Source organism: Ornithodoros turicata, chromosome 1 (genome assembly GCF_037126465.1).
Source record: "Ornithodoros turicata isolate Travis chromosome 1, ASM3712646v1, whole genome shotgun sequence".
NCBI lineage: Eukaryota > Metazoa > Arthropoda > Arachnida > Ixodida > Argasidae > Ornithodoros > Ornithodoros turicata.
The window spans coordinates 158,797,020-158,869,108 of record NC_088201.1 but is presented as its reverse complement, the minus strand read 5'-3'; the positions used below and the strand labels follow the sequence as shown (position 1 = coordinate 158,869,108).

The window sequence follows — 72,089 nt, the reverse complement described above, 5'->3', positions numbered from 1 at the left end:
AATAAAAGTGTATGTGTTACGAAAGTAGCTTTAAATCCCCTAGACACAAAGCGTTTCATTTGTGAGGATGGTATCCACACGTTACCCTTTGGGTACGCATCCAATGGAAAGATGTAGACAGTTTTTATACATATGTTGCCCTACCTGGCTGTTGTTGTTGTAATGCTGTTTTTTTTATATATATAAGATTGTGCCTGTAACGACATGGAAATAAATACAATTTTATTGTGTCAAAGTACACTGCAACATGACATGTTGTCTGTCTTTCTTGGGAATTGCTTCTGTACAAGGACGGGTACCAGCTTGTCGTTCAGTGTGAAGTTCGTTGACGAAAATCTCTGAGTGCACTCTCGGAGCGAGAATCCACAAGCGAGCATGCTGCCTACATACAGGCAGTAGAGGCCACATGTAGCTGATCCATAGCCCTGAAGTCTTTTCTTGTTATAGTAAAATGACCTGGTAGGATGAATGAATTGGTAGAATTCTTTGTAGACGGGCTGAATGCCGTAACTATCAAAATACGTAACCACATTGTCACCGGAAACATAAGTCATGGTCCAGTGTTCACCGTTACTGCTCCTTGGAGCTGTGTTAATCACATAAATCCCGGGTATGGCTTCCTGTCTTGCGATTTCATTGCATGCAAAGGTTCCCCGAAACAGTTCTCTGGTGCAGTAGTGTCTACTGAATGCTGCATAGAACTGCCACTCCTCCATGTTTATTTTTCAGACAAATTTCACTCGTCTGTCTTTGTTGATTTCTAGCACACGTGGTGTTTCGGATACAAACAACACCGTAACTGCTTCTGTTAGATTGGCAGCAAACGTTAGGGTCAGACGAACGTTGGCTTGAACAACAGGACAAAGAGCATTCACTTCTCCATCTGGAGTCAGATGGTAATAAAGCATAAATGTCTCTTTTGCATACGCAGCTGGAGCTATTGGTATATCCTTGCGTTTTAGTTTGTGAAGCAGGTATATATAAGCTTTGGAATAGATGTCTCGTTGGAAGTCGAACTCATCCGTGTACTGTTGTCCACCAACGTCCAGTAGTGCTCGTTTTAGTTTGAAGTTCTCAAGCTTGAATGGGTTTCGTGGTCTGCTACCTTGGTAGGCATCGCTCCTGACCATCAATACTGTTAACTTGGAGGGAACTCGCTCGCTGTACAAGTCGTCAAATATCACCTGAGATTGGTTAGGGGCGATGGTTCTGTACTTAATTTCCAGTCCTCGGAGAAGGTATACTGCAGGTGTTGTTTGAAGTCTTCGTTCTATACCAACAAGTATACTCGGCGATAACTGAACACGTCGGAGATAGAGCACGATACGTGAAAATTCCACAGTGTGCTTTTCTGTTGCACCATCAGCTTGCAAGAGACGAAAATCATCCGACGCTTGACGTAGCACAACTCGTATGTCGGTTCCGTTAAGAATGAGCTTCTGTTGTTGACATATGTCGCTGAAGATTGGGCTGTACATGTCACACAGTGCCGATCCTTTGGTTCGCTTGTAACGAGCGAAAACTCCTTTTGAATCAGATGTGGGAGCATATACCTCACTCGTGCCTAAAGGGTCTGGCTCGTATAACATTGCTGAAAGGGTGTGTGTCTGAGTTACATTGTTGGCATTCGTAATCATGTCCAAGTAGAAACGGTAGCCATAATGTTCGAAACTCGAAACCAAGGTTGAATTCAGGTAGATATGTACGTGTTGAAACAATGATGAACCAAACGCTTGGACAGGTATGACTGCATCAGGTGTTGTTGAAGTGCTTGTTGCAGTTACCGCTGGATCTCCATTCTTTCGAATGATCTTGCACTGAATATGCAAAAAGCTGGATTGAAGATCAAAAAAGCCCCCACCGAGTCCCGGAACATTGTACTCGATCACTCCGCTTGATGTCGGAGCAGATACTGGGAAAAACTCGACGTATTCAGACTTCTCCAAAGCAAAGTTTGTAGGTGGAAGAGAGAAGAGTTCCAGCTGGTTTGTAGTACACAGACAGGAATCTTTATGCACTACTGCAATAGACTTTTTTTCTCTGTCAAGTAAAGAAGTCTGATTTCCTCCGCTTCTCCGCAGGTCGAGCTTTTTTAACGGCATTGCGTTTTCTTCCTTTCCCTGTGAGTCTCTGAAGTAACTCGTCACGAGTTGTATGCACTGTGCGGTCTACTCCTTTCTTGACGGCTTCTCGAAATGATGCTCCTTGCTGGACTTCCTCGGCTATATGCCTCCCAGTATCAAGGAGCTTTCTTCCAACGTATGGCGCTACCTTCTTGGTCAGTATGGGCAAGAAACCCCTCAATACGTCACCAAATATGCCTCCTCCAATCTGATAAAGCTCGGGAGCAGTATAGTGTGGTAGATGCTCTCGCTTTCCTGCACCAAAATGTGCTATGCAACATGGTGGGTTTGTTATATACATTTATGTAGGTGGATCGTCAACCCGACACGTCCAGAGCCAGAAATGAATGGAATGAAATCACCTATCTCGTTTGCCAACTCGATTTGAATGGTTGTCAATTCCTTCGCAGATACATATTTATAGTAGAGGTTTGTGAATAAATAAGACATCACATCGTTCCTACCCTGGACTCTGAACGGTATCGATCGAAGAAGTGGTGCTGTCACGTCACCCACAAATTCGTTCTCGATGACATCGCAGTATATGAAAATATAGTTTTGAGCAGGGAATAGACAAACGTCTCGTTCGGCGACTGCATAACTTGAGAAAGTTGTCCTCTTTCCGTAGCCCAACATCAAAGCCAAATAAGGATGAAAGGTCACATAGCCATCGTTCATGCGTTCCAGGTCACAAATTCCGTTGTATGGGTTACATACGAGGAGACGAGCATCTTGCGACAAATGAAGTTTTGTTCGATAGGCATGGTTAATGGAATTAACGAGGTCCTTCCCCGATTCGTAGTAGCCTTCTGGAACTTCATACTTTACCGTTCGTGAACGATAGGTAACTATGTTAATCGTTTCTTCCGTATCCACCTGGTATTTGAGTAGCTTCACGGGTGACCCTCTGTCCAACTCTCCACAGCCGATTATCTTTTCAGCCATGCCAAGCTTAGCGGCAAGAGTTGCGCTAATTTCCAACCCATAGTTCAGAGGAAGTTGTATCTCATAATGACCGGTACCACGTATAATTCTTGTCTTATACTGCAAATGTTTTGCTAAAAATTGTCTCAAAGGCAAGAGAATGTTTTCATTAGCGTTGAACTTGACCTTCTCTGTTGCTTCAATCATAGAACCAAGGAATGTCGTTTCCGATATACTATTGACTGTGTCAGTTACATTTTTAATCGCAAAAGGGATGTTGATTTCTGTTAAAGCGGCCTCCCACCTACCCTCCAACGTCTGTGGATGGGCTAGCTTTACTCGGAACTTGCTCATTGTGTTGTCGGGAAACACATCCAAAGATGCATTTGAGAGCAGGTTCACATAGAACCGGTCAACCATGTTTTTTTTTTTTTTTTTTTCTGATGAAATTTCTACGCGTACGCTTAATTTATATCGCCAGAAAATGCGTTGATGTTGTCACAGCGAAACTAGCGTGCTGCGGTTTGAAACCGAAATTATAGTTGGTCAATAGCTTGAAACCAGAGGGCATCTGGCAACACCTAGGAATTCGAAACTGAAACAAGAACTACACGTGGAGCAACCAAGCTTGGCGTCCATTCATTTAAAACCGAAACCGAAACTACAGACGGCCAAAGCTTGAAAACTAGAGGGCGCTTGGTGGGAACCGAAACTACCTGGCGCTCTGACGCGGCAACCAAACTAGGTGACGGACTGACGTCAACCCGATCGGAAAAATACTATTAAATGTCATCAGATGTTATTGCCTGTTATTAAATGTCATTTGTGTGTTATTACATGTCATTTGCGTGTTATTACATGTCATTGTGCGTTATTACATGTCATTGCGTGTTATTAAATGTCATTAAACGTGCATCCAGGTGCCCATCAAACACTATCGACACGTGAGTTCCCATTGTTTACCTGAGTTAACCGTTACCTTATCCTGGCGGCGCATGTTATTGAAACCTGGGAACCCATCCTTCACACTATCGATACATGATTTCCATTGTTTTCTGATATATCTTATCGTGCGTGTGCGTGTCGCATGTAACCTGAGCGGTCCATTGTTATAAGATCTTATATATACCACTACTTAGGAATAAACACGGGTGTATGCGGTATTTTTTACAACAGAGGCTGCCTGATGAATTTTTTACGTTTGTGCTTTCAACAATTGCGATATTTCCACATTATAGGTGATTATTTTTTGATTTTGTGCGTGCGGACTTAAGAAGCGTGTATGCGGTATTTTGGGCTACAGTGCCTGCCTGATGAAATTTGCACGTTTGTGCTTTCGACAATTGCAATATTTTCAAATTATAGGTGATTGTTTTTATTTTTAGCGTGCAGACTAAACAAACGTGTATGCGGTATTTTGGGCTACAGTGCCTGCTTGATGAACTTTGCACGTTTGTGCTTTCGACAATTGCAATATTTCCACATTATAGGTGATTCTATTTATTTTGTGCGTGCGGACCAAACACGCGTGCATGCGGTATTTCGCGCAAAGTGACTGCCTGATGAACTTTGCACGTTTGTGCTTTCGACAATTACAATATTTCCAAATTACAGGTGATTATTTTTATTTTGTGCGTGCGGACTAAACACGCGTGTGTGCGGTATTTCGGACAACAGCGGCAGCCTGATGAACTGTGCACGTTTGTGTTTTCTACCATGGCATTATTTTCAAATTATGGGTGATTCTTTTAATTCTTTACGTGCGGACTAAACACGCGTGTATGCGTTATTTTGGGCAACAGTGGCTGCCTGATGAACTGTGCACGTTTATGCTTTCGACAATGGCAAATATTCAAATTATAGGTGATTGTTTTTGTTTTGTGCGTGCGGAATAAACACGCGTGTATGCGGTATTTTGAAAAACAGAGGCTGCCTGATGAATTTTTTTACGTTTGTGCTTCCGACAATTGCAACATTTCCACATTATAGGTGATTGTTTTTATTTTGTGCGTGCGGACTTAAGAAGCGTGTATGCGGTATTTTGGGCTACAGTGCCTGCCTGATCAACTCTGCACGTTTATAATTTCCATAATTATACTATGTTCAAATTATAGGTGATTCTTTTTATTTTGCACGTGCGGACTAAACACGCGTGTATGCGCTATTTCGGGCAAAGTGGCTGCCTGGTGAACTGTGCACGTTTATGCTTTCTACAATTGCATTATTTTCAAATTATGGGTGATTCTTTTTATTTTGTGCGTGCGGAATAAACACGGGTGTATGCGGCATTTTGGACAACAGAGGCTGCCTGATGATTTTTTTACGTTTGTGCTTTCGACAATTGCAATATTTCCACATTATAGGTGATTCTTTTTATTTTGTGCGTGCGGACTTAAGAAGCGTGTATGCGGTATTTTGGGCTACAGTGCCTGCCTGATGAAATTTGCACGTTTGTGCTTTCGACAATTGCAATCTTTTCAAATTATAGGTGATTGTTTTTATTTTGTGCGTGCAGACTAAACAAGCGTGTATGCGGTATTTTGGACAACAGAGGCTGCCTGATGAATTTTTTTACGTTTGTGCTTTCGACAATTGCAATATTTCCACATTATAGGTGATTCTTTTTATTTTGTGCGTGCGGACTTAAGAAGCGTGGATGCGGTATTTTGGGCAACAGTGGCTGCCTGATGAAATTTGCACGTTTGTGCTTTCGACAATTGCAATCTTTTCGAATTATAGGTGATTCTTTTTATTTTGTGCGTGCGGAATAAACACTCGTGTATGCTGTATTTTGGACAACAGAGGCTGTCTGATGAATTTTTTACGTTTGTGCTTCCGACAATTGCAACATTTCCACATTATAGGTGGTTGTTTTTATTTTGTGCGTGCGGACTTAAGAAGCGTGTATGCGGTATTTTGGGCTACAGTGCCTGCCTGATCAACTCTGCACGTTTATAATTTCCATAATTATACTATGTTCAAATTATACGTGATTCTTTTTATTTTGCACGTGCGGACTAAACACGCGTGTATGCGCTATTTCGGGCAAAGTGGCTGCCTGATGAACTTTGCACGTTTGTGCTTTCGACAATTACAATATTTCCAAATTATAGGTAATTATTTTTATTTTGTGCGTGCGGACTAAACACGCGTGTATGCGGTATTTCGGACAACAGTGGCTGCCTGATGAACTGTACACGTTTATGCTTTCTACAATTGCATTATTTTCAAATTATGGGTGATTCTTTTAATTCTTTATGTGCGGACAAAACACGCGTGTATGCGTTATTTTGGGCAACAGTGGCTGCCGGATGAACTGTGCACGTTTATGCTTTCGACAATGGCATATTTCCACATTATAAGTGATCCTTTTTATTTTGTGCGTGCGGACTTAAGAAGCGTGTATGCGGTATTTTGGGCTACAGTGCCTGCCTGATGAAATTTGCACGTTTGTGCTTTCGACAATTCCAATATTTTCAAATGATAGGTGATTGTTTTTATTTTGTGCGTGCAGACTAAACAAACATGTATGCGATATTTTGGGCTATAGTGCCTGCTTGATGAATTTTGCACGTTTGTGCTTTCGACAATTGCAATATTTCCAAATTATAGGTGATTCTTTTTATTTTGTGCGTGCGGAATAAACACGCGTGTATGCGGTATTTTGGACAACAGAGGCTGGCTCATGAATTTTTTACGTTTGTGCTTTCGACAATTGCAATATTTCCACAATATAGGTGATTCTTTTTATTTTGTGCGTGCGGACTAACACGCGTGTATGAGGTATTTGGGGCAACAGTGGCTGCCTGATGAACTGTGTTAGTTTATAATTTCCATAATTATACTATGTTCAAATTATAGGTGATTCTTTGTATTTTGTACATGCAGACTAAACACGCGCGTATGCAGTATTTTGGGCAACAGAGGCTGCCTGATGAACTTCGCACGTTTATGTTTTCTACAATGGCATTATTTTCAAATTATGGGTGATTCTTTTTATTTTGTGCGTGCGGACTAAACACGCGTGTATGCGGGATTTTATGCAACAGTGGCTGCCTGATGAACTTTGCACGTTTGTGCTTTCGACAATTACAATATTCCCAAATTACAGGTGATTATTTTTATTTTGTGCGTGCGGACTAAACACGCGTGTGTGCGGTATTTCGGACAACAGCAGCAGCCTGATGAACTGTGCACGTTTATGTTTTCTACCATGGCATTATTTTCAAATTATGGGTGATTCTTTTAATTCTTTACGTGCGGACTAAACACGCGTGTATGCGTTATTTTGGGCAACAGTGGCTGCCTGATGATTTTTTTACGTTTGTGCTTTCGACAATTGGAATATTTCCACATTATAGCTGATTCTTTTTATTTTGTGCGTGCGGACTTAAGAAGCGTGTATGCGGTATTTTGGGCTACAGTGCCTGCCTGATAAAATTTGCACGTTTGTGCTTTCGACAATTGCAATATTTTCAAATTATAGGTGAGTCTTTTTATTTTGTGCGTGCGGACTAAACACGCGTGTATGCGTTATTTTGGGCAACAGTAGCTGCCCGATGAACTGTGCACGTTTATGCTTTCTACAATTGCACTATTTTCAAATTATGGGTAATTCTTTTAATTCTTTACGTGCGGACAAAACAAGCGTGTATGCGTTATTTTGGGCAACAGTGGCTGCCCGATGAACTGTGCACGTTTATGCTTTCGACATGGCATATTTTCAAATTATAGATGATTCTTTTTATTTTGTGCGTGTGGAATAAACACGGGTGTATGCGGTATTTTGGACAACTGAGGCTGCCTGATGAATTGTTTACGTTTGTGCTTTCGACAATTGCAATATTTCCACATTACAGGTGATTCTTTTTATTTTGTGCTTGCGGATTTAAGAAGCGTGTATGCGGTATTTTGGGCTACAGTGCCTGCCTGATGAAATTTGCACGTTTGTGCTTTCGACAATTGCAATATTTTCAAATTATAGGTGAGTCTTTTTATTTTGTGCGTGCGGACTAAACACGCGTGTATGCGGTATTTTATGCAACAGTGGCTGCCTGATGAACTTTGCACGTTTATGCTTTCTACAATTGCGTTATTTTCAAATTATGGGTGATTCTTTTAATTCTTTACGTGCGGACAAAACACGCGTGTATGCGTTATTTTGGGCAACAGTAGCTGCCCGATGAACTGTGCACGTTTATGCTTTCGACAATTGCATATTTTCAAATTATAGGTGATTATTTTTATTTTGTGCGTGTGGACTAAACACGCGTGTATGCGGTATTTCGGGCAAAGTAGCTGCCTGATGAACTTTGCACGTTTATGTTTTCTACAATGGCATTATTTTCAAATTATGGGTGATTCTTTTTATTTTGTGCGTGCGGACTAAACACGCGTGTATGCGGGATTTTATGCAACAGTGGCTGCCTGATGAACTTTGCACGTTTGTGCTTTCGACAATTACAATATTCCCAAATTACAGGTGATTATTTTTATTTTGTGCGTGCGGACTAAACACGCGTGTGTGCGGTATTTCGGACAACAGCAGCAGCCTGATGAACTGTGCACGTTTATGTTTTCTACCATGGCATTAGTTTCAAATTATGGATGATTCTTTTAATTCTTTACGTGCGGATTAAACACGCGTGTATGCGTTATTTTGGGCAACAGTGGCTGCCTGATGATTTTTTTACGTTTGTGCTTTCGACAATTGGAATATTTCCACATTATAGCTGATTCTTTTTATTTTGTGCGTGCGGACTTAAGAAGCGTGTATGCGGTATTTTGGGCTACAGTGCCTGCCTGATAAAATTTGCACGTTTGTGCTTTCGACAATTGCAATATTTTCAAATTATAGGTGAGTCTTTTTATTTTGTGCGTGCAGACTAAGCAAGCGTGTATGCGGTATTTTGGACAACAGAGGCTGCCTGATGAATTTTTTACGTTTGTGCTTCCGACAATTGCAACATTTCCACATTATAGGTGATTGTTTTTATTTTGTGCGTGCGGACTTAAGAAGCGTGTATGCGGTATTTTGTGCTACAGTGCCTGCCTGATCGACTCTGCACGTTTATAATTTCCATAATTATACTATGTTCAAATTATAGGTGATTCTTTTTATTTTGCACGTGCGGACTAAACACGCGTGTATGCGCTATTTCGGACAACAGTGGCTGCCTGGTGAACTGTGCACGTTTATGCTTTCTACAATTGCATTATTTTCAAATTATGGGTGATTCTTTTTATTTTGTGCGTGCGGAATAAACACGGGTGTATGCGGCATTTTGGACAACAGGGGCTGCCTGATGAATTTTTTACGTTTGTGCTTTCGACAATTGCAATATTTCCACATTATAGGTGATTCTTTTTATTTTGTGCGTGCGGACTTAAGAAGCGTGTATGCGGTATTTTGGGCTACAGTGCCTGCCTGATGAAATTTGCACGTTTGTGCTTTCGACAATTGCAATATTTTCAAATTATAGGTGAGTCTTTTTATTTTGTGCGTGCAGACTAAGCAAGCGTGTATGCGGTATTTTGGACAACAGAGGCTGCCTGATGAATTTTTTACGTTTGTGCTTCCGACAATTGCAACATTTCCACATTATAGGTGATTGTTTTTATTTTGTGCGTGCGGACTTAAGAAGCGTGTATGCGGTATTTTGTGCTACAGTGCCTGCCTGATCGACTCTGCACGTTTATAATTTCCATAATTATACTATGTTCAAATTATAGGTGATTCTTTTTATTTTGCACGTGCGGACTAAACACGCGTGTATGCGCTATTTCGGACAACAGTGGCTGCCTGGTGAACTGTGCACGTTTATGCTTTCTACAATTGCATTATTTTCAAATTATGGGTGATTCTTTTTATTTTGTGCGTGCGGAATAAACACGGGTGTATGCGGCATTTTGGACAACAGGGGCTGCCTGATGAATTTTTTACGTTTGTGCTTTCGACAATTGCAATATTTCCACATTATAGGTGATTCTTTTTATTTTGTGCGTGCGGACTTAAGAAGCGTGTATGCGGTATTTTGGGCTACAGTGCCTGCCTGATGAAATTTGCACGTTTGTGCTTTCGACAATTGCAATATTTTCAAATTATAGGTGATTGTTTTTATTTTGTGCGTGCAGACTAAACAAACGTGTATCCGGTATTTTGGCTACAGTGCCTGCTTGATGAACTTTGCACGTTTGTGCTTTCGACAATCGCAATATTTCCAAATTATAGGTGATTATTTTTATTTTGTGCGTGCGGAATAAACACTCGTGTATGCGGTATTTTGGACAACAGAGGCTGCCTGATGAATTTTTTACGTTTCTGCTTTCGACAATTGCAATATATCCACATTATAGGTGATTCTTTTTATTTTGTGCGTGCGGACTTAAGAAGCGTGTATGCGGTATTTTGGGCTACAGTGCCTGCCTGATGAAATTTGCACGTTTGTGCTTTCGAGAATTGCAATATTTTCAAATTATAGGTGAGTCTTTTTATTTTGTGCGTGCGGAATAAACACGCGTGCATGCGGTATTTTATGCAACAGTGGCTGCCTGATGAACTTTGCACGTTTGTGCTTTCGACAATTACAATATTTCCAAATTATAGGTGATTATTTTTATTTTGTGCGTGCGGACTAAACACGCGTGTATGCGGTATTTCGGACAACAGTGGCTGTCTGATGAACTGTGCACGTTTATGCTTTCTACAATTGCACTATTTTCAAATTATGGGTAATTCTTTTAATTCTTTACGTGCGGACAAAACAAGCGTGTATGCGTTATTTTGGGCAACAGTGGCTGCCCGATGAACTGTGCACGTTTATGCTTTCGACATGGCATATTTTCAAATTATAGATGATTCTTTTTATTTTGTGCGTGTGGAATAAACACGGGTGTATGCGGTATTTTGGACAACTGAGGCTGCCTGATGAATTGTTTACGTTTGTGCTTTCGACAATTGCAATATTTCCACATTACAGGTGATTCTTTTTATTTTGTGCTTGCGGACTTAAGAAGCGTGTATGCGGTATTTTAGGCTACAGTGCCTGCCTGATGAAATTTGCACGTTTGTGCTTTCGACAATTGCAATATTTTCAAATTATAGGTGATTGTTTTTATTTTGTGCGTGCAGACTAAGCAAGCGTGTATGCGGTATTTTGGACAACAGAGGCTGCCTGATGAATTTTTTACGTTTGTGCTTCCGACAATTGCAACATTTCCACATTATAGGTGATTGTTTTTATTTTGTGCGTGCGGACTTAAGAAGCGTGTATGCGGTATTTTGTGCTACAGTGCCTGCCTGATCGACTCTGCACGTTTATAATTTCCATAATTATACTATGTTCAAATTATAGGTGATTCTTTTTATTTTGCACGTGCGGACTAAACACGCGTGTATGCGCTATTTCGGACAACAGTGGCTGCCTGGTGAACTGTGCACGTTTATGCTTTCTACAATTGCATTATTTTCAAATTATGGGTGATTCTTTTTATTTTGTGCGTGCGGAATAAACACGGGTGTATGCGGCATTTTGGACAACAGGGGCTGCCTGATGAATTTTTTACGTTTGTGCTTTCGACAATTGCAATATTTCCACATTATAGGTGATTCTTTTTATTTTGTGCGTGCGGACTTAAGAAGCGTGTATGCGGTATTTTGGGCTACAGTGCCTGCCTGATGAAATTTGCACGTTTGTGCTTTCGACAATTGCAATATTTTCAAATTATAGGTGATTGTTTTTATTTTGTGCGTGCAGACTAAACAAACGTGTATCCGGTATTTTGGCTACAGTGCCTGCTTGATGAACTTTGCACGTTTGTGCTTTCGACAATCGCAATATTTCCAAATTATAGGTGATTATTTTTATTTTGTGCGTGCGGAATAAACACTCGTGTATGCGGTATTTTGGACAACAGAGGCTGCCTGATGAATTTTTTACGTTTCTGCTTTCGACAATTGCAATATATCCACATTATAGGTGATTCTTTTTATTTTGTGCGTGCGGACTTAAGAAGCGTGTATGCGGTATTTTGGGCTACAGTGCCTGCCTGATGAAATTTGCACGTTTGTGCTTTCGAGAATTGCAATATTTTCAAATTATAGGTGAGTCTTTTTATTTTGTGCGTGCGGAATAAACACGCGTGCATGCGGTATTTTATGCAACAGTGGCTGCCTGATGAACTTTGCACGTTTGTGCTTTCGACAATTACAATATTTCCAAATTATAGGTGATTATTTTTATTTTGTGCGTGCGGACTAAACACGCGTGTATGCGGTATTTCGGACAACAGTGGCTGTCTGATGAACTGTGCACGTTTATGCTTTCTACAATTGCACTATTTTCAAATTATGGGTAATTCTTTTAATTCTTTACGTGCGGACAAAACAAGCGTGTATGCGTTATTTTGGGCAACAGTGGCTGCCGGATGAACTGTGCACGTTTATGCTTTCGACATGGCATATTTTCAAATTATAGATGATTCTTTTTATTTTGTGCGTGTGGAATAAACACGGGTGTATGCGGTATTTTGGACAACTGAGGCTGCCTGATGAATTGTTTACGTTTGTGCTTTCGACAATTGCAATATTTCCACATTACAGGTGATTCTTTTTATTTTGTGCTTGCGGACTTAAGAAGCGTGTATGCGGGATTTTATGCAACAGTGGCTGCCTGATGAACTTTGCACGTTTGTGCTTTCGACAATTACAATATTCCCAAATTACAGGTGATTATTTTTATTTTGTGCGTGCGGACTAAACACGCGTGTGTGCGGTATTTCGGACAACAGCAGCAGCCTGATGAACTGTGCACGTTTATGTTTTCTACCATGGCATTAGTTTCAAATTATGGATGATTCTTTTAATTCTTTACGTGCGGATTAAACACGCGTGTATGCGTTATTTTGGGCAACAGTGGCTGCCTGATGATTTTTTTACGTTTGTGCTTTCGACAATTGGAATATTTCCACATTATAGCTGATTCTTTTTATTTTGTGCGTGCGGACTTAAGAAGCGTGTATGCGGTATTTTGGGCTACAGTGCCTGCCTGATAAAATTTGCACGTTTGTGCTTTCGACAATTGCAATATTTTCAAATTATAGGTGAGTCTTTTTATTTTGTGCGTGCAGACTAAGCAAGCGTGTATGCGGTATTTTGGACAACAGAGGCTGCCTGATGAATTTTTTACGTTTGTGCTTCCGACAATTGCAACATTTCCACATTATAGGTGATTGTTTTTATTTTGTGCGTGCGGACTTAAGAAGCGTGTATGCGGTATTTTGTGCTACAGTGCCTGCCTGATCGACTCTGCACGTTTATAATTTCCATAATTATACTATGTTCAAATTATAGGTGATTCTTTTTATTTTGCACGTGCGGACTAAACACGCGTGTATGCGCTATTTCGGACAACAGTGGCTGCCTGGTGAACTGTGCACGTTTATGCTTTCTACAATTGCATTATTTTCAAATTATGGGTGATTCTTTTTATTTTGTGCGTGCGGAATAAACACGGGTGTATGCGGCATTTTGGACAACAGGGGCTGCCTGATGAATTTTTTACGTTTGTGCTTTCGACAATTGCAATATTTCCACATTATAGGTGATTCTTTTTATTTTGTGCGTGCGGACTTAAGAAGCGTGTATGCGGTATTTTGGGCTACAGTGCCTGCCTGATGAAATTTGCACGTTTGTGCTTTCGACAATTGCAATATTTTCAAATTATAGGTGAGTCTTTTTATTTTGTGCGTGCAGACTAAGCAAGCGTGTATGCGGTATTTTGGACAACAGAGGCTGCCTGATGAATTTTTTACGTTTGTGCTTCCGACAATTGCAACATTTCCACATTATAGGTGATTGTTTTTATTTTGTGCGTGCGGACTTAAGAAGCGTGTATGCGGTATTTTGTGCTACAGTGCCTGCCTGATCGACTCTGCACGTTTATAATTTCCATAATTATACTATGTTCAAATTATAGGTGATTCTTTTTATTTTGCACGTGCGGACTAAACACGCGTGTATGCGCTATTTCGGACAACAGTGGCTGCCTGGTGAACTGTGCACGTTTATGCTTTCTACAATTGCATTATTTTCAAATTATGGGTGATTCTTTTTATTTTGTGCGTGCGGAATAAACACGGGTGTATGCGGCATTTTGGACAACAGGGGCTGCCTGATGAATTTTTTACGTTTGTGCTTTCGACAATTGCAATATTTCCACATTATAGGTGATTCTTTTTATTTTGTGCGTGCGGACTTAAGAAGCGTGTATGCGGTATTTTGGGCTACAGTGCCTGCCTGATGAAATTTGCACGTTTGTGCTTTCGACAATTGCAATATTTTCAAATTATAGGTGATTGTTTTTATTTTGTGCGTGCAGACTAAACAAACGTGTATCCGGTATTTTGGCTACAGTGCCTGCTTGATGAACTTTGCACGTTTGTGCTTTCGACAATCGCAATATTTCCAAATTATAGGTGATTATTTTTATTTTGTGCGTGCGGAATAAACACTCGTGTATGCGGTATTTTGGACAACAGAGGCTGCCTGATGAATTTTTTACGTTTCTGCTTTCGACAATTGCAATATATCCACATTATAGGTGATTCTTTTTATTTTGTGCGTGCGGACTTAAGAAGCGTGTACGCGGTATTTTGGGCTACAGTGCCTGCCTGATGAAATTTGCACGTTTGTGCTTTCGAGAATTGCAATATTTTCAAATTATAGGTGAGTCTTTTTATTTTGTGCGTGCGGAATAAACACGCGTGCATGCGGTATTTTATGCAACAGTGGCTGCCTGATGAACTTTGCACGTTTGTGCTTTCGACAATTACAATATTTCCAAATTATAGGTGATTATTTTTATTTTGTGCGTGCGGACTAAACACGCGTGTATGCGGTATTTCGGACAACAGTGGCTGTCTGATGAACTGTGCACGTTTATGCTTTCTACAATTGCACTATTTTCAAATTATGGGTAATTCTTTTAATTCTTTACGTGCGGACAAAACAAGCGTGTATGCGTTATTTTGGGCAACAGTGGCTGCCCGATGAACTGTGCACGTTTATGCTTTCGACATGGCATATTTTCAAATTATAGATGATTCTTTTTATTTTGTGCGTGTGGAATAAACACGGGTGTATGCGGTATTTTGGACAACTGAGGCTGCCTGATGAATTGTTTACGTTTGTGCTTTCGACAATTGCAATATTTCCACATTACAGGTGATTCTTTTTATTTTGTGCTTGCGGACTTAAGAAGCGTGTATGCGGTATTTTAGGCTACAGTGCCTGCCTGATGAAATTTGCACGTTTGTGCTTTCGACAATTGCAATATTTTCAAATTATAGGTGATTGTTTTTATTTTGTGCGTGCAGACTAAGCAAGCGTGTATGCGGTATTTTGGACAACAGAGGCTGCCTGATGAATTTTTTACGTTTGTGCTTCCGACAATTGCAACATTTCCACATTATAGGTGATTGTTTTTATTTTGTGCGTGCGGACTTAAGAAGCGTGTATGCGGTATTTTGTGCTACAGTGCCTGCCTGATCGACTCTGCACGTTTATAATTTCCATAATTATACTATGTTCAAATTATAGGTGATTCTTTTTATTTTGCACGTGCGGACTAAACACGCGTGTATGCGCTATTTCGGACAACAGTGGCTGCCTGGTGAACTGTGCACGTTTATGCTTTCTACAATTGCATTATTTTCAAATTATGGGTGATTCTTTTTATTTTGTGCGTGCGGAATAAACACGGGTGTATGCGGCATTTTGGACAACAGGGGCTGCCTGATGAATTTTTTACGTTTGTGCTTTCGACAATTGCAATATTTCCACATTATAGGTGATTCTTTTTATTTTGTGCGTGCGGACTTAAGAAGCGTGTATGCGGTATTTTGGGCTACAGTGCCTGCCTGATGAAATTTGCACGTTTGTGCTTTCGACAATTGCAATATTTTCAAATTATAGGTGATTGTTTTTATTTTGTGCGTGCAGACTAAACAAACGTGTATCCGGTATTTTGGCTACAGTGCCTGCTTGATGAACTTTGCACGTTTGTGCTTTCGACAATCGCAATATTTCCAAATTATAGGTGATTATTTTTATTTTGTGCGTGCGGAATAAACACTCGTGTATGCGGTATTTTGGACAACAGAGGCTGCCTGATGAATTTTTTACGTTTCTGCTTTCGACAATTGCAATATATCCACATTATAGGTGATTCTTTTTATTTTGTGCGTGCGGACTTAAGAAGCGTGTATGCGGTATTTTGGGCTACAGTGCCTGCCTGATGAAATTTGCACGTTTGTGCTTTCGAGAATTGCAATATTTTCAAATTATAGGTGAGTCTTTTTATTTTGTGCGTGCGGAATAAACACGCGTGCATGCGGTATTTTATGCAACAGTGGCTGCCTGATGAACTTTGCACGTTTGTGCTTTCGACAATTACAATATTTCCAAATTATAGGTGATTATTTTTATTTTGTGCGTGCGGACTAAACACGCGTGTATGCGGTATTTCGGACAACAGTGGCTGTCTGATGAACTGTGCACGTTTATGCTTTCTACAATTGCACTATTTTCAAATTATGGGTAATTCTTTTAATTCTTTACGTGCGGACAAAACAAGCGTGTATGCGTTATTTTGGGCAACAGTGGCTGCCCGATGAACTGTGCACGTTTATGCTTTCGACATGGCATATTTTCAAATTATAGATGATTCTTTTTATTTTGTGCGTGTGGAATAAACACGGGTGTATGCGGTATTTTGGACAACTGAGGCTGCCTGATGAATTGTTTACGTTTGTGCTTTCGACAATTGCAATATTTCCACATTACAGGTGATTCTTTTTATTTTGTGCTTGCGGACTTAAGAAGCGTGTATGCGGTATTTTAGGCTACAGTGCCTGCCTGATGAAATTTGCACGTTTGTGCTTTCGACAATTGCAATATTTTCAAATTATAGGTGATTGTTTTTATTTTGTGCGTGCAGACTAAACAAACGTGTATGCGGTATTTTGGCTACAGTGCCTGCTTGATGAACTTTGCACGTTTGTGCTTTCGACAATTGCAATATTTCCACATTATAGGTGATTCTTTTTATTTTGTGCGTGCGGACTGAACACGCGTGTATGCGGTATTTTGGGCAACAGTGGCTGCCTGATGAGCTGTGTACGTTTATAATTTCCATAATTATACTATGTTCAAATTATAGGTGATTCTTTTTATTTTGTACGTGCGGACTAAACACGCGTGTATGCGGTATTTCGGGCAAAGTAGCTGCCTGATGAACTTTGCACGTTTGTGCTTTCGACAATTGCAATATTTCCAAATTATAGGTGATTCTTTTTATTTTGTGCGTGCAGACTAAACACGCGTGTATGCGGTATTTTATGCAACAGTGGCTGCCTGATGAACTTTGCACCTTTGTGCTTTTGACAATTACAATATTTCCAAATGATAGGTGATTGTGCGTTGGGACTAAACACGCATGTATGCGGTATTTCGGACAACAGTGGCTGCCTGATGAACTGTGCACGTTTATGCTTTCTACAATTGCATTATTTTCAAATTATGGGTGATTCTTTTAATTCTTTACGTGCGGACAAAACACGCGCGTATGCGTTATTTAGGGCAACAGTGGCTGCCCGATGAACTGTGCACGTTTATGCTTTCGACAATGGCATATTTTCAAATTATAGGTGATTCTTTTTATTTTGTGCGTGCGGAATAAACACAGGTGTATGCGGTATTTTGGACAACAGAGGCTGCCTGATGAATTTTTTACGTTTGTGCTTTCGACAATTGCAATATTTCCACATTATAGGTGATTCTTTTTTATTTTGTGCGTGCTGACTGAACACGCGTGTATGCGGTATTTGGGGCAACAGTGGCTGCCTGATGAGCTGTGTACGTTTATAATTTCCATAATTATACTATGTTCAAATTATAGGTGATTCTTTTTATTTTGTACGTGCGGACTAAACACGCGTGTATGCGGTATTTCGGGCAAAGTAGCTGCCTGATGAACTTTGCACGTTTGTGCTTTCGACAATTGCAATATTTCCAAATTATAGGTGATTCTTTTTATTTTGTGCGTGCAGACTAAACACGCGTGTATGCGGTATTTTATGCAACAGTGGCTGCCTGATGAACTTTGCACGTTTGTGCTTTCGACAATTACAATATTTCCAAATGATAGGTGATTGTGCGTTGGGACTAAACACGCGTGTATGCGGTATTTCGGACAACAGTGGCTGCCTGATGAACTGTGCACGTTTATGCTTTCTACAATTGCATTATTTTCAAATTATGGGTGATTCTTTTAATTCTTTACGTGCGGACAAAACACGCGCGTATGCGTTATTTTGGGCAACAGTGGCTGCCCGATGAACTGTGCACGTTTATGCTTTCGACAATGGCATATTTTCAAATTATAGGTGATTCTTTTTATTTTGTGCGTGCGGAATAAACACAGGTGTATGCGGTATTTTGGACAACAGAGGCTGCCTGATGAATTTTTTACGTTTGTGCTTTCGACAATTGCAATATTTCCACATTATAGGTGATTCTTTTTATTTTGTGCGTGCGGACTTAAGAAGCGTGTATGCGGTATTTTGGGCTACAGTGCCTGCCTGATGAACTCTGCACGTTTATAATTTCCATAATTATACTATGTTCAAATTATAGGTGATTCTTTTTATTTTGTACTTGCGGACTAAACACGCGTGTATGCGGTATTTCGGGCAAAGTGGCTGCCTGATGAACTCTGCACGTTTGCGCTTACGATAATTGCAATATTTCCAAATTATAGGTGATTCTTTTTATTTTGTACGTGCGGACTAAACACGCGTGTATGCGGTATTTCGGGCAAAGTAGCTGCCTGATGAACTTTGCACGTTTGTGCTTTCGACAATTGCAATATTTCCAAATTATAGGTGATTCTTTTTATTTTGTGCGTGCAGACTAAACACGCGTGTATGCGGTATTTTATGCAACAGTGGCTGCCTGATGAACTTTGCACGTTTGTGCTTTCGACAATTACAATATTTCCAAATGATAGGTGATTGTGCGTTGGGACTAAACACGCGTGTATGCGGTATTTCGGACAACAGTGGCTGCCTGATGAACTGTGCACGTTTATGGTTTCTACAATTGCATTATTTTCAAATTATGGGTGATTCTTTTAATTCTTTACGTGCGGACAAAACACGCGCGTATGCGTTATTTTGGGCAACAGTGGCTGCCCGATGAACTGTGCACGTTTATGCTTTCGACAATGGCATATTTTCAAATTATAGGTGATTCTTTTTATTTTGTGCGTGTGGTATAAACACGGGTGTATGCGGTATTTTGGACAACAGAGGCTGCCTGATGAATTTTTTACGTTTGTGCTTTCGACAATTGCAATATTTCCGCATTATAGGTGATTCTTTTTATTTTGTGCGTGCGGACTTAAGAAGCGTGTATGCGGTATTTTGGGCTACAGTGCCTGCCTGAGGAAATTTGCACGTTTGTGCTTTCGACAATTCCAATATTTTCAAATTATTGGTGATTGTTTTTATTTTGTGCGTGCAGACTAAACAAACATGTATGCGGTATTTTGGGCTATAGTGCCTGCTTGATGAACTTTGCACGTTTGTGCTTTCGACAATTGCAATATTTCCAAATTATAGGTGATTCTTTTTATTGTGTGCGTGCGGAATAAACACGCGTGTATGCGGCATTTTGGACAACAGAGGCTGGCTCATGAATTTTTTACGTATGTGGTTTCGACAATTACAATATTTCCAAATTATAGGTGATTATTTTTATTTTGTGCGTGCGGACTAAACACGCGTGTATGCGGTATTTCGGGCAAAGTAGCTGCCTGATGAACTTTGAACGTTTATGTTTTCTACAAGGGCATTATTTTCAAATTATGGGTGATTCTTTTTATTTTGTGCGTGCGGACTAAACACGCGTGTATGCGGTATTTTGGGCTACAGTGCCTGCCGATGAACTCTGCACGTTTGTGTTTTCGACAATTGCAATTTTTCCAAATTATAGGTGATTCTTTTTATTTTGTGCGTGCGAACTAAACACGCGTGTATGCGGTATTTTGGGCAACAGTAGCTACCTGACGAACTTCGCACCTTTGTGCTTTCGACAATTGCAATATTTTCAATTTATAGGTGATTCTTTTTATTTTGTGCGTGCGGACTAAACACGCATGTATGCGGTATTTCGGACAACAGTGGCTGCCCGATGAACTGTGCACGTTTATGCTTTCGACAATGGCATTATTTTCAAATCATAGGTGATTCTTTTGATTTTGTACGTGCGGACTAAACACGCGTGTATGCGGTATTTCGGGCGAAGTGGCTGCCTGATGAACTTTGCACATTTGTGCTTTCGACAATTGCATTATTTTCAAATCATAGGTGATTCTTTTGATTTTGTACGTGCGGACTAAACACGCGTGTATGCGGTATTTCGGACAACAGTGGCTGCCTGATGAACTGTGCACGTTTATGCTTTCTACAATTGCATTATTTTCAAATTGTAGGTGATTCTTTTTATTTTGTACATGCAGACTAAACACGCGTGTATGCGGTATTTTGGGCAACAAAGGCTGCCTGATGAACTTCGCACGTTTGTGCTTTCGACAATTGCAATATTTTCAAATTATAGGTGATTGTTTTTATTTTGTGCGTGCAGACTAAACAAACGTGTATGCGGTATTTTGGCTACAGTGCCTGCTTGATGAACTTTGCACGTTTGTGCTTTCGACAATTGCAATATTTCCACATTATAGGTGATTCTTTTTATTTTGTGCGTGCGGACTGAACACGCGTGTATGCGGTATTTTGGGCAACAGTGGCTGCCTGATGAGCTGTGTACGTTTATAATTTCCATAATTATACTATGTTCAAATTATAGGTGATTCTTTTTATTTTGTACGTGCGGACTAAACACGCGTGTATGCGGTATTTCGGGCAAAGTAGCTGCCTGATGAACTTTGCACGTTTGTGCTTTCGACAATTGCAATATTTCCAAATTATAGGTGATTCTTTTTATTTTGTGCGTGCAGACTAAACACGCGTGTATGCGGTATTTTATGCAACAGTGGCTGCCTGATGAACTTTGCACCTTTGTGCTTTTGACAATTACAATATTTCCAAATGATAGGTGATTGTGCGTTGGGACTAAACACGCATGTATGCGGTATTTCGGACAACAGTGGCTGCCTGATGAACTGTGCACGTTTATGCTTTCTACAATTGCATTATTTTCAAATTATGGGTGATTCTTTTAATTCTTTACGTGCGGACAAAACACGCGCGTATGCGTTATTTAGGGCAACAGTGGCTGCCCGATGAACTGTGCACGTTTATGCTTTCGACAATGGCATATTTTCAAATTATAGGTGATTCTTTTTATTTTGTGCGTGCGGAATAAACACAGGTGTATGCGGTATTTTGGACAACAGAGGCTGCCTGATGAATTTTTTACGTTTGTGCTTTCGACAATTGCAATATTTCCACATTATAGGTGATTCTTTTTTATTTTGTGCGTGCTGACTGAACACGCGTGTATGCGGTATTTGGGGCAACAGTGGCTGCCTGATGAGCTGTGTACGTTTATAATTTCCATAATTATACTATGTTCAAATTATAGGTGATTCTTTTTATTTTGTACGTGCGGACTAAACACGCGTGTATGCGGTATTTCGGGCAAAGTAGCTGCCTGATGAACTTTGCACGTTTGTGCTTTCGACAATTGCAATATTTCCAAATTATAGGTGATTCTTTTTATTTTGTGCGTGCAGACTAAACACGCGTGTATGCGGTATTTTATGCAACAGTGGCTGCCTGATGAACTTTGCACGTTTGTGCTTTCGACAATTACAATATTTCCAAATGATAGGTGATTGTGCGTTGGGACTAAACACGCGTGTATGCGGTATTTCGGACAACAGTGGCTGCCTGATGAACTGTGCACGTTTATGCTTTCTACAATTGCATTATTTTCAAATTATGGGTGATTCTTTTAATTCTTTACGTGCGGACAAAACACGCGCGTATGCGTTATTTTGGGCAACAGTGGCTGCCCGATGAACTGTGCACGTTTATGCTTTCGACAATGGCATATTTTCAAATTATAGGTGATTCTTTTTATTTTGTGCGTGCGGAATAAACACAGGTGTATGCGGTATTTTGGACAACAGAGGCTGCCTGATGAATTTTTTACGTTTGTGCTTTCGACAATTGCAATATTTCCACATTATAGGTGATTCTTTTTATTTTGTGCGTGCGGACTTAAGAAGCGTGTATGCGGTATTTTGGGCTACAGTGCCTGCCTGATGAACTCTGCACGTTTATAATTTCCATAATTATACTATGTTCAAATTATAGGTGATTCTTTTTATTTTGTACTTGCGGACTAAACACGCGTGTATGCGGTATTTCGGGCAAAGTGGCTGCCTGATGAACTCTGCACGTTTGCGCTTACGATAATTGCAATATTTCCAAATTATAGGTGATTCTTTTTATTTTGTACGTGCGGACTAAACACGCGTGTATGCGGTATTTCGGGCAAAGTAGCTGCCTGATGAACTTTGCACGTTTGTGCTTTCGACAATTGCAATATTTCCAAATTATAGGTGATTCTTTTTATTTTGTGCGTGCAGACTAAACACGCGTGTATGCGGTATTTTATGCAACAGTGGCTGCCTGATGAACTTTGCACGTTTGTGCTTTCGACAATTACAATATTTCCAAATGATAGGTGATTGTGCGTTGGGACTAAACACGCGTGTATGCGGTATTTCGGACAACAGTGGCTGCCTGATGAACTGTGCACGTTTATGGTTTCTACAATTGCATTATTTTCAAATTATGGGTGATTCTTTTAATTCTTTACGTGCGGACAAAACACGCGCGTATGCGTTATTTTGGGCAACAGTGGCTGCCCGATGAACTGTGCACGTTTATGCTTTCGACAATGGCATATTTTCAAATTATAGGTGATTCTTTTTATTTTGTGCGTGTGGTATAAACACGGGTGTATGCGGTATTTTGGACAACAGAGGCTGCCTGATGAATTTTTTACGTTTGTGCTTTCGACAATTGCAATATTTCCGCATTATAGGTGATTCTTTTTATTTTGTGCGTGCGGACTTAAGAAGCGTGTATGCGGTATTTTGGGCTACAGTGCCTGCCTGAGGAAATTTGCACGTTTGTGCTTTCGACAATTCCAATATTTTCAAATTATTGGTGATTGTTTTTATTTTGTGCGTGCAGACTAAACAAACATGTATGCGGTATTTTGGGCTATAGTGCCTGCTTGATGAACTTTGCACGTTTGTGCTTTCGACAATTGCAATATTTCCAAATTATAGGTGATTCTTTTTATTGTGTGCGTGCGGAATAAACACGCGTGTATGCGGCATTTTGGACAACAGAGGCTGGCTCATGAATTTTTTACGTATGTGGTTTCGACAATTACAATATTTCCAAATTATAGGTGATTATTTTTATTTTGTGCGTGCGGACTAAACACGCGTGTATGCGGTATTTCGGGCAAAGTAGCTGCCTGATGAACTTTGAACGTTTATGTTTTCTACAAGGGCATTATTTTCAAATTATGGGTGATTCTTTTTATTTTGTGCGTGCGGACTAAACACGCGTGTATGCGGTATTTTGGGCTACAGTGCCTGCCGATGAACTCTGCACGTTTGTGTTTTCGACAATTGCAATTTTTCCAAATTATAGGTGATTCTTTTTATTTTGTGCGTGCGAACTAAACACGCGTGTATGCGGTATTTTGGGCAACAGTAGCTACCTGACGAACTTCGCACCTTTGTGCTTTCGACAATTGCAATATTTTCAATTTATAGGTGATTCTTTTTATTTTGTGCGTGCGGACTAAACACGCATGTATGCGGTATTTCGGACAACAGTGGCTGCCCGATGAACTGTGCACGTTTATGCTTTCGACAATGGCATTATTTTCAAATCATAGGTGATTCTTTTGATTTTGTACGTGCGGACTAAACACGCGTGTATGCGGTATTTCGGGCGAAGTGGCTGCCTGATGAACTTTGCACATTTGTGCTTTCGACAATTGCATTATTTTCAAATCATAGGTGATTCTTTTGATTTTGTACGTGCGGACTAAACACGCGTGTATGCGGTATTTCGGACAACAGTGGCTGCCTGATGAACTGTGCACGTTTATGCTTTCTACAATTGCATTATTTTCAAATTGTAGGTGATTCTTTTTATTTTGTACATGCAGACTAAACACGCGTGTATGCGGTATTTTGGGCAACAAAGGCTGCCTGATGAACTTCGCACGTTTGTGCTTTCGACAATTGCAATATTTTCAAATTATAGGTGATTGTTTTTATTTTGTGCGTGCAGACTAAACAAACGTGTATGCGGTATTTTGGCTACAGTGCCTGCTTGATGAACTTTGCACGTTTGTGCTTTCGACAATTGCAATATTTCCACATTATAGGTGATTCTTTTTATTTTGTGCGTGCGGACTGAACACGCGTGTATGCGGTATTTTGGGCAACAGTGGCTGCCTGATGAGCTGTGTACGTTTATAATTTCCATAATTATACTATGTTCAAATTATAGGTGGTTCTTTTTATTTTGTACGTGCGGACTAAACACGCGTGTATGCGGTATTTCGGGCAAAGTAGCTGCCTGATGAACTTTGCACGTTTGTGCTTTCGACAATTGCAATATTTCCAAATTATAGGTGATTCTTTTTATTTTGTGCGTGCAGACTAAACACGCGTGTATGCGGTATTTTATGCAACAGTGGCTGCCTGATGAACTTTGCACCTTTGTGCTTTTGACAATTACAATATTTCCAAATGATAGGTGATTGTGCGTTGGGACTAAACACGCATGTATGCGGTATTTCGGACAACAGTGGCTGCCTGATGAACTGTGCACGTTTATGCTTTCTACAATTGCATTATTTTCAAATTATGGGTGATTCTTTTAATTCTTTACGTGCGGACAAAACACGCGCGTATGCGTTATTTAGGGCAACAGTGGCTGCCCGATGAACTGTGCACGTTTATGCTTTCGACAATGGCATATTTTCAAATTATAGGTGATTCTTTTTATTTTGTGCGTGCGGAATAAACACAGGTGTATGCGGTATTTTGGACAACAGAGGCTGCCTGATGAATTTTTTACGTTTGTGCTTTCGACAATTGCAATATTTCCACATTATAGGTGATTCTTTTTTATTTTGTGCGTGCTGACTGAACACGCGTGTATGCGGTATTTGGGGCAACAGTGGCTGCCTGATGAGCTGTGTACGTTTATAATTTCCATAATTATACTATGTTCAAATTATAGGTGATTCTTTTTATTTTGTACGTGCGGACTAAACACGCGTGTATGCGGTATTTCGGGCAAAGTAGCTGCCTGATGAACTTTGCACGTTTGTGCTTTCGACAATTGCAATATTTCCAAATTATAGGTGATTCTTTTTATTTTGTGCGTGCAGACTAAACACGCGTGTATGCGGTATTTTATGCAACAGTGGCTGCCTGATGAACTTTGCACGTTTGTGCTTTCGACAATTACAATATTTCCAAATGATAGGTGATTGTGCGTTGGGACTAAACACGCGTGTATGCGGTATTTCGGACAACAGTGGCTGCCTGATGAACTGTGCACGTTTATGGTTTCTACAATTGCATTATTTTCAAATTATGGGTGATTCTTTTAATTCTTTACGTGCGGACAAAACACGCGCGTATGCGTTATTTTGGGCAACAGTGGCTGCCCGATGAACTGTGCACGTTTATGCTTTCGACAATGGCATATTTTCAAATTATAGGTGATTCTTTTTATTTTGTGCGTGTGGTATAAACACGGGTGTATGCGGTATTTTGGACAACAGAGGCTGCCTGATGAATTTTTTACGTTTGTGCTTTCGACAATTGCAATATTTCCGCATTATAGGTGATTCTTTTTATTTTGTGCGTGCGGACTTAAGAAGCGTGTATGCGGTATTTTGGGCTACAGTGCCTGCCTGAGGAAATTTGCACGTTTGTGCTTTCGACAATTCCAATATTTTCAAATTATTGGTGATTGTTTTTATTTTGTGCGTGCAGACTAAACAAACATGTATGCGGTATTTTGGGCTATAGTGCCTGCTTGATGAACTTTGCACGTTTGTGCTTTCGACAATTGCAATATTTCCAAATTATAGGTGATTCTTTTTATTTTGTGCGTGCGGAATAAACACGCGTGTATGCGGCATTTTGGACAACAGAGGCTGGCTCATGAATTTTTTACGTATGTGGTTTCGACAATTACAATATTTCCAAATTATAGGTGATTATTTTTATTTTGTGCGTGCGGACTAAACACGCGTGTATGCGGTATTTCGGGCAAAGTAGCTGCCTGATGAACTTTGAACGTTTATGTTTTCTACAAGGGCATTATTTTCAAATTATGGGTGATTCTTTTTATTTTGTGCGTGCGGACTAAACACGCGTGTATGCGGTATTTTGGGCTACAGTGCCTGCCGATGAACTCTGCACGTTTGTGTTTTCGACAATTGCAATTTTTCCAAATTATAGGTGATTCTTTTTATTTTGTGCGTGCGAACTAAACACGCGTGTATGCGGTATTTTGGGCAACAGTAGCTACCTGACGAACTTCGCACCTTTGTGCTTTCGACAATTGCAATATTTTCAATTTATAGGTGATTCTTTTTATTTTGTGCGTGCGGACTAAACACGCATGTATGCGGTATTTCGGACAACAGTGGCTGCCCGATGAACTGTGCACGTTTATGCTTTCGACAATGGCATTATTTTCAAATCATAGGTGATTCTTTTGATTTTGTACGTGCGGACTAAACACGCGTGTATGCGGTATTTCGGGCGAAGTGGCTGCCTGATGAACTTTGCACATTTGTGCTTTCGACAATTGCATTATTTTCAAATCATAGGTGATTCTTTTGATTTTGTACGTGCGGACTAAACACGCGTGTATGCGGTATTTCGGACAACAGTGGCTGCCTGATGAACTGTGCACGTTTATGCTTTCTACAATTGCATTATTTTCAAATTGTAGGTGATTCTTTTTATTTTGTACATGCAGACTAAACACGCGTGTATGCGGTATTTTGGGCAACAAAGGCTGCCTGATGAACTTCGCACGTTTGTGGTTTCGACAATTGCAATATTTTCAAATTATAGGTGATTCTATTTATTTTGTGCGTGCGGACTAAACACGCGTGTATGCGGTATTTCGTGCAATATTGGCTGCCTGATGAACTTTGCACGTTTATGTTTTCTACAATGGCATTATTTTCAAATTATGGGTGTTTCTTTTAATTCTTTACGTGCGGACTAAACACGCGTGTATGCGTTATTTTGGGCAACAGTGGCTGCCCTATGAACTGTGCACGTTTATGCTTTCGACAATGGCATATTTTCAAATTGTAGGTGATTCTTTTTATTTTGTGCGTGTGGAATAGACACGCGTCTATGCGGTATTTTGGGCAACATTGCCTGCCTGATGAACTTTGCACGTTTGTGCTTTCGACAATGGCATGTTGTGCTCATAATATTCAGGACAACAGCAATCAACAACAAAATGTGGCGATACAGCTAAAAAATAAAAGAAGATCGAGAAGGTTATCTTGCTGATCATTCAGTAACGAAAGGTAAGCAGAAAAAGTGAAACTGGATCAGACACGAGGTCCGTAATCTGCACCTCTAATCTGTTAGTCAGTCAGTTGTAGTAAAGGAGATCGTCTTGTTGTGGGTGTCCTCTTGCTGTTTGAATATGCTCGTTCAGTACAATCTACGCTACACCACTTCACAAGTTCACTCTGGATCCTACATGATACTGATGAGCTCATTGGTGATGTCTAAGCATCAGGCAATCACCACGCTTTCCCTGAGAATCGAGGATGCACATCTCCTCTCGAGCACAATAGTGGTATCAGTCCACCATGACAATACATCCAGTAGAGGGTAGCCTTTCCATGGCCTGGAAGTTACAAACACCCACTCCCCTACAGTTAAATACCCTGAAGAAAAATCCCTTCCCTCAATTTGCTTTATTCTATACATTTGCTGAACTGCATCTGCTCATCGCAGTTGTCTCGCACTCATTACAGGGAATCATGACATAACATAGGAATATTTGTCAATTACATGTGACGTGTAGCAAGGCTCTAAGCAGCTCCGGGCTGTAGAACTACAATACTGAAAAAAATTGTGAACGAAGGGTGATACAAATCCTGATTCCCTGTCATGAACATCAGACGTTGCACAACAAGAGGGTCAACAATAGAGGGTATGCAAAATAAAGGTGGTGCCCGCTGTCTTCTTTGCAATGCTTCCCCACCCGCCATAATGTGGTCTGTCTGAGTCATGCACATGACGACTTTCCGTGAAAAAAGTATCCGCATTGTGGGGCAAACAGATAACAATTGAATGATAACCTGGTTGAATGCAATAGAGTCCACAAGAAAAAAGAGAGGCAGCTCAGGTGAAGCACGGTAGTATGCCCTTCTTGAGCAGCCTAAGTAAGGTGTTCACCAGTATGCTTTCCTTACTGCCTTTGATTGCACGCGTAATGAGTAGTATACATGTAGTCCCACCACGCACAACGAAATCCTTTTTCTAATCCAGTTCTAGGAATTTCAATTCCACAGCCAGCGAATTCAAATCCAGGTCAAGCCACTTCTATGTCATCTGGGTTTTCGGTCACAGCTCCACCCATTCGCGCTGATTGATTGATCCAGGCTCCAACCATTTATGGTGATCCATCCAATGCCAATGAAAGAATGTCTAGGAAGCAAGCGAGCTTGTGAAGATGATGACTTCGTGTTTGTGTCTGTCCTTTCGTGTTCCCTAGTCTCGGGGTTTTACATTATGCATCATCCAATGCCTACATGATTCGCTACCTCTCATCGCCACACCTCAACTCACGCGCTCATAGATACTAAAATGACCTATTCTATTCATTTCTAGCTCTGGTCATCGGCCTCCAAATTGCTCACCTATTCATTGGTCCAGGGGTGGTCACTTCCATTCATTTCTAAAACCTAAAGATTGGCTCAGGATCCCATAGGATGCCGATAGGAAGATTACCAACCACGTTAGGTTACCAACGGCGCTTTGGGGCAAACAGTATGTTATATATTTCGATGACTACACACTGACTTACACTGACATTTTGAAATTGTATTTCTTACAGATGAATCTCGTACGAAGCGACAGGTGGTGAGAACCCAATCTCGCCAGTTAGTTGGCGTCTTACGCAAGCAAGGGAAACTAGACGGTGCATCGCGAGTCCCCAAGTATACGCCAAACAGACGAACTTTATCACCGAGAAGCAGCGTTCCTCAATAATATTTTTCATCGCCACTGTACAGACATTGCGAATATGTGTCCCATGAGTTCACGCTTTGGGGAACACCACAGTATGTGTTGATGATGACTGTATGCTTTCGCAGACATGGCAGTGCTAAATCTAGTTTCTGTTGCTGCTATTTACCGTTTCGTGTAGTTTCTTGGCTGCTCTGACGAGCCTCTATCAAGCCTCTGACACATGCTCGGTAGACTCATTTGTCATTTCAAATCACTGGTTTCTTGCTCACACGCTTTCAACTGCATGTTGGTTCATAATTCCAGCTGCATCATAGACAACCACTCATTGGTCAATTCTATTCATTTCTTGGCCGCCTTACGGTTCCCTCAAATCGCTTATTGGTTCAGGATGCTTTCTTATTAGGCCTGCACGGCTCTCCACAACAGTTGCAACACAAAAAACATGGCAAATAGTTTTCAGCTTTGATCGAGTACATCATGGCAGTGCCGGAGATATTGTAGTTCTCTTTGAGGCGCTTCTATGCACTCCTGTACATCACCACTCGCATCGATAGCGTTCTTCGCATAGGTACTATATAGATCGCTTAGACACTCATTCCTCTCCATCCACAGTCCGGCGGCAAGCTTTACTACAGAATGTTATATGACACAGAATGTTATATGTTATATTAACACACATGTGTTAATTCTTTCCTGCACATCTGCAGTAGTTGCAAAAGAACAATGTGAGCTTCACTATCTACATCACCCTTTTAAACTTACCACATGCGTAGCTTCTGCTAGGGTAGGAGTCGATGCCGTTGCAGAGGTATCGCTTGTCGTCTATGGCACCAGACTTGTTTTGACGTTTTGACGTTTGACGTGTACGAGGTGTGGCCTTTAAATAGTGGGACTGGGCATCTGGTAGGAAGAGTACCTCAGGGAGTGGGAAAAGCAATGCGCAGTTTAGTAACCTTGAACCCTTCCTCGACGAGCACCGACAAGCTGTGTTTTGTTGTCGCTCGTTCTCTATCTGCAGCAGTCCGTTGCAGGGAGGGGTATAGAGTCGTGTTGCCAGAGTCATGGCGAGTGCCAAAATGGAGCAGCGGATAAATCTGAAATTTCAAGCGAAACTGAAGAAATCTCCGAGTGAGTGCTTGAAGCTGTTGCAAGAGGTGTACGATGATAATGCGATGTCACGTACTCGACTGTTTGAGTGGCAAAAACAGTTTGCCAAGGGACGGGAAAACGTTGAAGATGATGAAACACCGGGTCGGCCCGTCACAGCAACAAAAGAAGAAAACGTTGAGAAAATTAATGCAATTGTTCGCAACGATCGCCGCCTGAGCATTCAGATGATAGCAGAAACGGTGAATGTTGACAAAGAAACCGTACGACGAATTTTGCACGAACAGTTCAACATGCACAAGGTCTGTGCCAAACTCGTTCCCAGAAACCTCAATGCTCCAGCTCAACCCGCTCGGTCGGCAAATCAGTTTCTGGCCGATAAGAAGTCTTCTGTGCTGTGCCAACCTCCTTACTCGCCAGATTTAGCTCCTTGTGACATTTTCCTGTTTCCGAAGGTGAAATCCGCATTGAAGGGAACATGTTTCCAAATTGTGGACGACCTGAAGGCCAGAATGGCAATGCTACTGAAGGGGCTAGAATCTGATGACTTCCAGCACTGTTTCCAACAATAGCAAACTCGTGTCGGACGTTGTAGAGATAGGGGAATGGAGTATGTTGAAGGGGACACCAATTGATTTCAAATATTTTGGTAACAAATTCACTTTTTCGCTCCAGTCCCATTATTTAATAGCCACACATCGTAGATACACTGTTTCTTTCTAACTATTGACACCAGCTCGTTTGATAAGCTCGTGTCATTGAACAAGATATCACATGGAGGAGCGCTTGTGTACAATGTTCTAGTTGACCCTTTTTGGCACTATCGAAAATGTGTCCAAGAGACCTCTCAAAATGTCCTGAGAGGTCTGAGAGGGCCTTTCAATAAATTTTGAAAAGTGTGGTAGGACCCTTTAGCACATCTGAAGGGTCTGAGAGGACCTTTCAAGAAATCTTGAAAGGTCTGGTAGGACCTTTCAGGCAGCACAGAGGGGTCTGAGAGGACCTTTCAGAGAAAATCTGAGAGACGTTGTAGAATCATTCATGTAGCCCTGAGGTGTTTTGGGGACCTCTCAGACAGCTTTGCGACAGTGCGTCGTGCAACACCTCTGAGAGCAAGTTGCTACATGTTTTCCGCGCCGCGGGACATGCTACCTCGTCCGCTTTAGAAAATAGTTTGCAAGATTTCACATGTTAGTGCATTATTCCTCCAAGGAACACGTGCCGTGATAACCTTGTATTGTCGATCCCCTTTGAAGCTATTCTTGCAATCCGTCCATTATTGCACTGCACGTAAGTGGAAGCGTTTCGGCCAGTCGCCAGCGGATCAATCAGTCTGTTTTGAAACGTTGAAGTGTGAGGACGTCGGCCGCGGATCTCAAGTAATTTGCGTTTTGTCTTCGGGATTCTAACTGTTTTTGAGGTATGTACACGATGTGTCAAATATGCTTTTGTGAGTGACAGGCATTCCTGTTCACTTTACGCTTTTACCACTGTTCGCAGACACGCATTATGTGCGCCGATAGGAAGATTACCAACCACGTTAGGTTACCAACGGCGCTTTGTGCCAAACGGTATGTTATATATTTCGATGCCTACACACTGACTTACACTGACATTCTGAAATTGCATTTCTTACAGATGAATCTCGTACGAAGCGACAGGTGGTGAGAACCCAGTCTCGCCAGATAGTTGGCGTCTTACGCAAGCAAGGGAAACTAGACGGTGCATCGCGAGTCCCCAGGTATACGTAAAACAGACGAACTTTATCACCGAAAAGCAGAGTTTCTCAAGAATATTTTTCATCGCCGCTGTACGGACATTGCGAATATGTGTCCCATGAGTTCACGCTTTGTGGAATACGACAGTATGTGTTGATGATGACTGTATTCTTTCGCGGATATGTAAGTGCTAAATCTAGTTTCTGCTGCTGCTGTTTACCGTTTCGTGTAGTTTCTTGCGAGCAATCCTTCAACAAATATTAGATATTCACAATTCTGCAAGACATTTGAAATAACTGTTAGATAATCTGATAGCAGTGTGCATGCCTTGACTGTATCTGTACAATCGAAGGAACTCAATATATGTGGAGTTTTGTGACATGAACTTGTCTGTATCTATCTCTGGTGTATCACAGCACTGTATGATTGTACCGCTCCGACGACAGGTGCAGCGTAGACGGCAAAATTGAACATTGATGTTCCGATGTCAGATCTGGGCATTAGCTTCTGAGAGGTCCTGAGAGGTCCTGTCAATCTGAGAGGTCCTCTCAACCTGAGAGGACCTCTCAGTCCCATAACACATTAGACCTGGGGGGTCTTTTCACTAGGGTGGTCTTGCAATTTGCTTTCCTCCAGCTAATTTGACAGGGTACAATTTAGCTTTCAAACATATTGCTTTCTCAATAGGTATACTACCAGTTTTGCTTTTGAAAGCCCCAAGTCTTCTACGATTATTTTCACTGTACATTGGATGATCGCTGTCGAAGGAAGACAAGACAAATCTGAATGGTCGCCGCCGATCCCTCGTAGCTGATTTTCGTTGTCCTTGAAGAATAGCCCGAGGATCGGAGAACCCGTGTCAAAGTAACAGGTAATCACCAGACAAGTGAGTTCACTCAACAGGGTTTTGTAACAGAATGACTACATGGGTCATTTACTGAGCTCAATATCATAAAACAATTCTGGACTGGGAAACGCCATCGCAATTTTTTTGCGCATTTCGTGCATGACACAATCGAGGGACAAAATGTCCATCCTTACGCATTCCGCTTGACTCCAGACGCGACTTGACGCCTCCTCATCGAAGGCTACTCAAATATCCTGCATGTTAAATTTATTTCAAGGCGTTATTTCAAAGACCGCATTGTTTGAGAGTTTAGAGAATTTTTGTCGAATATCATGACCGAGAACACGCGTCTGGCCACATTGTCTTGGCTGTAACGACACAGGAAATGGCGCCCTGCATAATTTTAGAATTTGGCAATTATCGTTACACTATGAAGTTTTGGCGGAGGTAGAGGATGCTGTCGACAAACTCCTTCTCCCAGTCACTACCCCTTTCACCAAGGTTTGCGAACGTGATTGTGAAATACGTGAGGAGTGAGGAGCAATGTGAAGTGGCTTTGAGAATGTTCTAGAGGGTCGAATCATACGCAGATTGCGGTGTGATTTGCTTGTATTTGCAAATGTATGCACAGGAATGACGCAAGCGCGTGATGATATGAACTAATAGTCCTCCATTCTGTAGAATTAACTGGACTCTTGGAAACATGTTTGTCGGCCCGGGCCTGGCCCGGCCCGGCCCGACCCGCGTTGGTGGGGTATTTTGCCGGCCGCGGTGCCATCGTATCTTATCGGCACGGGCTCGGCCCGGCCCGAAGCACGCAGCATATAAGAAGCCCGGCCCGGCCCGCGGGGCGGGTCGGGGGCCCGGGCCCGTGCAGGACTCTACTCAACACTTCTCGTGAACACACAGTCTATCGTTGTGCCGTGCGTCCACGGTTATTGTATTTGAAGAGAAAAGTTTCCATAGCAAGAATTGTATGTTACGAACGTTTCTACTTTTCAGCATGCAAACTTTCTTACGAAGTTATGTCATCCAGAGTTGTCCGACGATTAAAGACACAGTAGATAAAGGCAGAGCAATGCGACCAATGGCGCACTTTTGACAGAATTTTCGATTCATGGCGTGCTCTGAATTATGTTTCCCCTAGCCAGATGTCAATAGAGACACTAATCTTTATTTTGCTGTAAAATGCGGGTACCCGCAAGCACTAATACTGCCTTGCTCAGCTTCGGAAGGAACGGAACAGGAACTTTTTGATTATTGGTTTATTGAAAGGTTATTGGAGTCAATCATAACTGTGCACCACGAAATGCACAAAAAAAGTGTTTTAGAGTATTATGTATCATATACGACTGGCAAGGGGCAATGGCCTTTTTCTGCCTTGCCCATGTTATACGGCTCTTCTTCTGTCATGCACTGTAAAGCATTGTAGTTCTCCTCGCAGTCTCCCAAAGTACCGTTTGCTGATTCTACTGGCGTCCACATCCTGCACTCTGAAAATACATTCGCAGGCATTCCCGTATCAGTAACGTCATACGAGCAACACGCAAAACGAAAATAAAGAGAAAGAACGCTGTTATGGGTTCCTCAGGGTGCAATCAGTTTCTCTGATATATTTGAACTATCACGAAGAATTTTCAGTGCTGTACGTAGCAAGACAAGCATGAGAATAAATGGCGTCACTGTTGTCGCTCCTTGGAATAACTTTGTCCACTTCAGACCACTTCAAAAGAGCAGTCTCGTAGAGCATGACCTACTCAGAACAGCCCTTTATTGATTAACCTTTCCTCGTTTTTTTTTCAATAAACATATCCCCCCTTTATTGTAACCGTTAGCGACATGTAACCACTATAATAGACGTAGATTTCAAAATATCGTAGAGGTTACACGTCCGATACTTCTATTTAGAGGTTAAAAAATTCAGCGGCGATTGAGCGGTAAATGCGAGATAAATGCGTAAGCATTGAGCGCCTTTTCCGGTCCATACTTGACTTCCGGGTACACCAATCTGTTCTAAACCCAACTTTCGGTTGTCGACTTCCGGTTGTTCGCTTCCCGTCTATACTTGACTCCCGGTATGCATTTCCGGTCCAACTCAACTTCCGGTTCTCCTGTTGCGGTCTAGCCTGACTTCGGGTTTTCTATCTCCGGTCTACATCGTGTCCCAGAAATCGTGTCATTGAATTCTAATTAAAAAACTACGCCACCTAGAATCATGCGGTTAACGGCATTTGTTCTTACTAGTTTTTGCCACCTCTTGCGGTGTGGATATCATATAACCTAAGTTTAATTTTGTAAATTTTTCTGAACTGAACTCGGAAATTTGCCAAGTAAAGGTCATTACCTCACCAACATGAAGAGCACGCCTAATTTACTTAAATTCATGTTGATTGACAGTGATATTCAGGGCCTGTTGGGAAAATTAGCCGAACGTCATGCTTCTCGGAGTACTTGAGTGTAACGCGGGAAGACTTCTTGAGCGCAATCGCTGTCAATCCGACAAAAGGAGGTTGGAAACTCAGCCCACAGAATGATAGCAGAAAAAGTGACAGTTCCTTAAATTGGGAGAGGGAAGGTATGATCCCAGACGAAGCCGGACCCGATAAGCTATGTATGTGTTATCTCTTTCTACCGTGCCAGTGTGGGCTTGGTTTCCAACCTCCTTTCGTCCAGTCGCCAGTTTCGTCCAGTCGCCCAAGTCCAGTCGTCGTAACGTGTTAATGTACCCTTTACAGGGGCATTCTAAACGAAATGCGCGTCTGCTTTTTCTTCGTTCGTTGTTCTTTTTTGTTTGGAAAGTAACTTTTATAAAAGGCACTGCTCAAAAGATACTGTGCTCTCCTTCTAGCCACATATTCAACACCAGAGTTTCAGATCAGTGTGCATTCCCTCGCTGTGTTTCTGCTTGTGTATAAATTGCAGATCGTGTCAGGAATTATAAAGGATGCGCAATATTAAAGCCGCTACGACAGGCTATCCCAGCTTAACCGGGATAAACATAAAATACGTTCTTGGCATCGAAGTGCACCTGCACCAGAAGTTTCACAACGAAGAGGACAGCGAAAGAAAGCGGAAAAAAATGCGATTACCGAAGCTCATGCGGCTCTGACATCACAGCCCTTGCCACTGCAAGTGAGACAGCGCATGAGAGGTGCTTGCGGCTGCCATTAGGAACTGATGCAGCTTCCAGCTCTGTGATGTCTTGGCTTCGCTCAGGAGTGTGTTCGATGGCTTGTATCTCGCAAAGTACGACACGTAGAAGAACAATTCGTTTTTCCTCAGTATTCTGGAGCGCAGTACAATGCGTTCATGATGTAATGAACCACATCTATCAAAGTGTCCTTTGAACTCATTGCGAGGTTACTGCGCACTAATTTATCCTGGTCTACGGGATACCGAATGTTCGTTACAAATTTTCTATAGATTCGTGTTTGCTGGGCAGTCTAGGCACCCTAGCCACACTAATTGCAGTGTCTATTCAACGCAGTTCGACACTGTTCTGCTGTTACTTCCCTTCCTTGCTTAATCCATTGTCACCCTTGTGTTTTACTTCTTCATGTGCTGCAGGCCAGTGCTGCACCCAGGCCGAAAAATATCATATCGAGGATCTCCGGTTGGGCCCGCCAGCAAGAGAGCGCACGTTGCCTGAAGGAGGTTTGACCGTCGCAACAAGTTCGAAAGGATGAGGTCGGTGACTTTCATTTATTCAACCAGAAGAAAGAGGCGGCGAGATTCAACAGCACGGCGTGTGAAGGCAAGACCCATTTCTATTGCGAAAAATGTCAAGTGCACCTTTGCATGACACGAAACAATTGTTTTTATGACTTCCATCGGAAGCGAAAGTATGAATAGGTAAAAAAAATAAAATAATTTTGAACTCACTTATGTTCTCAGTTTGCCACGTCTGAGCAGCTTTGTCCATTCCAATCGACATTCCACAGCTCCTATACTAGTGTACGTTTAGCCATAATAATTTGCAGTTGCCTTATTTACGTCATTTTGGGCCAAATAATAACAGTTCATCCCAGTTATTAAATCACTTTTCAAGATGCAGTGAAAGGGTTTGCAAAGGGACTCCGTTTCCTGCCCAAAGAAAGACGAAAAGAAGTTTATTCAACGAGTGAATAGCAACAGGAAAGCCCGCGCACGCCAACGTCACGGGCGCGATCAAAACGAGAAAGATGAACGTAAGCAACGGGAAAACGAAACCAAAAACCTGTGACCAATCTGTGGCAGTGCATTACATATTACTAACAACCCCCTTTAATGCACTGGCATCAATTCAGTCAGTATCTTGACGCCCAAGCGTTCGGAATGTTCAAGAGTTTTCGGTCCAATTAGTGCATTTGTAAACAGATCTGGAGAATTCTCAGATGATTGGATGTACCGTAAGGTCATCTTCCCCTCGTCAATCTTTTACCTGAGGAAGAAGTACTGGAAATCGATGTGCTTGCTCCTTTCTGATGTCACATTTTTCCTTAAGGAAAATTGCTCCCTGGTTGTCAACCAGCAAACTTGCGGTTGCTGCGAGAATTCTTGCGCTCCGAGTTCCTCAATAAAGTGTTGAAGCCAGAGCACCTCCTTTGCAACGCGACGCGTAGCCAAGTATCGTGCTTCAACATTTGAGAACGCAGTTCTCCTTGTATCTTGCTGCTTCACGAGATAGCCGCATTAGCAACGAGGTATCTACTGAAAAACTTTCTTTCAAACGTGTCACCTGCCCAATCTGCGTCCAAGGAAACTATTCCCACTTCTCTGGTAGGTGAGCGCATAGTCCTTGGTTCAGTTTACGTAACACATAATATGCCTTTCGCCTTTCCAATGTCCTTCAGTGGGATATTCGCGGAACTGAGCCATTGAAGTGGTGACAAAGGCAAAATCCGGTCTGGTTCCGCCAGCTAGGTATAGAAATGACCCAAATGCCCGTGTGTATCGGTGCTCCATAACGTCTTGTGTTTTTCAGGCGTTCTCGGGTAGTTTTTTTTATATAGCTACTCCCAGGGCTCAACGGAGACGGTTGCACTCTTGGCATCCGTCGTTCGAAAAGTGTCCAAAATGTCATCGATGTAAGTCATTTGGTCGAGCGACAGCTTTCAGTCCTTTGATGTACTCAAATGTATGGAAATGATGTGGTTTGCTTCTCCCAATTCCCCCCGTCAAACTTTTGACTGAGGCGACCATTGAACTTAGTGATTTCCACTTCCTTTCTTGCAATGATCAGCAGGCCACCAATATAGACGTTAGGGCGATTCCACGCGAAAACGGCCCAGCGCGCCTGCTTCAGAAAACTATCGCGAATTTTTCCGAGAATTTTTAACCGTCCCTAATAATGCAAAATGACGCACCACAAAACGTTTCTTCCCAGATATCAATGTGGCGGGTGCTTGACACGAGCACAGCTCGCAGCGCTGGCGAAAACCGTACCAGGCATGAACGGCAGCTGCGGCTCATGAAAAACACCTAGAAGTGTGCGGTTTTCTTTTGCGTTTAGAGGAATCCATGCTCTACACAGCGTCGCAAATCCAGGTTGTCATACTATAAACGGTGCTGGTATACACAGGCCGGAAGTTTCGAAATTTTCTTCCTGTTTCGCAATTTTTTGTGTGCAAAATATGAACCCATTAAATTTTAATGAATTTTTCCTTCCAAGGTCTCATGGAATATTTCAACAGGAAAAATCGCAAGAGACGTAAATTTTGTAGTCATTGCGGGAAAAATAGGGATGTATGCGCTTTTTCCAAAATTCGTTACAATTGAGCTTAAAACAAGCGATGAAGAGGTCAGAAGACAGCTCAAAACAATGGGGTTTCATAGAACGAGCCTTCCCCTACAACATATGGAAACACCTGGACGGTGTTTTTTCGTACACAACAGAATTCTGCTTTTTTTTCTTTTCTTATAGTACAGGGTATTACGGCCACAGTGACCCAGGTTGCATGTATCCGGTTGGGTGCTCTACATTGTTTGTTGGGCTTTGAATCTTTTTATTATCATGTTTTCCTGGTCTGGTTGGGTTTCAATGTGCAAGCAATATGCTATGGCACAGACTCCTGCAAGGTTACCACGTTGTTTTCCTCTGAGTGTCACTTTTGTGCCGAAATAAAGTTGTTGTTTCGTGTGTATCATAACCCGCGTATTGCAATGTTGGGTGGTTAGGTTTATTGCATTGTTTCCGGTGTGCACAGTGCCGGCGACGGAGATTGGGGATTAGAGGTGATGGCCAGGCCTAAGTAGTAGTTTTTGGCGTGTGAGCTAGAGCCCTGCGCTGATGAGCACTATCACATCCGCATCCTACCCGCAAATGACGCGTTTCCCAGGGCACGCAGCCATAGGTTAGTTTCGATATACCTAGCCAAGTTTCCATGAAGTGAACGTTATTTCCCATCAGCACCAAACAGCACAAACAGAAAAAAAACTCGCAAAAACAGCTGTCACCGAACTTCATTGACACGTGCAACTTCCTCTCTCTTGGTGTGAGAGTGCGAACACCGGAGTGGCATAGCTTTTGTAGCGAGGACAGCTCGTGCGCGTCCATGATGCTACTAAATGATACACGACAGCAAACATAGATTTAGCCGTCACGAAAGAATACACGGCACCAAGCACAGCACCACATTTTGCAGCAAACTTAATAGGTAGAGCTGATTGCAAGTGGAACGCAAGATCGGCGCCGAACGCGCACCTCGACTCGAGACGCCAGAGGTCTCTGCCAGACGCGCGAGCGGCTTGCATTCACCTTCTGTTCTGTGTTCGGTACCTAGCGTGAAGAAAATTAATGGCACAACCTCTCCTGATCCGGCGCCATCCGTGTCCGACCGCAGATCACAACAAGCGTCCATATTCCGCCGAACAAGGAAGTTTCTTGCGGATATCCGCTTCCATCCTAGGATACTGCAGGGATTTATTTGTGAGCCTCACTGGAACCTAGTACAACATCGACGAAGGACCACCATGCACCACAAGATGACCGTCGCATCCAGTAGTTTTGCCATGTAAATGTTGTTTTTGCATGTTCGTCTTTTCCTGCAACGATATAATTTCGTAGACGATAAAAGCGTTAAAAGAGACAAACCGCTTTCGCGTCTACTTTACCGGTTTTCTCTCAAGGAAATGTACCAACAAGCGAAATGGATGTTTTACTGAATAGTTTCTTAGACTTATTTTTGCATTGTACAGCGTTGTCCAGCATTGAAATGTTCAACATTTAAATGTGACAGTTAAAGGGAACCTTGATCAACTGAACATGTATTTACGCGCCTAACATTCATGCTGCTGAACTAGAACTGGTCCTCAACTGGATCCATGTTCCTTTGGTCCGTAAAAGAATTCACGCAGGAGCCCAAAAAACAAATCCAGGGCACTCCACCGAATACACGCAACGTGGGTCACTCTGGCCGTAATGCCCTTTAGTACAAAACATATTATATCTCGTTTACAAAAAAAGAAAAAAAGAAACACTGTCGAGACTTTTCAATACGTTGTAGAGAAATGCTTGTTCTATAAAACTGCATTGGTCTCAGACGTCTCTCCTGCCGTCTTCAATGCGTGATTTACGCTCGATTGTAGCGAATTTTGGAAAAAGCGCATAATTCCCCTATTTTTCCTGAAATGACCACGAAAGTTACATGTCTTGCGGTTTTTCCGGTTGAAAATATTCATTAAAATTTAATGATTTGATTTTCCGCAAAAAAATCGCGCAATAGGAAGAAAGTTGCGAAAGTTCCGGCCTCTGTATGCAAGCACCGGTTACAGCATGACAACCGGAATTAGGACGCTGTGTAAAGTATGGATTCTTCTATACGCAAAAGACAACAGCACACTTCTAGGTGCTTTCCATGACCCACAGCTGCTGTTCACGCCGTACACGGCTTTCGCCAACGCTGCGAGCTTTGCTCGTGTCTAGCACCCACCACATGGAGATCTGGGAAGAAACGTTTCGTGGAATATCGGCTTGCACTATTAGGGTCTCCTACAAAGATTTCGGAAAAATTCGGGATAGTTTTTTGAGGTCCGAGCAAGTCCGCTGGATCGTTTCCATCCTTCTTCTCTTGAGGCCCTGAACGCTCCTCCTGAACCTGCTTCTACTGGCTAGAGCCTGCGCCTTCGCAAGGGGCCAGGTAGGAGCTACTATTTACTATTACTACAGGTACTAGGACCTAATACACGTGGTTTAGTTCGCATTAATGCGATTTCAGTTTCGCAGTCTTCCACGATAATTTTTTTGGAGTGTGCCTTTTAATAAAAGCTCAGCTTCAAGTCACCTTCTAACCGTACGCCCTGTTCTTTAACCTCGGGTATTAGATGCCACTGCCGACCAGACAAACAGTTTTCCGTGCTTCCCAACCGACCAGTGATCCCAATGGATATTCGACACTGTCCAGGCATGGTCCCTTGGTCCAGGCCTCCTGTTCAGTGACCTACACAACCGCCATGACTGCAGTGACATGGCGGGTGTCCACGATGAACGCCCTCTTTCGTTGACCTCACACAGCAAGTGTACACCATACCCCGGCTCCTACGCGGTGCTACCCGGAAGATTACCCCCTCCTTCTATAGGGGCGACCCTGACTGACCGCCGCTCTGGAGATCCGCCCACCCTTCTGACCAGTTGAGAGCAGCGGTTGTTGTCGTGTTCGAACTTCTTTATTCATTACCGTACATGCTTGTACGACGAACAGCGCTCGCATACTGCTGAGCAGCTTACAAGGAAAAAGAACACCAGGCTTCAATGCTCGGTCCTTTTTAGGCAGACATGGGAAAGGGCGCGCGGCATCACCTGATTGTAGCGTACGATAAACTAGATATCGATTGTACCACAGCAGATAATCAGGACATAACATTCCTTCACCCATAGTTACGACAAATATTTCCTGTGAATAGTTTAAGTGTCCAAAACACCATAGCGCATGGGTCTTGTTCTTGGACGAGTTGATCTTCGAGGAAGGACCGGCGCTGCTTCTTAGTAATCGGAGTTGCGTTCCGGACATGGCTCTTCCGCTTCGAACGCCTCTGCTGTACCTGATTGCGCGGAGACCACAGCTTTGTATGAGCTACGCGGACTTGACGGCTCCGACGACGCGTTGAACTTCCAATAGTCGTTGTCGTGTTGCATAGTGTCCGCCAGAGATGTGGAATCCCGCCACAGTTGTTTCACGTGGCAGCGCCGTTGAAAACCCCTAGCGTCCTCGACGATGTAGATCCAACGTCCTACCCTCGAGATGACTCCCCCCGGCTGGCATACTGGTTTCTGACCTGGTGGCTGACGAACCTGGACAAGCTCTCCAACTGCAAAAGAACGAGCTGGGACAACAGGGTCAGGCTCAGTACGACTCGGGTACACTAAGTCTAATATCGTTCGTAACTTGCGACGCATCAACAATTCTGCTGGGGACCAGCCAGTAGTTGAACTTGGAGTGGTCCGCAAGGTTAATAAAATACGTGCCAGTCGTGTAGAAAGGTCGCCAGACTGACGTTTGCGGAGTTCTTGCTTTACCGTTTGCACTGTTCGCTCCGCTTGCCCATTGCTTGCAGGGTGATAAGCTGGAGATAAGATGTGCTGTACTCCGTTGTTCCTGAGGAAAGCCTCAAACTCTGCTGAAGTGAACGTTGGCGCATTATCAGTCACAAACGTGTGCGGTATGCCGTGAGTTTCTAACAGGGTTCTCAGGTGCCGACACGTAGATGCCACAGTCATGGACGACACCGGAACCACTTCTGGCCATTTTGAAAATGAGTCCACTGCAATAAGAAATATGTTCCCATTGAAAGGTCCTGCAAAGTCTGCATGCAGTCTTTCCCACGGGTTATTCGGCAGCGGCCATGGATGCACACAACGTGACGGTGCATTTCCTGTGGCTTGACATGCCCTACATTCGCCCACGGCCTGTTCAATATTCCGGTCTAACCCCGGCCACCAAACGTAGCTTCTTGCCAGGGCCTTGGTGCGCACTACTCCTTGATGGCCTGCGTGTAACAACTGAAGGAGCTGCTGTCTGCAGCTCTCTGGGATCACAACGCGGTAACCTCGTAACAGACATCCTCTGAGGATAGAAATTTCGTTTCGTACCTTGAAAAAATCAGGAGTCTCTTGTGCCTCTTTTGGCCATCCCTGCAGTACCCAACGCGTAACTCTTCTCAGCACTCTTCTTTGCTGGTCTCATCCGCAATCTTCTTCGCAGTCAAAGCAGTCAAAGACGTGTCTTGCATAGCCTCCACCACAAGGACTTGCACGCTGTCGTCCACAAGGTTGTCCTCAATGTCATCTTCAACGGGAAGGCGACTGAGATCGTCGGCGCACAGCATATCTTTTCCGGGCCTGTAGATGATCTGGTAATCCAAAGCTCCTAGTTGTAGGCTCCATCTTAGCATCTGTGGTGAAATCATCGTAGGTGTAGGCTTCGCCGGGTTGAACGGTTCCACGAGAGGCTTGTGGTCTGTGTAGATAGTCACCCTTCTGCCTGTAACAGACTGTCGGAACTTGGTTATCCCAAAGATAATCGCAAGAGCTTCACGGTCTACTTGGGCGTAGTTTCTTTCACTTGTCATCGTTCGCGAAGCGAAACACACCGGCGCATCCTCCCCGTTGTCCACTACATGTGATAACATTTCGCCTAATCCGTACGGTGACGCATCTACACTGAGTGTAAGTGCGCGTTTCACGTCGTAGTGGACGAGCAGGCGATCATATCGCAGCAACTGCTTCACTCTGTGGAATGCTGCATCATGTTCTTTTGTCCATTTCCATGTGGCGTTCTTGTCAAGAAGGCGGTAGAGGCACTCTAGTTCTGTCGCTTTGTTTGGGAGAAACCGGTCGTAAGGCTGTGGCCAGTACCCCCGAAACTTGTCCGCAAGAATGCCGTGTTGAAAACATGGTCCAAAGAGACTCTTCCGGTTCTGGGGGCATTTCCCGTCGAAGTCTGGCACGGCAATGATGTACACCACCTTGAAGTGTTGATTGCGAAGGGAGACGGCCCAAGTCTGATTGGACGAAATTGGTTCAAGGCATCGAACATCTCTGTAGATGTTGTGAACACAGTAGAGTCAATGGATCGTAAATGGATGCAATATCCGGTGTGCCAACGAGAATTTGGGAGATACACTGGTTCGAAGGTGACCTTAAACATGCCGCCAAGCGCAAGCCCTATCTACCTCAAGCCGAGACAGATTCCGTTCGCCATGCGCGATAAGGTGGATGAAACGCTAGAAGCTATGATTGCGGAAGGTATATTGGAGCTGGTTACATTTTCTAACTGGGCAACAGCGATAGCACCAGTCTTCAAGAAAGATGAATCCGTGAGAATCTGCGGCAATTATAAAGCAACAGTGAACAGGGCTTTACTGCCGGATCAATACCCGCTACCTATTGCAGACGAAATTTTTGGAAATATTGCGGGAGGAGAGTTCTTCTCGAAGCTAGATTTGTACCAAGCCTACTTGCAGCTCGAGATGGAGGATAAGTCATCGGATGTGCTCACTCTGAACACACACCGAGGCCTGTACCGCGTAAAAAGACTACCATATGGTATCTCTGCGGCTCCAGGAATATTTCAGAGATTTATGGAGAACCTGCTCTCGGGGATATCTGGGGTCGCTGCTTTATTAGACGACATAATCATCAGTGGTCATACCGTGCAAGAACACGATGAAAGAATGTCAGAAGTTTTGACCCGGTTAAGTCAGGCAGGATTAAAGTTAAACGAGAAAAAGTGTGTTTTCTTGACACGAGAAGTAACCTTCCTTGGGTTTTGCGTCGATGCAAGAGGTATCCGCGCAACACAAGATAAGGTGGATGCAATCCGCAACGCGAGGAAGCCGTCAAATGTGAGGGAGCTGCAATCATTTCTAGGATTGTGCTGTCGTGTTCGAATGTCCAGTATGTCAAGCGGGGGATGTTTATCGGTGAACGAGTAAACGAGGCGCTCTCAATCGCTGAAAGATGGACGCAGCTCGCTCGCTCCGTAGGAACACTGATGTGACGCCTGAGACCAAACCTACTGCGGAAGCCTCTGCAGCGCCCTCCAGCTCAGCACCGCAACCTCGAACCCATTTGAACCATTTGAAGAAGGGGCATTCACTTATGGTGTAGTCATACATATGGCTTAATAATTCTATGTTTAATTAAGAGTTAATAGTTAAAAGCTCGTGGTGGATAGACTAACATCATCTTGCCTTGATCACATTAATGTCAGATCGCTTGACGTACCGCTACTACCAGGAGTCATAGTGCAAAAAGTATCAGTGCATTATATCACAGTTATGTTGAAAACAAACTCTGCCTCCACTCCATCAACCTTGAACTCCAAGTATATCGATCATATTAACACTGATGCATTTGACAGATATTCGGTGCAGTGTGATTGGTCCATACTACGTGACTGTGAAAATCACCTACAGGCTAACGACCTGCTTGTTCAATACTTTTCCGAAAATTATCAGACGGCAAAGAAAAAACTTAAGGCTACCAAGAGGTGCTTGGAGCCATGGATTAGCAACGAGATAATCGATATGATTAAGCGGAAAAAATAATAGTGGAGGAGGTGCTGATGTCGTTCTCGGATGGAAAGTAGGAGAAATCAAAAAGCAACGTGGAACCTCATCAATGCGATTAGAGGCCAGCCATCCAAGAAGGCTTTGGATGGTGTCCTGACTAGCAGATCTGCGAATACGGATACGGATACTTGACAAGATCAGTACTTATTTTGCATCGGTATACCGCTTCCCGCACACTGGCTCAAAGTCTCATTTGGCTTATACGTGTTTGTTTCCACAGTTGCAAGAGCCCGAACTGCGACTTATAGTTAATAGCATACCTAATAAATCATACGGTTGTGACAATATTCGGTTATGTGATATCAAGCGTAATTATGACTTAATTAGTCACAGTTTGCTGTTTATCTTGCATGGAACAGCTACCTCGGGCATTATTCCCTCGGCATTAAAAAGAGCCATCGTCAGACCAGTGTTTAAGGGAAGTCCTAAAAATCAGGTGGGAAATTATAGACCAATCCCGTTGCTTGCAATGTTATCTGTTATAATGGGAAAACGTGTATACAATATGTCAAGTTTCATGTTTGTAGTAGACAAAGGCATATGAGACGCGCGCGCTGCGTGAATCAGCTGTTCGGCTTGCGATAGTTGGTTAGTCTACGTCCGGCGTCAGCCGAATAAAGATGTTTGCCCTTTGACCCCGCTCGGTCTTCGTACAGTGTTACAATGTTAAAACACAATATTACCTCTGACATGCAGTATGGATTTACCGAAGGGAAGGGGACGCAGTTACTTCTTGATGATTTCGCAGACTTGGTTTACAGCTTTTTCGATCATAATAAGTTTGTCACCTGCTTATTTCTTGATTTATCAAAGGCTTTTGATTCTCTGTCACATACTCTTTTGTTGCAGAAACTTTATGCTTATGCTTTACGTCGTCCAATGCATGTATGGTTAAGGATCTTTCTGGATGGGAGCACGCAGTGTGTATATTTGTGGAGACTACAGCAACCTGATTGATGTTTGTTCCGGGGTGCCTTGAGGCACTGCTTTAGCCCCTTTATTATTCACTTTGTATGTAAATGATATGCATCATGCGCTTTCACACAGTTTGTTATATCAGTATACTGACGGCACAGTTTTGGCTACGGTTCATGTTGCTTACGCAGAATCCGTACACCTCTTGCAGCAGGATGCTTGCGCAGCGTGGGATTGGTTACACGAGAATCAAATACGGGTTAATCCAGCAAAAGCCCAGCTAACAGTATTCCACAGTACTCTCAAACGTGTGCATGCCACATTGCCGCTTAGTTTACATTACTCTAAGTGTGATAACTGTGTTTGTGTAAGTCTCATCTATAGTAATACGGTTAAATATTTGGGTACCTTATTCAACACTGATGTGTCTTGGAATGATCACGTGATTTGAGTCTCTTCAAAGCTATAAGAAAGACTTCCTGTTTATTATATGCGCTACGTGGTACTACCCCTACCAGAGTAAGAAAAACTATTTTAGAAAGTTTACGGTATGGTATCATTCGATACTGTGTGACCACCATATTTGGACATTACAGTGAGACTTGGAAATGTAGAATTAACTTCATCTTAAAAAACTGTCTGAAGAGCGTTGTCTATGGTACTCCTGCACAGTGTGTGCAGCTTCCTCGTTTTGAAAACCTTTCATATACACTGTTGTTTTGAGGTATTTCTGGGCGCCCTAGCCCCACCTGGGTGCTAGACTCGTCAAAGCAGAACTAAGTTCAAAAGATGACGTCGCGCGGGGAGGAGTTTTGAACTTCCGAAGTTCAAGAAAAATGTTTCCCTTTCCCGGCAACTGAAGTTGGGTGTACATCAGTGCCGATCAAGATCAGTGTGTGCGCGATCCGCCCACTGGCTCGAGCGTGATAGAATGAAGAATGAGAAAGCGCACCGCTTCTGTCCGCTCCGGTGAAGAGTGAAATGCAGAGCAATACATCCTTGAAGGACTTAAGGTCAAACCGTAGATTGTCAAATATATTTGGGCTGCGCGAACATTAAAATATTTCAGATCTCGAGGCGCGATAACTGTGAATCAATATTTCTTCCAAACTGAATACATACAGAAACAGCATGGCTTGAGGCCTGATCCTATGGCATCACAAAACACCCGCGCTACTCGTAATGGTAAAAAGGAAAACTGTTGTACGATTCATGGACATTGCCGGCCGTGCAGTCCTCCGTCAAGTTATGCAAACAAACAAAAAAAATGCATAAGAGGTCGAAAAGACGAAGCTACCCGGTGACACGGCTTTTCTTGTAACCTCCTCACAATTGCTCCAGATAGCTTCGTCGTTTCAACCTTGCTGCCGCTATCAGCAGAAGCATGGAAGAGGGAACTGAAGGGGAGACTCATCTTTTCTTTCCACAGTATTCTACATTAAGAGGACATACCACCCCCTGTTTTCTATGTGAACTTTGCATAGGTTTTTTGGCTGAACTACGAGACAGATCGGCTTGTGGACACTTTCATTGGAAAGGTGACGTCAAGATCTCTTAACTCTGGGAACTGAAATATCGCTCTAGCGTTGTAATTTTTTTTTACGGACCCCCGAAGGTGGGAACCCCTCTGTTTTCTATGTGAACTTTGCATAGGTTTTGTGGCTGAACTACGAGACAGATCGGAATGCGGAAACTTTCATCGGAAAGGTGACGTCAAGATATCTTAACTCTGGGAACTGAAATATCGTTCTAGCGTCGTAATTTTTTTTTAAAAAAGAAAAAGAAACGAATTTTGTCGCTACAGCTTCAAAAAATCCAAATAAATAAATGAAAGCAAATAAAAACAATCCGCTTCTGAGGTTAACCGGGGACATGTTTCAGGATTCAAATGACGCGTTTTTTGTGTGTTTTTAGCATTCTGTTTTTCCGAAAAAGAATTAAAAGTGAGTACAGGCATGCATCCAAGGCGTTTACCACTGATTCCGGAAGGTGGCGCCGTCCGCTCGCAGCGCCCGAACGTAGTCCGCTCGTACACATCCGCCATCCGCGTATTGCGCAGCAGCTGATCGGCGTCCGTGGTTTCGGCGGTTCGTCCTGAAGTGACCAATTCGTGGCTAAGTTACGCGTTTTTTTAACTTTCTTGTCCTGTTCATTTGCTCTCTGTCCTTGTGTGTTTTCTGCGTGTTCATAGTATTTACCCATTATGGCTCGAAGTCACGTCTACGGACAACGGAAACGTAAGAAGAAGGACTTTGCGAATTTACGTGGTAGAGGCAGGCATGTGACGGAGCCTGTGGATTTGAGAGATTTTGGTAATGCAGGATGCTCCAGCCGTGCTGTTCCCAGTGATCGTTGCACTTCGACGACTCCACATCGCGCAGATACCCTTGTAGGCTCAACCTTTGGTGGTAGTGTTGTTCCTCAAACTGTAAGTGGTGCCGGTCGGAATGCTTGTTTCGCTTCGAGCACAAGCGAAATTCGTCCTTCAAATTCGTCATTTGCTGATTCAGCTGAGGTAGATAATGTAGTCCCCTGCAGTTCAGGTTGTGACGAGCTTGCCGGTTCCAGAGCAAGTCCCGTTCCAATCACTGCCGCTGTTACACCCAGTCGATCTCCATCTTTCGATACTCGCAATGTTCACCAGACACAGAGTTAGCGCACAAGCAGTGTGAATGGTCGGCGTATAGTGGAGATTGATCACTTCTTCTCGTCTTTGCAAAGTTTGTCGGTACATAGTCCGTTTGGTTGCGGCCTGGCTGACATGGAAATTGTATCAGAACATCGGCGAGGTCTGTGTAGCTCTTTCAGTTTGAAGTGCAGGATGTGTCTGAGGAAAGATGTAGTCACAACGGAGGCACCAGTTGATCAACTTGTTCAACAACGCATGGACGTCAATTCCTCAGCAGTGAACGGTATCGTGTCTATAGGTTCTGGTTTCTCAGGCCTTCTCGAGCTCCTAGGTGCTCTGGACATACCCGGCATGGCTAGTAGCACGTACAGTAAGTATCAGGATATTGTTGCTAAAGGAATCGACGAAACAGCTTGGGAAGAAATAAGAAAAGCAGGCATTGAGGAAGCTCGGTTAGCTAGGGAGGCTGGGGACGTCGTTGCCGATGGTGCTTGGTGCAAACGTTCATACAAGAACAAGTACGACGCTCTTTCTGGCTTGGTAAGTAAATATTTTTATCTACACTTAATAAAGGTGCCCGAAAAAGGAGGATTTATCTTGCACACCGCTTGGCGGACGGGATATACAGGAAGTCTGTGCCCACCATTTGTGGAAAGAACACTGTGAGCATTTATTTGGAGGAAAAAGTTGACCCCTCTGGTGCTATCAGTGGCACTGCTGTCTTTTGGTAAACACACTTTCTAGAGTGGTATACATCCCGTGGCATTAGTTCGTACGATACGCGTACAAATGCATAATTCCTGGAAACATTGTCATTGGGGGTAGAGTTTTGTGGAATACAATCCTGACACATTTTCGTTTTTGCAGGCTGTAATTGTTGGGTACCGCACAAAGAAAGTACTGTTCCTAGGCGTCCGGAACAAATTTTGTACACTGTGCGCAAGTTGCAAGGCAGGGTCGAGCCCAAAAAAGCATCTGTGCTTCAAGAACTGGGACAGCAGCTCTACCAGTATGGAGAAGGATATCGTCGTTGAAGGCTTCAGGCGCAGCATTGAGTTGCACGGGGTAAAGTACTTGCAGTTGATCGCTGACGGTGATTCGAGCACATACAAGTCAATTTTTGAAGCTGCACCGTACCAGCATCAGGTAGTTCAGAAGGTAGAATGTCACAACCACCCTCTTCGAAACTATGTAAGTCGTCTTCGAGATGTTGCTTTGGCAAAGAGAACAACCCCCATTCCCCTATCGCTGAAGAAGCTACTTCTGGATAATGCTGTTCGACTAAGAGTTGGAGTTGCTAGGGCTATTCACTATCGCAAAGAGCAGGCCGAGTTCAGCAAACAAGATCAGATTCGGAACCTGGTGGCTGATATCCGTAATGGCAGTGTACAACACCAGCCCTGGGAAGTATGCAAAAATTATGCTGAAGCGTAAAGCAGCTGTCCGTGCTGCTTGCATAAGGCATCGGAGTTCTGGGGCTGCTCGCTGTAAGCGTTCACTTGAAGGTGTGCCTTGCAAGCGTGCTTCCAGCGACAACCACTATGGTTCCATAGTGGATGCTCCAGACATGAACCACGATGACTATGTTGAAGCTGCTGCGGCGTACAAGGATTCCCTTGTGCTCTCCCAACCAGATGCAGAGCAGCTCGAGGCTGATACTCGAGGTCAAGAAGGGAGAACTTTGTGGATGCAGGAGAGGCGAAAGCGACTCACCGCTTCTAATTTTGGCAAGGTATGCAAGATGCGAGATGCAACGAGCAGTGCAAGTACTGTTCGTTCCTTGCTCTATGGTCATTTTGACACTGAGGCTCTCTGATATGGTCGCGACACTGAGCCCATTGCAATTGCTAAGCTGCAGGATGAGTTAGGGGTGACTGTTTCACCATGCGGCCTTGTTGTTGATCAGGAGTTTGCATACCTTGCTGCAACACCTGATGGGCTTGTCGGTGACGACACTGTCGTGGAAGTGAAGTGCCCTTATTCGGCTCGGTCCCTTACCCCTGTGGAGGGAGTGCGGGCAAAAAAAATCACCTTTTGCGCTATTGATAACTCTGGTAATATTTCGTTGAAGGAAAACCATGACTACCACTATCAGGTGCAGGGACAGCTCCACATCACTCGACGTCAGTTTTGTCTTTTTGTGGTATATTCTGATGAGGAAATTTTTGTCCAGAAGATCGAGAGAAATGATGGCTTCTGGAGCAAAATGATTGGCCACCTTCAACTGTTCTACTCGCATAGCCTTCTACCGGAGTTGGTTGACCCTCGTCAGTCCCGTGGGCTGCAGCTCAGAGATAACAAGAAGAGTAACCATCAGGTTGCCTCGCTCTGTGATGCCGCCAAAACAACTTCCAATCAGGGCTATTCATCCAGAAAGAGACGGAAGACTGGTAAAGATAGCTCACCTGCCGCTGTTCTGTAATTATGGCTAGACTGTGGACTGTGGGCTTCCACACGTTGATGCTATATGTGTGAGGCCATCATGGTATTCTGCCTTGGCTTGAGTGTATGAAGATATAGCAAAGCTGTCCCCAAACCGTCGTTCTTCCCAGGCATGATTGAAACACGTCCACACGTTGATGCTATATGTGTGAGGCCATCATGGTATTCTACCTTGGCTTGAGTGTATGAAGATATAGCAAAGCTGTCCCCAAACCGTCGTTCTTCCCAGGCATTGTTGAAACACGTCCACACGTTGATGCTATATGTGTGAGGCCATCATGGTATTCTACCTTGGCTTGAGTGTATGAAGATATAGCAAAGCTGTCCCCAAACCGTCGTTCTTCCCAGGCATTGTTGAAACACGTCCACACGTTGATGCTATATGTGTGAGGCCATCATGGTATTCTGCCTTGGCTTGAGTGTATGAAGATATAGCAAAGCTGTCCCCAAACCGTCGTTCTTCCCAGGCATGATTGAAACACGTCCACACGTTGATGCTATATGTGTGAGGCCATCATGGTATTCTGCCTTGGCTTGAGTGTATGAAGATATAGCAAAGCTGTCCCCAAACCGTCGTTCTTCCCAGGCATTGTTGAAACACGTCCACACGTTGATGCTATATGTGTGAGGCCATCATGGTATTCTGCCTTGGCTTGAGTGTATGAAGATATAGCAAAGCTGTCCCCAAACCGTCGTTCTCCCCAGGCATGGTTGAAACACGTCCACACGTTGATGCTATATGTGTGAGGCCATCATGGTATTCTACCTTTGCTTGAGTGTATGAAAATTGTGGAAAGAAACATGAATGGTATTCCTAGCACTTTTGAAGCTCCACCAGCCTGTTCAGATGTCGACATCCTGAGTATGAATCCATTTTGATATTTTGACAAGGTCGGTAAGTATCATAATTGTGCAGAGCTGTCTCCCAACTGTCGCCAGTTCCCCGCATTGTTGAGCACGAGCAACATCCCAACATGTCGCTCTGCGTTACGCCTTCTTGCCATCTTGCCTTTCCTTGGGTGTCATTTCAACATATGAAAATTGTATTTTCAGATTCAGGTATCCAGTACTACTGCAAATATGATGGCCAGACACCCAAAGGTCAAACTTCCTAAGTGTTACTGTCTTTACCTGTCATTTGAAAATTTCCTACTCTCTCCCTGATTATGAAGCACCTGCCCTTGCCAGTGTTGTACCTGGTTCAGCATTATGTGGCCAATGATGAATGGTGCCCTGTTGGACATTTTTTTTCCATAAACACACACTCTGAGGCTTTAGCTGCCAACTGACAAGCATGGCAAAAGCAACTATCAGTTGCTACTTCATTGCTCAAAAAGGAAACTCGTTGCTGAGTAACACGTTCCAAGTTTTTACTATTCCCATATTATGAATCTGGCTCTGTCCACCAGGATGCTATATGTTGATGCCGTATGTGCGAGACCTTCATGTCAAAGTGTGCCTACATGCAGCGGACTGTATGGTACTTCATTATGTGTGTATGCCACATCGCCAATGAAATGTGCTGTTGGATACTGTATCCATGAATGAACATTCTGAGGCTACAAGCATGAGCTGATACGCATAAGTAATGCAGAAAACGTGACGATGTATACATGCTGCGTTCTTCAATAAAATATCTCCTATCTACCAATAGTGAACACATGCTACTGATTTCTTTTTAATCTTTCGGGTGCTGGCTGTCTAGGATTTTCTGCTTGCAGGAATCTGTGAACCAGTGGTTACTAACAATGGCTATTGGTCACCTTGACCAGATTTCATCTGAAGAAAAACTTGAGACCGGGGGAACACTGCAAACACATCTGTACGGACCACAATACGAATTTGAGGAGAAATACATTTTTTCCCTTGAAAAGCTTGCTATGAAGCATAATATATTTTATTAACCAAAATATATCGCACGAGTTGCACCCGTAGGAAAATACCCAGCCATCTCATTCAGGCTACAGTGGGCATCAGTGACTCACACTCATAGTGGCAAGCAACGCAGTAGTCTTTCAATTTCAAATTTCACACGCATTATCATCCACCACCTCGCTGTGTTTAGAGTTTCTGCTCCAGGAAATATCACGGGGAGGGGCGCATATGTGCCCTGGACCAACTTCAAAGGAAACTACTGGTCTCAGGGTGCCTAAGGTAACGAGCAGACAGCCCAGCCGGAAGCTGGCTGACGGCATGAAGCCATTACAAAATCGCCATCGGAATGATGATAGTTGTTTACAAAATTTTATCGGGCAGGTCTTGCGTAAGATGTGGGCCATTTGTACACTAATCATGGGGCAAAGTGTGCGATGGCAGGAGGAACAGGTTAGAAAAAGCTTTGACTACGTTGCTGCTGCTGACAGAAGTGAGCATAGGATTGGGGATCAGATGACGTGGTTGTTATAATACAGCAGGTAATGGTGGTAACATCGTTCTGTGTCGTCATGACATGGCGGCTAAAATGGTGAGCGTTCACCACGGTGAGCGCACAGGCCTGCATGCACTCGTGGGGTGTCCCTTAGCACGACACTCTTCACACGACTCCATTGGCTTGTGTACGATGCCACGACGCGGACCCGGTGCTTTCAGCCATGGTCCATAGCGTTTCACGAGGGCTGTGCGGAGGATGCCTGCTAGGCACGATAACCCCCGTCCCGTCGAAATGTGATAGCCATCCCGTGAAAGCATCCCCTCTTTCACCTCCTTGTTCCTGGTAAAGACCTTGTGCTGGAAAAGATATTTGAACATATATACGGAATGTTTTTGCGAACAGCACTTCACAAAGACAGCAATACAAATAAACCGGAATTCCTGGTAGGCATGTGCCAGTACTTCGTACGCATTTTATTTTCGTAAAAATTGCGCGATAAAAAGCAACTGGAAACTAGCTTTGTGATACTTGAATTACAAACAGGCACCACATCAAGACCATCACCTGTTTGTAATTCAAGCACCACAAAGGTAGCCCCAGTTACTTTTTGTCGCACTGTTTTTCCAAAACTAACGAGCATTATAAAATACCTGCCATGACCACCAGGAAGCAGGAAGTTCCAGAGTTAGCGTTCGAGAAGCGACTACTCACGTCAATGCTCGACACCGTAGCGTCACCGGCACGGACAGCTGGAATCGTGCGCAGCATCGCGTTATATCCCTGAATTGTGCCAGAAAGTTCAGGCCGCCTTGTCTGTGGCATCAGCTTATACAGGAATATATGCTCCGCGTAGCCTTTCGCCACCTCAACGGTATCCTGTGAAAGAAGACAATTCATTGAAATGAATCTTCCCTGGCGTGTCAGAGGAAATGGGTTTTAGCAGCACGGAGATTGAAATCGTTGCAATCTGTACTTACTGAGACTTCCCGCAAAACAGCTGCGGCACTCTTCCCATCCTGGATATCGTTGCCACCGATATACATGACGATCCAGTCTACTGCTAGGTGCAGTCGATGGATTTTTTCGCTCAGACGGGCCGCTGTAGCTCCGGGATAGCTAAAAGTGACGATTTCCACGTCAGAGTCTACGAACAGCCTGTCGCGCGTCATAAACTTCAGCTGGCTACTGCCAACCAACGCGCCTTTCATCGTTTACGTTTCTCTGGGATCACAATGCGTTATGCGGCGAACTGCAAAGTCAGTTGAACGCTAAACAAGTAAATCTCCGAAGAAGCTGCAAGGGAGAACCATGCGTGCGTCTGTGCCGTGCGCGAGACGTAGTTGGCGCCGATGCGTAGTCCTCCTCTCCACAGCTGTCTGGTCGTCTGCTCGCTGAGGTCGACGCTGACGCGACCACCAAGCCTTTGGCAGCCCGCTCGTGCAGACGCGGATGTTATGTGACGGGGCCCACACAACAAATCCACCGCATGCAAAAATATAAATAAAATCAAATGCGTTTGTGGTGTTTTGCACATTGGTTTAGGGCCTTATGGACCAGCGAAACCAAATATAGTGGGATGACCGTGAGGGTGGGGACGTTTGCCACAAGATTTCGCGGCACGCTACCCAAACCCGGATTTATTTGTCATGAGCATTCTGCATGTATTCCTAAGAATCCTTCGCTGTAGTGGGACGATCATATGTTTAAACACTAAAAACAACAAATTATTTATCGAGCGGTCAAAAGCTTCCTTTTATGAACTGTATATGCACCGCGGAAAGGATGGACATTCGCCTGCGATCTCTGACGGTGAAAATGAAATCATAGTTCGATTGCCGCGGAAATAAACACTTTCTTTTATTTTTGAATCGGATAGTCCGTAATTGATGCAAACTACACTATGATAAACAGTCGCGTCCGAAATATCGAATATTCAGACAAACAATTCAACACGTCAGCTTGAACAGACTGGAAGACAGGTTGCTTTATCTTGGAATTATGAAATTTTTATCGTGGTTGAGGAAGGCCCGGCTAGCATTAAACCCCATAAAAAAGTGATAATAATACAGTGAAGGAAGTAACAAATTGATACCTGCCGTCTGCACGCACACTGTATCACGAAATTGGCCAAATCCGGCGGCCATTTACTCAAAATCGCCGCCAAAATTTTGGCACGATTTTCGGGTACGTTATGGAGCTATCCTTCCCGAGAACACAGAAAGAAAATTGGAATGGACAAATGGGACTGGCCATCGGGCCCGCTGCGAGCCTGGGGAACACTTAGAGCAAAGGTGGGTTTGGATAGGGCCTCAGTATGGAAACACTGGTGTATGGGCAGGGCACGGGCCTGAAAATCCGGCCCATGCAGTGCTCTACCCCTTCTCAAAGGCGACTACAGTGCCAAAATGCGCATGACCTGTGCATACGTGCACTGTTTGGTTTGTTTGATAGCTGAAGAAACTCGGGACGGGGGACAAGACAGCCGTTTCTATAGAAAAGCGCTATCACACATTTTGTTTTCCCAAATGTTCGCGTAAGCCAGACGGACACTTGGTAGTTTGACGAAATGGGCATTTGCACCGTATGACGTGCAACCCATTATTTGAGGGTGAAATCCATACCCGACCCCTAAATCCTCTGACAAGACCCGCCACCCGCGCTCTACCAGAAAATGAAATCCACACCCAACCGGACCCGACCAGCAGGGGCTGCGGCGCCTTTGTTTACTTATTATTTGGTATGATCTTTTCTCTTCGTTGTTGTTGCTGTAGCCGTTGCTTGTTCGTGGCCGACCCGCCAGCAGCGCTTGTGCCAAAAACGCTGCCCGCAACAGTCTCGCTACCCGCGCGGGTGTCAATAATATCACCCGCAACCGACCCGCTACCCGCGGGGAACTCCAAACCGGGATCCGCACCGCAGGATAGAGCGTGTCGTGCAGAACCCTGCACTACGCCTGAAAACTCCGCACTTCGGCTTTCCTCTTGATCAGCGTCTCACTCTGCTTCACGGAGAGAGCGGTGTCGTGTGTACGCGGTTGCTCCTCTCTGGCTTTGTTGAAGGACGCTCCTTCTGCTGTCCAAACGCGCCCACCACGCCTGTGGGCCCCAACGTGTGTGAGTGCATGTGTGTGGAATTTTGAGTAGCAAGCCGTAGCCATCTGGCTGACATCTCCTAACCCCTATGTAGAAGAAGAACCGAGACCCAACACAAACATTCAGCTGTCGAGTATCATGAAGTCTGTTGACATACATGCCGCACCATGTGTTCTCGAATCCGAACCTGGCACGGGCACGTGCGAAAAACGTAAAGCCCGGCCCGACAAGACCCACGCAATGCTCTAAAAGAGAGTGCGAAACCCTATCGAAATTTGCTAGCAGTCCTGTGCGAGCGCACCGGCCTTGAGTTCTACTATGAAATAATGCGAGCCGATTGAGGGAGCGCTTTCACGACACCAATCGACAGCAACGAACGTCATGGTTCAACAGCGTAAATGTCACTGGCAAGAAAAGCAGGGATGTTTTGCAACGGGATGTTGCAGTGTCATATGACCGTCGACAACCCCGCGTCCTTTCTGGATACTGTTGCCTCTGACAAAAATTGCTATTCAGCTCAACTGGAGTCCCCCGATACTCTCAGGCACACGTGATCCTGTGACACCACGAAAACTGAAAACTACGGTCACTATATCACGAATAGACACCTCCACGGACAGTCTCTGCGTATCGGGTGAAAAGCTTTAGCCCGCTGCTACCGATCAGAGCAATCTTCATCCACGAGAAAGCGAGGTGGTAACGGCGGTACGCGACAGTCACACGGCATGTTCGAGAAATGCCAGTAAAACGTACACAGCAAACGCGAGACGACCAAATCCACCGCGCAAAAGCAAATCGGGGAAAGGAGGAAATCTAAAAATAAAGAAAACACAACCCAGCACATAGGTCTCCGCCTGTCACGTGGGCTTGTCGTGTCCTCCAATCAGAGACGCGATGGACTTCTTACAAAGTCGGCGGAGTGAGAAGGGCGCGTGTGGCGCCATCTATCGCAGAAAAAAGTTCATTTTTGAGTTGAGACCTATGTGATATGTCCTCTTAAGTGACGGAGTAATTAACACCGTCGAGCTTTTGCGCAAAGAAAATTCTCCCCAGCATTTTTTATTGGTGAAGGGTAATGTGTTTTGTGTTGAAATTGGTTGAGAAAAACGAAATGCCCTTTCTGTTACGGACAAGGAAAAACACAAAGAACGACAAAAAACAAACGACATTAAAAAAGTTGCGCTGACTTGGCACATTTCAGAGATCTATTCAGAATATTTCTCGCGACTGAAAATCGGAAAGTGCGCGCAAGTCACACCAAAAGTTAGTCGATGACAAGCGCCAGTGACACACCGAAGTAGAATTTTAAGCCTCTGTTTCGTGGCCACATTACACGACACACCCGCTGTATCGTCATGTGTGCTATACGTGTATTTGGGATCAGTGAACACAACAACGCTTCGGTTGAAAACTATTTGTTTCCTATTTCCTTTCTCCCTTCTCTGGTCTCCCTTCAAATCCGCGTATTGATCTTTCGCCTTTTGGGGCCAGATCTTTCGCGGTGGAGGGAGGCGAAAGGGAGCCGGTCCTTCATATATGGAGAATGGCCCCTTGATAACGCGGTCCGCCCCTGGGTGGGCCGTGTCTTTGACTGGAACGGCCGATAAAAAGGTCGACGGGGCAGTACCGCTCGCGGTGCTGTCTTTCTCTATGTATCTGCTGGCTTCTTTTTCAGAATGACCCTGTGTAAATTTGAGCACATATAAACAGACTAGTGCCCGCACTGCGACGACACAACCCCTTCATCGTAAATGGGACGGAAAAGTCGCGTGTCCGAAAAACCCTGGGTCCGTGCACTTGCAAGCGCTCATTTCGAGGTGCTGCTCCTCTGCATAGAAAGGCACCGACGCTTTCCAACGCCCTGCACATGCAGTGTTCATGTCTCTGTTGTGTGCATTTTATATTTAGGATGCATCTGTTAATCAGAAGGAAAGCTGTTGTCCTCCTCCGGGTCTCAATGGAAAATCCCATTTTTGTGCAACAAGGAAACCACGTTAAAACAAGGACATCACGGAACCTGCGGCCAAGGGAAGTACAATGTCATACGTGAAGAACACAACAATCTTGTGCGCAGTGATATCATTATCCATGACGAGAAGCGCATCTTGCGTGGATCCTACAATCTCAGAACAGAACTTCACCGCAAAGCACGTCATCCATAAACCATAGAGACGAATTATAGGATTACCCCTTCTGATTCAAAGAGCGAGGGAGCGTATAGCAATTTGGATATGCGATAACTGCTATAAAAATGCCAGTGTCCCCTCTCTCTTCAAATCGGAAGCGATAAGCATATCGTTCGTGTCTGCGCGCACAACGTGCTATGCAGTGAAGTTCTGTTCTGAGAGTGTAGGCTCTGCGCAGATGGTCACACAGCGAACGAACAGCGTTCTTCGACAGTCGGTACAACTGGCAAAAAGCATCGTTTGGCATTTCAAACGATACTGATGATAACTGTGGACTCAGAGGCGCAGTAGTAAGGCACGGCAATAAAAGCGGCCGCAACTCTTTCTAGCAAACTTCGAAGTTCGCCACTATCTTTCCTTGAACTTTTCTCGGTAGAAAAAAATGTTGCGCAACGTCATTTTGACTCACGGAACTTCTGCCAAAAGCTGCATTTCCCTTTCCTTGTACTTTGGTTTGATTGACAACACGGGCCGTCACGTGGGCCAGAGAAACTGTCCAACGGCTGTCTTTCCTCATATCTCCCGAATTGTTTACATTGGTGAAATCTGCAAGGGCACCATCCTCCCGGGCAGCCAAAACGTCATTTTGACGTCATGAAAATATTTCAAATTGCGCGCGTCTCAGTAGCCTTGACCTGAGGTTTGATTGACAGTCAGGAGAGCTCACGTGGGTCACGGAAAGCATCCAATGGTTGCGCTCCCTCCCATTCCTTGAACTTTCTTCGTGTTTCAAGAGACGACGAGTCTAGCACCCCAGGCGTCTTCTTAGGAAGCCACTTCCCCGATATTTTGAGCCGCTAACATTCACCCGTTATGTCAACTATTGTCGTCCTTATTATGTTCCTTTTATTGTTAATGACCTGTTCAACGACATTTTCGCCACCAAAGGCAAGCGAGACTTGAAAGCACATTTAAGAAATCTCTATTTCAGGTGGTCTTTGTGAAGTTTGTTTCCTGTGTCTGAAGACAGTTGTCAGATGCTTTATTTAATTTGTCTTGCTTCTCATGATCTGGATATTATTAATGTTACTTGTGTCTCTTTTGTGTACTTTATATAATGTACAACAATGTCAAGTATTATAATTTTCATGCTGTAGGTCACCGCTGCTGATGCCGGGCCCTGTGTCACATGCCCCTCGGGCTTAGGCGGGTCGTCTTATGTAATGTGTGTACTATGTGAGAGCTGATGAATAAAATTAAAATGAAATAAAATCAGATCAATGTCCAAAATAATCTATAACAGCATTGAATAAGAGCAACGATAGCAAAGGAGTCATTTCTTTCTTGTTAACTCAGCTGTAGTTCGTTATTGGTGGCTAAAACAATTTGCACAAAAAGAAATCCACAGCCAACTCACGTCCAGAAACCTTCTCGTCGATTCCCACCAAAACCAAGCATCCAGAGTTCTCATCGAAGTACTTGACGTCGAAGGTAAGCACTGTGGGAGTGATAAACTGTTCGGATACATGTACAGCATACCTTACATACCTTAAGTATAAATACGTAACTTATAAATACATTAGTACAAATGAGAGTGTAGGCCTCTCTCCAATGGCCAAGGTGCACTGGCTCTGGCTGCACAGTGATACCAAGATTTATAATTCAAATTGACCGCACTCGAAAGCTGCCCTGCTGGGAAGCACTGATTTTGGGTTGCCATTACAGGTTCGACTCTTGCTACCCCATGAAATATTGTATTTAAGTTATTACTAAAATAAGGAATTCTATCTTTTCTTTCAGTCTCATTAGGACCACGTGAGATGTGCATACGTTTGCGGCGTTTAAAGGGGAAGGGAGGAGTCATATTTTATAGAGATTGCAGTATGCACGGCATTGGGGAAGTGTGTTGGGAGGCTGTAGCAAAATAAAGACAATTATACGGGTTGAAGCTCCCACTGAGTCCGCAGTAAGTTATTGGTCGCGCGGTCTGTGCGCCAATTACGTTTTCATTGTGTTTTTTTTTTGCCACAGGTGTGAAAGGAAGAGCCCCGATGAGTAAAGAAGGGGTTTATCGTCGCTCTAGACAATTAGGTAGTACCGCAGAACATCTCACCACAGATAACACAAGAGCATTCATCCTCCCTGCACGAAGGTAACCGCCAAGATCTGCGGCGTAGTTACACGTGGCATGACAGAAAAATTGAGCCCGTCAGTCTCACGTTCGAGGAAGTGCTGAGGTACATTACGCTACAGGGCGAGGGTTTGACGTTGAAGCCCTGTGAGAAACCGATGAAATATAGTACGAAGGGAATTGCCTCAAGACGAGAGCCGCCGATATTTCGAACAGAGAATGTTCTTCTTCTGGGCACCGTCCCCATCATAGGCATGGTATTTAAAGGGTTAGTATGACGTGCTAACGGAATTGTGGGTCAGCACCACGGAATTGTGCTAACGTCCATGCGAATTGTGGGTCAGCACCACGGAGGGAAGGAAGGGTCCGTGCAGGCTTTTACGGCCGGAGTGAATGGCCGCTTTGTTAGAGGGGCATGGGATTATGTGAATGAAGTGATCTTGGCTCCAGACCGGTTACAGAAATGGGAGGTTCACGAACAAGGGGCCGATACGGGACAACAGGCAGGAATTGGTGAGCATACAGAAAGATAAGGAGGTTAATGGTTACGTGGGGAAAACTCAAGAGCGAGCAGAGCGTTTCTTTTTTTTTTTTTTTTTTTGTAGGATATACATATGTTTGTAATACGAAGTTTTCGCATGCAAAAAAGAAAGCAAAAGGTAGTGGCCATGCAAGACATAACATATGATACAGGGGATAGAAGGAAAAAGGCCTGGGCTATTTTATTTGTGAAGTGTTTCTAGGTTGGCTTGTGATTCGTTGATACCGAACGGGTGAAGGGCGTTGTGCTCTCTCGGGTTTTTACTGGGTTTTCCTCAGACGCTTTCAGACAATGTCAGCACACTTCCCTTAGAAGTCGGCCTAGGACGCACATTCCCTCAGGGCGTCAATCGTGACGGTGCCCACTTCTGTAAGGCCGACAACGGCGAGCCCTTTCACCATCACCACAACCACCCACCACCTGAACATGTATATGAGATAAGACTCCCTATCACGTGTGTCACGCGTGGATCTGAACCCGGTTTCTAGAATATATAGATAAATGTTATCAAAATCGTGACGAGGAACGTTAAAGTGTTCGGCGACTGCTTTGGGGAGTTTGTTGGAGCTGGCGGTTCTGTGTCCGGTAAGGTGATTGTTCATTTGTTGGCCGGTTGGCCGTTTTTTTAACGTTTCTGGTCACAATTTTGACAACATTAAACTATATACTCTAGATACCGGGTTCAGATCCACACGTGACAGACGTGATAGGGAGTCTTATCTCACATACAAGTTCAACGCCCTTCACTCGTTCGGTATCAACAAATCACAAGGCATCCTAGAAACACTTCACAAATAAAATACGCCCAGACCTTTTCCCTTCTATCCCCTTTACCATCTGTTATGTCCTGCATGGCCACTACCTTTCGGTTTCATTATTGCATCCCACAACTTCGTATTACGAATATATTTCTTACAAAAAAGAAAATGAAACGCTCTCCTCGCTCTTGAATTTTCCCCATGTAACCACTAACCTCCTGATCCTGTAGAATGTTCGCCAATTCCTGCCTATTGTCCCGCTTCGTCTCCTTCGTCGTGAACCTTCCATTTCTGAAACTGGTCAGGAGCCAAGATCACTTCATTCACATAATCCCCTCCACACTCTAACAAAGTGGCCACTCACTCCGGTCGTAAAAGCCTGTACGGGCCCTTTCTTACCTCCGGGCTGTTGACCCACAATTCGCATGAGCCTTTAGCACGTCACACTAACCCTTTAAATACCATGCCAATGATGAGGACGGTTCCCAAAAGAAGAACAGTCTCTGTTCGAAATATCGGCGGCTCTTGTCTTGAGGCAACTCCCTTCATTACTTCCCTATCGGTTAGCTGGATTTCTACCCGTCTACGACAAAAAATAGGTAGTACATGGAACAACGGACAGCGAAGCTGCCATTGTGAACATGATCAGGATAACTCAATTGGCGGACAACAATGGTTTCTAATTAGTATGTGAATTACCTCTCGATATCATATTCTTACCTTCCCCGCCAAGGATGGGTGATGTAACTTGCACAACAGTTCCATTGCCCCCACGAGGGGCTTGCATGACGCAGGCCTCTTCTGAGCTGTGACGGAGGATGCGCAATTATCTTAGGAGAGCAGGGAACATGCAACCAAAAGAAGGAAGACCGGCCACTTACTAGTGATCTCCGTTCAAGAATCCGTAATGCGCTTCGATCCTTTGTTTCGTGCTTATTATGCGTCTCTTGATCAAGTAGACACATTTATTTTTAGCTTCGTAGGTAACAGATCGTTTCATGAGGAAGAAACCTTTTTCCCTTTGTAACGCCTGCAAAACACAGTTGCAGTTTCAACATTATGCAAATAAAATAAAATATGCCAATCAATGATAAAGAAGGTATATGCTCTTTGAAGGCTACTCGGATCCTTCCGTAAGGTCGGTATCGTGGTAACTTATCTATACAGCTACTATATTGGTGTTATACCAGTCTTAGACAAAGTGCTTGCGAGAATTGTAAGAAATGTAATATTGACGCATTCTCCTAATTTTATAGTCATAAGCTGCATCTAATACATGTGCCGTGCGTTCCTCCTTGCAGGCGAAAACAAAGTCTCACTTTTTACCTGTATTAGTCATACAGAGGCAAACGGCACGGACTGCAGAATAGCTCGCCACCCTGAAACTCATACACCGAATCGGCATAACTGAGAGAATGTTTCCAATGCCTATTATTTTTCTCTGTTGTATAAACGAACCATACAATACACGAACGAAGCATACAATTGTCATCTGGTTGGCCTGGGTTCTGTCCTTGTGTCCTTGTTGGGTTGTTTTGAATTTGATAGCTCGTCGTCTGAGTCCGGCTCATGTGATTAAGGTATTCCCAGATAAAGGTACTATGACAGCAGTGCACTGCTGTCACAATGGCCTCATCGGTCAGCTCTATCGCTCTTTAGGCTTTATCTTAGATATTGAAGAGTTCCCACGCAACCGTTTCGGATTCTGTCGCTAGGTCTTCTCGTAAATATTTTCGGAGTCTATCATGTCGGAGCTCTTCGCCCCGCTCACCGCGTTGAACCACATGGGAGATGAGCGACTGAAGTGTACACTCTGGCACGGACAGTAAGGCGGCACTAAAGATTCTTGCAAATTATTATACCAGAAAAATCGGTCGCCTAGACAGCATGACAGTCGTAACATGCAACCGACTTCCATGCTCGGGTGATAGCCTGTGTACCTAGTTACAACGGCCTCTACGGAAACACCCACGCAGACGACTTAGCATACATGCTGGGTCACATAGGGATGCCACCTTCAATGACTGTTCAGTACCACTTTTGGCCTCCACATGTCCATTACAGATGCGCCGAATCCGCAACAGCGGCACTCTGCAGTTTCAAGAGGGCGCCGCCCGATTAAACGGTCATTTACAGTCCATCGACTCGTAGGTGGATTTCGTTGCCGCACACAACTGTTTGCGTCGAGAAGCTTCCGTTCTACACCAACTACGCCTTAATGTTGCCAGAACCCTCTGATTATCTATAAAATGAGTCTTCCCCTCTAGCCCAGGTGCCCTACGTTCACTGTTAAAGCTGATATTTCACACCTTCTCGAAATGCCACAGATTCGACGCCCCTCGAGCCACGCGCAGACGACACCTACTTGAGCTGCGGTTCACATACTTCTCTCTAGCCAGTTTGCTCGGCCCAGTACAACACCCTACACATCAGTCTGTGTCCAAAGCTGTTTTGGCGTTCCTCAGCGACACCGATCTGATGCACCGCATGTAAACTCAGTCATCCCATTTGTCAGTGTTCTACCTTCTCGTCTCACCTCACACACACCATCCTTTAAAAAACGCATTTGTCTTTAGACTATGGCATCCATCTTTCACGTTTTGTCTGTTTATCCTTTATTTCGTAATTCTTGTTTTTCTTCGAATAGCAAGCAGAAATACTATTTAACACAAACCATCAACATATCTTCATCTGTTTTTTTTTCTGTTCCAACAAATATATGCTCCCCTCTCGTAGTCTAATGGGTTTTCTAATGGGTCGTCGTCAGCTCCTGATCGGAAAATGTATCAGAGCCGATCCTAATGGATGGACCATTAGGTCAATTGGCCTATCGTATTCATGAACATCTCCAATAAGACTTTCGGTTTAGCGGTTTGGTGGGACCATTTGGACCTAAGGGTTGTGGGTGATAAGCTATCACCGCGCAGATACCACCCGTACCATCCCTAATACGTGGGACTCGTGTTAACAAGAGGGGGGCGGTGCAACGGGAAGTGTCAGGCTTTTAAAGCAAGGCGAGAGGCTCTCTCGGTGGTGGTGTTTTCGACTGTTGTACCAGCTGGAGGCCACGTCGTCTTCTTCTGTTGGTAATAAACCTTTCTTGTTCCTTGTTCATCTGGCTGTGCTGCGTTTTCTCTGCTCGCTGAACGGACGGGCCGACACCCCGAGAGCGGGAACATTGGTTCCCACAGGGTCTAATGGCTTGATGGGGGCTCCACATAAGTAAAAAATAGAAAAACTCAAAATTTGTTTTTTTTTGTCTTGTCCGATTCCTGTCATGACACAATTTAATCTCTCTTGCTCCAGGTTTTGTTGTTTCCAAGACTTTTCAGAATATGTAGTGCATGCAGCATTTCAATAAATAATCAGAAAAAGTAAAAAGAAACTCATGCTCCCCAGAACTTAGGATGGCAGTGTCCTATTGCCAATGTAGGATGGGACAAGCGGAAGCTATGACAGTGTCCATTTCCTTTCATGCATTGGCATCAGAGGAAATGGACCATATGCATGTATTACGCACGTACCAAAATGCATTACGACCAAATGAACGTAATGCATTTGCGTCAAAGTAGAAATGGATGCAGATAGCATAAATACTATACTTAGAGCTTGACTTCCGTGATTTAATAGTGGAACCGTGATGTTATCCGTAAGGTTTTTCTACGCAGTGTGGCAACATGTTGGACGTGCCGCAGGGGTAGGACTGCGGATAATTTGGACCACCTGGGGTTCTTTTGACGTGCGCCGGGTGCCATATCTCTGATGTCCTATTAGGCGCTCATGATCTACTGTGAGACATCACCAGCTTGATCGCAAAGCCTCGTTGACGCACCACTGGTTTCTCCTGTGGTGCCACTAAGCTCACCTGATGGATAGTTGGATACCCTTTGTTGGGCTGCCCGGGACTCTGTGGTACCACCAGGCCTTTCTGTGGGCCATTCGGCTTCCCTGACGGGCTGTGAGACAGCATGTGTCGGACCACTAGGAATTGCTAATGGGCTGACAAGCGTTTCGATGGTGCATCAAAATATTCTGATGACCCATGACTACCACTTCAAAACGCCGCGAATAAAAAACTCTGAGAAACACCTACTAACAATACATACTAATGCACTGATAACAATAAACACTACATAGTGTACTAACAAAAGGGCTGGGAAAAAGGGGCATTCTCATATCCGGCCGCAGGATGCGGCTTGTGAAATCTGGTGATCTGTTCGCGCGCCTCACTGGGTGCCGTCTCTTGCAGCCCTCGTGTAACCATGTGGGACATAAAAATATTTTCTCGCCCTTATTAAAAAGTACCGTCCCATTTTTTATATGCGTTAGTATAGATATTGATCTGTCATCTCCATCTATTCCAATGTTTCTCGGCCGAACGCTTCATTTTCAAAAATGGCGTTGAAAACAGACAACTTTGCCAAAAGGACGACATTTGGAATTAAATGTAGCAAAAACTACAGTCGACCCCCGTTTATCCGGACGGTACCGTTGCCGGCGAAATCGTCCGGATACCGGGGCATCCGGATAAATGAAACGACCGAATAGAAACGGCCTTAAAGTCCAAGGTTTAATTAAAACACAGAAATCTCGTCAATGACAGCTGTTACATAGTAGTGTAGGCACTCGATTCCTGCAAACTTTTGCTAATTGCATAGAGTTGAGCCACGCTGTTGCGCTGCTCGAAGAATGTCAGTGCGGTCGCAAAGTGTCAATGTCCGAGCCTTGTTTCTCACCGGCGTCATCGGCACCGTCTTGCTGCACATGCTCGGAGGCAACAGCAGCAATCACACAGTCATCAGTCATAGCTGCACACGCGTCATCATCCTTATCAACGTCAACGTAGTCAGAAACCGCAGCATCATCTACGGCAGTCGCAGTGAGCCTCTGCATCAGGAATCGCAGCTCAACGGGCCGTAAGCAGCAGGCCCTCGGGTTGGAGTTTTCCCCTCTAGAACCGGACAGTTCCTCGAGATATTTCCAAATGACTCGACTGGTCAACGTGCCCAAACGCACACAAATAGAAAAGGGGGTCATCGTGCACGGTTGTCTCCCCTACGGAGGAATGTAGGTCCCTGACGTGTGACGGGAATAACCCCAACACAGCGAAAAGGGAGACGAAGCGAGGTCAGCGTCTCCTCTTACTCACGGTAGTCCGGATAACTGAAGCTGGATTACAAGAATTTTCGACTTTCGTTCCCTGGAATTCTTGTCCGAGTCCGGAAGCTGAAGTCCGGATAAACGAGAACAAAATACATGGAGGAAAATCCGTTCCCGTGCCTTTTGTCCGGATACCGCGGGATCCGGATAAATGAAGCCCGGATAAACGGGGGTCGACTGTATTACGTGCTCGGCCGTCAAAACATGTGATTTTGAACTATGGATGGTCCAGAATATACTTAATTTTTTTGCCCTTACAGCTTGTGTGAAAAGTGCCCTTAGCAAAGCGCAAAGTTGTAAGAAATAGCCAAAAAGCAGTTCTGTTTGGCTGGTCGAAAATGGAACAGGAGGGAAGAACTTGATAAATGTTAGCGCCATGCTCTTTCATTCTATGTAACTAAAGTCTACGAAGACGCGAAACCCTACTGGATAGGTCACTTTCTTCCCAGCATGGTTTTCGCGATTCTTACGAACTACATGACACTGCCTGAATCGGCAGCGGTTCCACATAGTGCCGTAAAACTCGGAAAAATATAGTTATTCGCAGTAAGGAGCCCATGACAATTTTTTGAACCTAAAGTGCAAGGGGTTGAGTACGATCTTTGGTTGATTTGACCTGGAATGACCCTCCTCACTTCAGTGTTGCTTGTATGTGCAATTGAATTAAGCTCGGACACGTCATCCTTTATTCCGATTCAGAGGCAAGCACGATTCTCGAGTTCGTGGAAGATTGCGAGACAAGCAGTACGTCAGCATCCCGCCAGCCTAGGCGTAGCCAACTTAGCGAAATGGCAACCAGTTCAGGGAACTCAAACATAAACCGTTGCCCCTTGGTTGTCTGCCCCTATAGAAACACAACTCTCCTGAACATACCATTTTTGCTTTTCCATCAGTTCCTGATCAGGTTCATCAAATAAACCGATGGGTGCAAATTGTACGCAGGCAAAAGTAAGTTGTTTTCCGCTTTGTCAGTAATGTTACGACATAAAACCACTGATGCTCAAGAGACAGGTTACATCATCTCATCTTACCGGCAACCTCTAACATTTTGCCAATGGTGGAAGCAAACACATGCCGAAAAACTTCTCGGTGGAGTGAGCACTTAGGTTAATGATGTAATGATGTGTGATATGCGCACCCAGCCGCATGAACCTACAATAGCAAGTTTTAGGAAAACATAGACGTTTCATGATAACGTTTCCACAAACATAATCTCGTTGCCTGATTCCTTTGGAGTGGCTGATATCACGTTGCAGATATCTCATTGAATGACAGCGATGCTAAGGGTGCCGTAAGAAGAAGGTAACCATGATCTGGAATCTGCCACGTTGCTGCATGCTTCATTGGTCACACTAGCCTCTCAGATACATTTAGCATGAAGAACGCACTGGTCGAGCTGCATTCGTTTCTTCCATGATGCTAAATACATGTTTGCTTTCAAGCAATCGGCGACCCTTCTGGAACGTTGTACTACGCACAAAAAAACAAAAAAACACAGCCTTTATATTCTGCAAGACGGCTTTGCTCACAACCGACGTTTCCGCTTAGGTTATAATTGATGTGCCCGTGTTTCCTATGCTTGAACCAACGCGTGCTATGTAAGCGCCGTTATCACTCCTAACATCTAATTTCACCTCTTCCCACTGGCGGCATTTGCGTTATGAGAAGAAAAACAAGTTTCACAGTACCGCCAACCACTTGGCTCGACGTGGCTTTACCTCATGTAACCAGACAACCCCGCGATATCCCTTCAGCGCCAATTGATTCCATGTTACTGCACTGCGACAAATGCAATGTTACGTAAAATCTCGTGAGATATTTGGTGCAAACGATCCTGGACGATACAGAAACTCCTATGTGTACAGATATACTAACATAAACCATTACAAAGTGAATTTTTCTTCCTAGGAAAGACAACATAATAGACAAGACAAAAGTAGAAGAAGACAAATGCACGCTGGACCAGCAATAAGTTTAATGACTAAGAATAGAGAGTAGAAAACACCAAAAGCGCCACGCCTGCGCAGTGCAGTACAGACACGCGAGTGATAAATACGGCACGTGAAGTATCCAAACGCTCCTGATAACACACCTCGAGGACCAACACTCTGAGATCCATCGCGATGAAGTTACATTCTCTTTCTGTAAAGGCGGGACACTGACACAACAGTCATGACCGTGTTTTTTTTCCCCTTTGAAAGGCTTCCACCAATTCGCGTTCACACTTAGACGCGCGCTTTCAATCATTGTCACACCATCGAATCACGGATAACAACCGCACTCCTTACTATGCGAAGTCAAGTTAGCGCTGCCACCAGACCTGATAAAATAATAATGTTCTTCGAGCCTTACACTTACACAACGTCCGGTCTGACCAATACACACCTTGCCACATGGTAAGGGCGTACAGTAGAAGATATTAGAAACATTCCGTGAATCTAACCGAGTGTTTGAGGTTACAAGAGCTGCTCATTTCTGCACCTCTGGTGACCTTGACCCATAACCCCCGACAACTTACAATGGTCAGAGAGTAGAACCTGTACCCCATTCCTGATGGCCACATGACCATGCGAAGGCTTATGGCGATAAGGAATGACTCCCATTTTCCTCGCTCCAACCCATCACAATCCATATCCCTTTCTAACCCCTCAGTTAAATGCTTGAGCCTCCTCTTGGACCTTTCCTTTCTTTTTACTTAATAAGTATATCCTTCATCGTCACGGCCACCGCTGTCAACACAGGTTCTGGGAACCCAGCACTCTCAAAACGTGAAATCACCTGCTCGAAGCTCGACTGAGTTAAATGGAAACAAGTTTTCTTTAAAGCGTTATCAATACACAAGGCAGCAATGCCCCGCTTAACAAGCTTCGAATGCGATGACTGAAAAGGTAGGAGGCGCTTTTTAATTCCGGGAGAGTAGCACCAACAAACATTACGTGAATTCATAAAACAACTGCAAATCCCAAAAACCTTATTCCTGTAGGAGATGCCAGTTCCTGAGTAAACGTCAGAGCATTTCTACAGGCATGCACACAGGACATGATATCCTGTGATAAAAGTTCTAACTATTCATCGGGGCCTAGGTGCAATAGTAGCAGAAAGTCGTCAAAGTACATAAATAGTCTTACAACAGTGCCCATGCAAGAGCCTGGCATAATGATAAACCTTGATAGTTATGTGACTAATTAAAAGTAATTCCAAAGAGTGAGATGAAATATGAAGATATCTGAATCTGTCAATATAAAACTACAGAACGTTTAAAGGGAGCCCGGCATAATGCGCGATCAAAACTCACCAGAAAAATGTAACGAAAAAGAAGAGCCACTACGACCAAATTTATTTCATTTGAGTTTATGCCACGTTTTTATTCAGCGGAACCCACTCGAGAACCAGCCTTTCTCCTGCTTCGTAAACAAGTTGGTATGCCAGTAACAGAACCGTCACTAGGGGTGCGGATCAGTCGCGTATGCCAAAATTGTTTCAATGGCTTGCAGTACAGATTTATAGCCAGCGAAGGCTGCCAATTCCCTGCTACTGTTATCTGATTGATTTCGCCACGAAAACAAAACGTTCGCTATTCATGCTGACACTATAATCACCCCAAGTTGTCACTTGAGCCGTTGCTTACGTATAAAAACAGGTCTCGTTACTCACATTCCAGGCAATCTGATTGTTCTCGCTTCCATCACATTGCCAAGTGAAGAGGCAAGCTAGAAGTAGCGTAATGTGCATCAACATCGTGGCTCCCGCAATGCTCAAGTGATACCAGCGTAATGCGCTGGCATAAATGTCACGTGGCCTGCGAGTGTGGCGAAATTCATATTCGAGAGAAGCTCTGAGAGAGGACGTTTTGATTAGCATCACTGGCTGTTGCAGCTTTATTGTTTTTTCCTCTTACTTCCTATCGTTATTTTCTCGGAACGGAACCTTCGTTGGAGGAGCATTGCGGTGTGAAACTGTTACCTAGATACTTTGACATATAGTTTTTAACATTCATTCGAGAAAATAATGAAATCATCCATCACTTAGATTATAATATTTTCTAGGAAGGCCACAGTGTGTTCCGCTACGAAATATGGGAACGGAGATTCACATTCGTTTCGCCCAGGAGAAGCATTGTACAGTGGTCTTTCAAGGCTGACGAGATTTTTGCTCGAGAAAACGCAGTGCCAAAATGTCACTGAATACACCTTTCGGAGAAGGAAGTGCAATCCTTCTCTGGTGCAGCGGCAGGTATCATGGCGGCGAGCAGTGCGTCTCTACATTCTTAATTTGCTA

General features: G+C 43.8%; 1 protein-coding gene across 2 annotated transcripts; it reads right to left on the bottom strand.

The window, feature by feature from the left end:
• Positions 1 to 33,943: 33,943 nt before the first annotated feature.
• LOC135371779 (uncharacterized) lies at positions 33,944 to 71,610 on the bottom strand. 2 transcript variants are annotated; one of them, XM_064605735.1, is made up of 5 exons: positions 71,466 to 71,606; positions 63,533 to 63,681; positions 63,372 to 63,457; positions 60,639 to 60,719; positions 33,944 to 34,590 (listed from the first exon to the last, which is right to left on the bottom strand). In XM_064605735.1, exons 1-5 carry the CDS (start codon positions 71,547 to 71,549, stop codon positions 34,433 to 34,435), a joined length of 558 nt encoding a protein of 185 aa, XP_064461805.1. In that variant the 5' UTR covers positions 71,550 to 71,606; the 3' UTR covers positions 33,944 to 34,432. The 2 variants fall into 2 exon arrangements, with proteins under 2 accessions (XP_064461805.1, XP_064461809.1); XM_064605739.1 differs by lacking the exon at positions 33,944 to 34,590 and adding an exon at positions 39,970 to 40,120 and having other exon boundaries at positions 71,466 to 71,610.
• Between the last annotated feature and the right edge of the window lie 479 nt (positions 71,611 to 72,089).

Coding starts and splice junctions, on each gene's coding strand:
- LOC135371779 (XM_064605735.1), bottom strand. CDS start 71,549: ATGTTGATGCACATTACGCTACTTCTAGCTTGCCTCTTCACTTGGCAA. Junction 63,682..71,465: donor ACAATCAGATTGCCTGGAAT/GTGAGTAACGAG, acceptor TGTGTTTTGCAG/GCGTTACAAAGGGAAAAAGG. Junction 63,458..63,532: donor TTCTTGAACGGAGATCACTA/GTAAGTGGCCGG, acceptor CCTCCGTCACAG/CTCAGAAGAGGCCTGCGTCA.